Consider the following 72,089-nt stretch of genomic DNA (forward strand, 5'->3'; position numbering starts at 1 on the left):
GCCGTCTGCTAGCTGACGGCAAAGAAGCTCTTTGCCATCAGCTACCCAAAAGCAGACGGCAAAGAAAAGGCTGACGGCAAAGAAGCTCTTTGCCATCTGCCAGCTCTTTGCCGTCCGCTGGCAGACGGCAAAGAGTGTGGTGGCCCCCACCCCCCGCTCGTTTGAAAAAATCTTAAAGAGTAGCTGTTTCCTGTAGTGTAATGAGAGTAACTCTTCAACTCATACATTGTTTAATTTCCCTTCGTGCTTGCCGAAGGATGATTGCTATGATGACTATTATGATCCCGTTGATTCTCTTGAAGTATCCCTTTTTGATTATGCTTGCTATGCTTGTGGCCAAGATGACAATATGAATTATGCTTATGGAGATGAACTTGCTATAGTTCCTTATGTTAAACATGAAATTGTTGCTATTGCACCCACGCATGATAGTCCTATTATCTTTTTGAATTCTCCCAACTACACTATATCGGAGAAGTTTACCCTTATTAAGGATTATATTGATGGGTTGCCTTATACCGTTGCACATGATGATTTTGATGAATATAATATGCATGTGCTTGCTGCTCCTACTTGCAATTATTATGAGAGAGGAACTATATCTCCACCTCTCTATGTTTCCAACACGATAAAATTGCAAGAAACTGTTTATACTATGCATTGGCCTTTACTTTGTGTGCATGAATTGTTCTTTTATGACATGCCAATGCATAGGAAGAGAGTTAGACTTCGTTGTTGCATGATATATGTTACCTTGTGCTCACTACTAAATGGCAAATCATTGCTAATTAAAATTGGCTTTGATATACCTTGGGATCCGGGTGGATTAACTACTTGAGCACTATATGCCTAGCTTAATGGCTTTAAAGAAAGCGCTGCCAGGGAGACAACCCGAAAGTTTTAGAGAGTCATTTATTTCTGCTGAGTGCTTTTATATAGTTTAAAAACAAAAAAATAAAGAGGGGAACCCGAAACTTTTCAAAAAGAAAAGCGAAAGTGAGAAAGACGAGCATTGTTGAAGTGGGAGCTAGCCTTGAACTTTGTTCATGCTCACGGAAACTTTGTGAATCTTGATTACAGAAACTTTTCAACAAAAATAATTATCCCCTTGTACAACTCCATTGTATTATAAAAATAATGTGCCAAGGTTTGCCTTTAGGATGTTTACAATGCTTGTTGGTTTGTATGGTGCAGGACAGAAACTTTGGCTGTAGTGCTCGATTTTACATATTTTTTACTGGAACGTCAAATGATTCTGATTCTTTTTGCACTGTCTTTCTATACAAATTGTTAATTTTTCCTAATTGTGGCAGAATTTTTCAAGTATTAGAATTATGGTGAATGTTCATATTATTACAGACTGTTCTATTTTAGACAGATTCTGTTTTTGATGCATAGTTTGCTTGTTTTGATGAAACTATCAATTTATATCAGTGGATTAAGCCATGAAAAAGTTATATTACAGGAGACACAATGCAGAAACAAAACATGAATTGGTTTGCAACAGTACTTAGAGTAGTGATTTGCTTTATTATACTAACGGATCTTACCGAGTTTTCTGTTGAAGTTTTGTGTGGAAGAAGTGTTCGATGATCGACGATGTCTCGATGTGAGGAGAAGAAGGACAAGCAGTAGTTCAAGCTTGGGTATTCCCAAGGCACCCCAGGTAAATATTCAAGGAGACTCGAGCGTCTAAGCTTGGGGATGCCCCGGAAGGCATCCCCTCTTTCTTCAACAAGTATCAGTATGTTTTCGGATTCATTTCATTCATGTGATATGTGCAAATCTTGGAGCGTCTTTTGCATTTAGTTTTCATTTTTCTTTTATGCACCATGCTGGCATGAGATAGTCCTTGGTTGATTTATAGAATGCTCTTTGCACTTCACTTATATCTTTTGAGTATGGCTTTATAGAATGCTTCATGTGCTTCACTTATATCATTTGAAGTTTGGATTGCCTGTTTCTTTTCACATAGAAAACCGCCATTTGTAGAATGCTCTTTTGATTCACTTATATTTGTTAGAGCGTGGGCATATCTTTTGTAGAAAGAATTAAACTCTCTTGCTTTACTTATATCTATTTAGAGAGATGATAGGAATTGGTCATTCACATGGTTAGTCATAAAATCCTACATAAAACTTGTAGATCACTGAATATGATATGTTTGATTCCTTGCAATAGTTTTGCAATATAAAGATGGTGATATTAGAGTCATGCTAGTGGGTAGTTGTCGATTGTAGAAACACTTGTGTTGAAGTTTGTGATTCCCGTAGCATGCACGTATGGTGAACCGTTATGTGATGAAGTCGGAGCATGATTTATTTATTGATTGTCTTCCTTATGAGTGGCGGTCGGGGACGAGCGATGGTCTTTTCCTACCTATCTATCCCCCTAGGAGCATGCGCGTAGTACTTTGTTTCAATGACTAATAGATTTTTGCAATAAGTATGTGAGTTCTTTATAACTAATGTTGGGTCCATGGATTATACGCACTCTCACCCTTCCATCATTGCTAGCCTCTTCGGTACCGTGCATTGCCCTTTCTCACCTCGAGAGTTGGTGCAAACTTCGTCGGTGCATCCAAACCCCGTGATATGTTACGCTCTATCACACATAAGCCTCTTATATCTTCCTCAAAACAGCCACCATACCTACCATCATGGCATTTCGATAGCCATTCCGAGATATATTGCCATGCAACTTCCATCATCATCATATACATGACTTGAGCACTCATTGTCATATTACTTTGCATGATCGTAAGATAGCTAGCATGATGTTTTCATGGCTAGTCCGTTTTTATGCCATTGCTACGCTAGATCATTGCACATCCCGGTACACCGCCGGAGGCATTCATATAGAGTCATATCTTTGTTCTAGACATCGAGTTGTAATATTGAGTTGTAAGTAAATAAAAGTGTGATGATCATCATTATTAGAGCATTTCCCCAGTGAGGAAAGGATGATGGAGACTATGATTCCCCCATAAGTCGGGATGAGACTCCGGACTTTAAAAATAAATAAAAGAGGCCAAAGAAGCCCAAATAAAAAAAGAGAGGCCAAAGAAGCCCACCAAAACAAAGAGAAAGAGAAAAAAAATGAGAGAAAAAGAGAGAAGGGGCAATGTTACTATCCTTTTACCACACTTGTGCTTTAGAGTAGCACCATGTTCTTCGTATAGAGAGTCTCTTGAGTTATCACTTTCATATACTAGTCGGAATTTTCATTATAGAACTTGGCTTGTATATTCCGATGATGGGCTTCCTCAAATGCCCGAGGTCTTCATGAGCAAGCAAGTTGGATGCACACCCACTTAGTTTTCAGTTTGAACTTTCATACACTTATAGCTCTAGTGCATCCGTTGCATGGCAATCCCTACTCCTCACATTGACATCAATTGATGGGCATCTCCATAGCCCGTTGATTAGCCGCGTTGATGTGAGGCTTTCTCCTTTTTGTCTTCTCCACACAACCTCAACCATCATATTCTATTCCACCTATAGTGTTATGTCCATGGCTCACGCTCATGTAGTGCGTAAAAGTTGAAAAGGTTTGAGAACGTCAAAATTATGAAACAATTGCTTGGCTTGTCATCAGGGTTGTGCATGATTTGAATATTTTGTGTGGTGAAGATGGAGCATAGCCAGACTATACGATTTTGTAGGGATAAGTTTCTTTGGCCATGTTATTTTGAAAAGACATGATTGCTTTATTAGTATGCTTGAAGTATTATTGTCTTAATGTCAAATGATGGACTCTTGCTTTGAATCACTCGTGTCTTAATATTCATGCCATGATTACATAGATGATCAAGATTATGCTAGGTAGCATTCCACATTAAAAACTATCTTTTTTGTCATTTACCTACTCGAGGACGAGCAGGAATTGAGCTTGGGGATGCTGATACGTCTCCGTCGTATCTATAATTTTTTATTGTTCCATGCCAATATTATACAACTTCATATACTTTTGGCAACTTTTTATACTCTTTTTGGGACTAACATATTGATCCAGTGCCCAGTGCCAGTTCCTGTTTGTTGCATGTTTTGTTTCGCAGAAAATCCATATCAAACGGAGTCCAAACGGAATAAAAACTGACGGAGATTTTTTTGGAATATATGTGATTTTTGGGAAGAAGAATCAACGCGATACGATGCCCGAGGGGGCCATGAGGCAGGGGGCGCGCCCCAGGGGGTCAGGCGCACCCTGGACCCTCGTGGCCACCCCGTAAGGCGGTTGGAGCCCTTCTTTCGTCGCAAGAAAGTTAATTTCTGGATAGAGATCATGTCCAAAATTCAGCCCAATCGGAGTTACGGATCTCTGGTTATAAAAGAAACGGTGAAAGTGCAGAATCAGAGAACGCAGAAACAGAGACAGACAGAGAGACAGATCCAATCTCGGAGGGGCTCTCGCCCCTCCCATGCCATGGAGACCAAGTAACAGAGGGGAAACCCTTCTCCCATCTAGGGAGGAGGTCAAGGAAGAAGAAGAAGGTGGGGGGCTCTCTCTCCCTCGCTTTCGGTGGCGCCGGAGTGCCACCGGGGGCCATCATCATCACCGCAATCTTCACCAACAACTTCACCGCCATCATCACCAACTCTTCCCCCCTCTATGCAGCGGTGTAACCTCTCTCTTACCCGCTGTAATCTCGGCTTAAACATGGTGCTCAACGCTATATATTATTTCTCAATGATGTATGTCTATCCTATGATGTTTGAGTAGATCCGTTTTGTCCTATGGGTTATTTGATGATCAAGATTGGTTTGAGTTGCATGTTTTATTGTTGGTGCTGTCCTATGGTGCTCTCCGTGTCGCGCAAGCGTGAGGGATCCCCGCTGTAGGGTGTTGCAATACGTTCATGATTCGCTTATAGTGGGTTGCGTGAGTGACTGAAACACAAAGCCGAGTAAGGGGGTTGTTGCGTATGGGATAAAGAGGACTTGATGCTTTAATGCTATGGTTGGGTTTTACCTTAATGATCTTTAGTAGTTGCAGATGCTTGCTACAGTTCCAATCATAAGTGCATATGATCCAAGTAGAGAAAGTATGTTAGCTTATGCCTCTCCCTCAAATAAAATTGCAATAATGATTACCGGTCTAGTTATCGATTGCCTAGGGACAAATAACTTTCTCGTAACAAAACACTCTTTACTAAAACTAATTTAGTTGTGTCTTTATCTAAACTGCCCCTAGCTTTTATTTACGTGCTCTTTATTATCTTGCAAACCTATCCAGAAACACCTACAAAGTACTTCTAGTTTCATACTTGTTTCCGGTAAAGCAAACGTCAAGTGTGCGTAGAGTTGTATCGGTGGTCGATAGGACTTGAGGGAATATTTTTTCTACCTTTAGCTCCTCGTTGGGTTCGACACTCTTACTTATCGAAAGAGGCTACAATTGATCCCCTATACTTGTGGGTTATCAATGCCCAAGACCGTCTTATTCCACGGCAAACCCAAGAGGTATACTCCATTGTGGTAAGGACCTCATAGCAAGGCAACCAGCTCAGTCTACAGTATGCTCAGAATTGTCAGCATTAAATGCCCGAGTCGGTCAAGTCTGACCCCAGGGACTACTCAACAGCTTGACCTCAGCCACATTACTGAAGCATCATACGAACTATTATTCCCATGGATATACTGGCAAAAAAATGAAGAATCGATGTGAGAACACATACTGTGGGGATTGTTATCTCTCGTATATGAGAAGCAATTGAAGAATAGCCTGTGCGAATGGGATTCTTTGCCAAGATCACCGCCAGTCAAGTCTGCAAAGGTTATCATCAGGAAATGGTGCATTTTTCTATCAGTCACGTCTAGCGACAGTCAACCCTTCGGTACAGGTTGGATACTCAAGACCGTGAAGCCAGTCAAGATAAATCAGAAAGTCCTGCAAGATGTCGGAATTCGTTAGTAGAACAGGTATGATCCACATCACTGTTTTGAACCCAGAAGGCATGCATATATTCGAGGAAACCGATGCCTGGGTAGAAGAGATTCTTTGTTCCACGGGAAGATGTGTTCCCCGACTCCGTGGAATATTCTCGGTACTCGATACCAGAATAACATCTCCAGCAAGGATCAATATCGAGAAGGACTAGTATGTCCGTAAAAATAATATTTCGGATGCTAGCTCAACCAATAGATATGAAAAGAAAATTTGAGTCAGTATTAACAGGAACTTATGAGGTACGTCCTGTTAGAATGTCAGATACGACGAAGCAAACCACCCCAGACCAAGACAGCCAGTTATATCCAATTGAGTGGAAATATTATATAAGAAAGGATAAAAGAAACCTGAGTTGGAAACGGTTTCTTCAAGTCAGAAAGATTATTTAACCCTAAGCAACCAAATCTCGAGGACAAGATTTCTTTAAGGGGGGAAGGTTTGTAACAGCCTGGATTTTAGCCCTTTTCTTTTTCCTTTGATTTTCTTGGATTTCCTGTTTTGTTTTGCTTTTCTGTGGCTATGTGGTTCTAAAACTTGGGAAGATCATGTCTTCCTAGGTTTTATAGTGGCTTGTCACCCTCATCATCATCCCAAGATCATGTCATTTCCATCCTTGACCTGGCCCAAAATTCTTTTGTTGGGAATATTCCTTTTCGGATAAAGGAATAACCCTTAAAACCCTAGGTTGTGAAGGAGCTATATTCTAGGCATATCCAAATGAGTTGCAATTTTGCAAGGTCCTTCATATGATCAAATCATGACTCTCCACCAAATATGAGCTCATGTAACTCATCTATGTGAGCCGAGCTCCAAATCTTATTTTCTGGTCAGATTTTCAGTTTGTGAAGCAACTATATTTTATATTGATTCATTTAGGCTGACAATTTTTCAGGGCATTCTTCAATCCAGATAAACTCCCTCCACCAAAATTTGGCTCAACCCATTACACCATTTGCCCTGTGCAATTTTTCCAAGTTTCTGTCCAGAATGAAGCTTTGTGAACCAAGTGCCACTTTGGTATTTCCAAATGGCATGAAATCTTCACATCAGCTTCATACCATCATATAACCCCTCTCTGCCAGATTTCAGCTCATGACAATCAAGTATGTGAGTGTATCATCCAAATCCCTAATTCTGGCCAGTTTTGCACTTTCTACAGCAACCCACGTCTAAACTCCTCCTCTTAGTCTAATTTTTGGTGATCAGCATCACCTTAGTGTGTGATCATCACCAAACAAACTCTTTACCACGTTACCAGGCTGGTTTAACCACAGGAAGTTAGAAACCCTTCTTACTGATTTACTTTGGAGCTAAGTGCAAATCTTTTCTTTGCCCCTGGACCGATTTATTTCCTCATTTTGACTAAGGGCACGACGGTCTATCTACTGGACATGGTAGGCCCGGCCAGAACGCGCCGTTTGCACCAGTGCCCGTGGTGATCACGATGGCGTCACACACAGTGCAAGCTCTGGCTCAGTCCGGCCACTATGCTCGTCTCCTCCCTCCTCGTCTCGACCTCCATTCACGTCCTGGAGCTTGCCCGTGCTCGACTGCTTCGCCCTGCATCGGTTCCTCCTCGTGGTTCGCCATAAATGAGCCGCTAGCTCCATGCCCGTGGCGCGTCCAGCCTCTGGCCGCCATTAAAGCTCGCTCGTGAGCTCTAGAGCTCTCCTCCGCGCCTATATAAGGACCCCCGAACCCCTCCGCAGCTCATTCATCCCTCCCTCGCCTCTCTAGTCCACCGGAGCCCTCGGCCCCCTCTTCTTTTCGCCGGAGATCGCCATGGCCGCCTCGGTTCCTCCTCGGTTCTGGCGAACCTAGCCCCTCTCCTCTCCTGCAGAGCTGTCCACTAGTTTCCCCTCATCCCCGCGGCTCGCCCCAACCCTTTTCCCCTCGCCGGAAAACCTTTTGGCTGCGGTCTCCACGTTTGGCCGTCGCCTCTGCCTCTCGGTCACCTCGTCGTCCCGGCCATCCAGAGCTCCTCCTCCTCTCCCGTCTCCACCACGACACTCCCCACACCTCCGCCAGCCTCCCCATCTCCTCCGTTCGTCGCCAGAGTACCTGCACCACCGGAGAACCCTGCCTCCTAAAGCTCCTGGCGCCTCCCGTCGCCATGACCTCCCCTCCTCTCCGGTCCTCCCCGGCGCCGCCTTACCCTCTGAACAGGTGCGCCATGGCCTCCCTCACCCGCTGGTGGCCTCGGCTCGGCCGGAGATGGCCGGAGCCGGCCGGCCCCCTCGCCTGAGCGCCCCTTCCTGGCCTCATTCCTCCTCTGTTCCTCGCGTGAGCGAATAGAGGGAGGAAGACGACGTGTGCCCGACCCCCTCCCCCTGCCCCTGGGCCCCACGCGCCAGTGGCCCAGGCGCCTCATCCCACGTGGCAAGTGGAGAGGGTTTTCCTAGAGTACGTTTCCTCTTTTCTGAAAGCGTACTTTGCTTCTACTTCGGTACATAATACGTTTTCTAAGTCAGAAAGCGTATTTCCTATCCTGCGCCTCTGCCTTATCCACCCAGGGACTTGTTTGTGGTGATACCTTTTACAGAAAAGTCCCTGATCTTCTACACCTCATAACTCCGCAACCGTAACTCCGATCGAGGTGAAACCAGCGCTCACTTCTTCGTCTCGTCGAGCTCTATCTTTTGGTAACATTTTTACTAGGTGGTTTCATAGTGAAAATTATCATTTTGCCCTTGCCTCTAATCAGCCCCCTCCGAGAAAGAACCGTCCAACGTTTCGTTCCGCGGCTTCACCGCACTTCTTCCCGGAGTCTCCATCACCGCAGGCAAGCCACAATACCCACTTGCATGATAGTCATGCAGTAGCCATGGTTTTCAACTTGAATATTTATTAAATGTTTGTTTGTTTAAAATATGGTTATCGTTGTTTCGGTAATGATTCTTGGTTAGTGCTTACTTTCTTGCTATGTTGTTATGCACCTGGTTGTCATGCCCTGCTAGTTGCTGGTATTCCTTTCATATGCTTATGCTTGCTAATAGTACATGTTGATGTTGGTAATGGTCTTCGGTGCATGACTGCTGTCTGTCCTGAGTACCGTTGTAATACTTGTTCCATTGCATCCAGTTGGTTAAATGCTTGCATGATGGCATTGTTGTTATGTTCTTGCATGATATTTATTGTTGATGCTAGTGGTCATGCTAAGTTTCGGAGAAGTATGTACTTGTGATGTTCATATGCCATGCTCAGTTGGATATGATTCACTGTTGATATGGTGAATAGTTATGTGGTTCTCTCATGATTATGTTGATATCATGCTCATGCATTGTAATTGCATCATGTATTTTATCATGGCTCAGCATATTTGCATTCAAGTTTAACCGGATTAAATTGAACTTGAACAACTGTTGGCTGAGTCATGGTGCCACCATATCGAACTGACCAGTGCAACCACGCTTACCTTTATGGGAAGGTACTAACTGGGTCTATTGTCGTGCCTCTCGCCAGTGCCTCCAACGAGGGAAGGTTATGGACGTGCGGTACCCTGGCCCGGTAAGCAGACATAACCTTGTGTGCCCATTGTTGTTGTTATGGATCCGGGCCCCCGTTTGGGACCATTATGTTTGGCCACGCCGGTGGTCGTTGTGTCTTTGGTAGACACGGGGCCACCCAAGACTAGCCCAGTGGGGAGTGAGTCGGAGTGGCCGGGAGAGTGTGAAGGCAGTAGATCAGTTTTGTTGGAACGCCGTTGGTCCACCCGAACGGGAGTGCGAGGCCATGGGTTCCGTAGTGTGGGTACAGTGTACTAACCTCTACAGAGTGTATACTAAATCTATCGATAGCCGCGCCCGCGGATAAGGGCCCAATTCGTGTATGTCACACTGTGAGTCAACAGAAATAATAATAATAATAATAATAATAATAATAATAATGTGCTTAATAACAACCACGGTTTGATGAGGAGATAAGTTGGTTGTGATCGCCGGAAGGATCACCATTTGAGGCCAGGTATTGGTCATGGTTGTGATCGCCGGAAGGATCACTGTTTGAGAACAAGTGATTGGTCATGGTTGTGATCGCCGAAATTATCACCATTTGGTTACGAGGTAACCCGAACAGAATAAATGGTGCATATAGTGTCATCATGTTGCATGCTGATATCGTCAGATTTATATGTTCATGTCATGCTCCTATTGTTCTAGCAGTATTATGTTCATGTTGTTCATGCCATGATCATATCATTCTAGCAGTATTATGTTCAGGTTGTTCATGCCATCATCATATTGTTCTAGCAATATTATATTCATGTTGTTTATGCCATGTTTTTATGATGATCTCATGATAATTCCTGCTTAACCTGTAATTGCCATGCTGTTGTTTGTCTTGAATGCTTCTGGTTATTGTGAGCTTGCAAGTACATTCAATGTACTGACCTGGCGTGTCATGCCAGTTTGCAGGTCGTGCCTGGATTGCTTGCTTGTTTGGTGTTGTTCCCGTGTTCGCGAGCTAGGATAAACGTCCCAGCCAGAGTCCCTGCGGATTGGAGTCTATCATCGCCGTTCATTGTTCCACTGCCAGTAGTCATTCCGCTGCTTCGAGTTGTTATGCTGTTTGTATAGAGAAACCGTGGTTGGCGTAGTGTCGCCGTGCCGATGTTATTCATTGTAATATCGGAGCCCGTATATTCATATTCGTGTTGTAATAGAGAGTTGGTTTGTTCTATACTAAGCAGTGTCGTATTCCAGAAGACTTCACCTCGATCTCTGGGCTGGAATGCGGGGCGTTCCGGTTTTCTCTAAGCCGGGGTGCCACACTGCTGCTGCTCCGGCTCTCGCTCGCGCTGCTGCTCTCCCCCTCGCTCGTGCTGCTGCTTTGCTCCGATTTCGCAACACTTCAGTCGACTGAATCGACTTTTGGGTCAGTCGATTTTCAGAGGGTGGTGGGTCTCGCCGGAGTTAAGGAAGAACCACCCACAGCGGGGAGGGGGGCTCGCCGGAGAGGTACCCCACTATCTATCTTAGGGTTCTGGGTGGGGTGTTGCTCGCCGGCGGTGGGGGCGCGGTGGTGGGGCGGTGGCGTGGGGATCACCAGAGAAAAAGCTTGGCACAGGGGGGGGGGTTGCTAGAGGGCTGGCTGGGGCGGCGGCGTACCGGCAGTGGGGAGTTGTTTCGGGGCGGCGAGGCGACGGCGGACCGGCGGTGAGGAGTTGTTTCGGGGCGGCGAGGCGGCGCGGGGTTCGGCTGCTGGTGGCTGGCGGCTCAGGGGGTGCAGGTTGAAGATGAACTGCAGGCCCTCCCTAAACTATCCCATGTGAAGTGCCTCTCTGCTACCATTGCGTTCAGTTTCGAAAGTAACATTTAGATTCCACAGTAAATTTCAGTTTCGACAGTTAAGTTCAGAGTCAACAGTTTTTACCTCATCTGTTGTAGTCAGGTGGTTTTTGGTGATGTAAATTTTACATCTATCACTTTTTGGTAATGCTATTAGAATCCCACTTGAGATTAACAATGTCTGTCTTGTGCTGCTTCAGCCTTGACGTCTTACAACTCACCAGAGCTGCTCAAAAGGCCGGAACGATTCATCCCAACAGAGCAGTGCCCTGGATGCCGTCTACAGATTCCTCAGATCTTCCTCCACGCCTCCGACAACCACCTTTGCCTCAACTTCTTCAGCGACCAACCCAATGATGCTGAGGTCGACACGGCTACGGCAAAGAGGTTGTACACTTGTCGCATCACTTATTACTCTACATTCATGTCGATCCATTAGGGCTATTGTGGTTCAACGAAAAAACATAGCAATAGGAAATTTTCCTATGGCACTCTACTATTCAATTATTCATGCATTTTGTTGAAAGGAATGGAGCAAAACATCCACCTGGACCTACTTTTCAAAATCCTATGCATGAAAACAAGACCAAGTGCATTAGTGGCAGAATAACATTCTAACTGTACACGCTTTCATATGGTTTCACTTTATTTTGGCCATGTTTCTTTGCATTCCTCTGCACCTCCTTTTCCTGTGAACCAAACACCCAAGTTGACAGAAATCCTGTGTTCACAAATGATCTGTTTCCCATGTGCATTCCTATCCTATTCTGGTGTTTTTCCTCCTATCCCTGCATTTTTACAATCATGCAAGCCAAATGAGCCCTTGCAGAATTACTTCAGTTACAGGTAGGTGTCGAAGAAACTTTGGGTGGTTTGTCCTACTCCTGCCGCGACGTCGTCCACCTCACCTGAGCTGCTCCATCGATCGAAGCATGCACCAAACCAGACATCACGACTCCTAACCGTCTTTCGCCGCCTCAGATCTCCTTCCCTGCTACCGACACCCACGGCAACGGCATCACCATCATCGACTCAGCAGATAAACCTGAGGAGTACACGGGTCCACAAGAGAGGTCGCACTCTTTTGTTTCTGCTTATGTTATGCATTGCTTAATGTTACCTGCTACTTTATTGTCCTGTTCACCTCTTAGACTCCAAGTTAGGTCCAAATTGATATTCAAACTTGAGTTCTAAATTAGTTGTGGGGCACTTATCGAGGCAGCAATGAATAGTATCTCTGTCTAATATCTGGTTCACCTAGGGAATGCCTATGTTGTTCATCTTGGGTGGGAAACAAATAGTAAAGCAATCATCATCTGTTTTTTTTATTAAATTAAAGCAATCATCAGCCCACTATCATTATTTTTGGATCCATCCACTGGTTGTTACCATTACTCTAGATTTCTGCATGCTCTCCTTACATAATCTCACTATATTTTTTTGTATGCATGTCAGATATTGTACACAGTCATGCTGAACATGTAGAGAAAAAGAGAAAAGTTTTGCGCTGCAATACAATGTCATGCAGACATCGCTCCATGGTGGGTTCAATGGCAAACCCTCCCCCCCTCTCTAGATTGTAATCCAGAGGAAGATATCTGTTCTGAGGCGGATTCAGACGCAGCTGACCACTCCTATTTACCCCCAAGGTGTTTGCTCTAACTTGGCATGATGATGTTAGTCATAACATGCATATGTTGCCTTGCAGTGCCTACTTTCGACATCATATATGTCATCTACTTAGTTTAGACATGTTCTGTAATGCCACCTGTTTAGTTTCAATATCATATATGGGAATTATGCAGTCTCATGTCTTTTAGCCAGCCATAATATATGTGAAATGTGCAATGCCCTCTTATTTAACCAGGCATCATATATTTGAATGATATCTAGCCCATCCTTTTCTTCATTAAATTTCAAATTGTCGACAATGTTTGTACATTAAACTACTCTTCCTGTGAATCAGCCATTTGAGTGGGTGATGAAAAGATCTTGAGTGAAAACAAGGCCTTCAGAGCAGACAGTGCTACCTGTCGAAGCAGATCTCTTCCTGGGTGCCGATAGCTCCTCAGAGATGGATTCAGAGACAGATGACCAGTCCTATTCCCCCACTGAGGTATATGCTCTAACTTGGCACGGTTCTACTGCTCATATCATGCATATGGTGTCTTGCATTGCATAGTTTAGACATCATATACACAATATTCAACACCATGTTCTTAGTTCAGACATCATATATGCGAATGCCCTCCGCTTAGCATATAAATCACATATGTGAATTAAATCATGCGATCCTGGTTACTTAGATAACATGTATGTGAATTATGTCATGCGATCCTGTTTAGTTAGTCATCATATTTTGAATTATGTTATGCTATGCTATCCAGTTTAGATAGACATCATATATGTGAAATTATGTCATGCTATCCGTTTTAGTTAAACAATATACATGTCAATTATTTAATGACCTCTTTTTTCCACACTATCTATTGCATCTGTCTCTCATACAATGTCTGTACATTCAATTATGTTTCCTGTTTATTAGCCATTTGAATTGGAGCGGGTGATGGCAGTATCTAGTGGAGTAAAAACACGGTCTTCAAATAAAACAGTGCTACCTCTTGGTGGAGATAGCTCCCCGGTTGTACATGCACGAGAACCAGCCCTACCACACATAACCCAACTCTCGCAGATTTTACCCCTATTGCGATGGATAGAGAACCAGCTTCACCCAATCTAACCCCAACCCTAGCAGATAGTAACCTAGTTCCTGTTGACACAACACCATCTCCACCACAGAGCTCCCAAACAAGAGCAGTTAGTAAGGCAGCTCCAGTGCCCAAAGCGCCAGTACTACCACGGCGAACCCCAACTCCACCAGTTAGTACACCTATTCCTGTGGAGGAAGCACAACCAACCATTCATAGTTTAACATCTATCGCATTTGATGTTGTTAAATCCTCGGTGCGTATCTTCCCATCATGGAAATATTATACTGAAGATGAAGGAAAATGCCAGTTGCAGGTGTTTGTCCAGGAGTTATGTGTAAGTAATGTTATTTGTGGCAATTACTTTGCTTTGTCCCATACATTCTACCTCCATGATGGTTATAATACAGCAACTTTTCCCACTTTTCTCTATAGAGAAGGACCGATTTGGAAACTCAGGATGAGGTAACCTGTGCTAATACCTCTGCTATCTTCAAGAATGCTTGGTGGCAGTATCGGAATTACCTAAAGAAAACGTACTTCACTGGCAAAGAAACTCAGCAAATTCCCTTACGTTCTCCTGAGACACATTTACTGGACGATGACTGGGAACGCCTTGTTCTTTACTAGTCCCGAACCAAGAATGTGGTAAGGTCTATGAGCTCATTTTATTTTAAGTACTATATGCTTGAGTCTTACTCTACTCTGTTCATGTAGAACAAGTGCTTAAACCTGAAGAACAACTGTTCTCATTTAAGATTCGATTGCTATCGTGCATACTGCTTTGCTCTTGTATCACTGTATTTACTCATACAAACTTATTTTTAAATTGAACTATCCAATGGAAACTCCAATGGCACAACAGGTATGTTTACGCATGTTTCTTTAACAGGTTTGCTCTTATAAATAGCTCTGTTGATTTCAATTTCAATTGTGTATACAGTTGACTTCTCATATCATGCACATTACTAGCATCATAATAGGGCCAATAGTGTTGTTGTACATGTAGACCCGTAGTACCCATCTGAAATCTTGTTGTGCCGTTTAGTTTCCCACGCTTTGTATTCTTTCAGTGCTGCTTTCTCTTGAACTGATATGATTTGAACCGTGTCTCTATTTTGATTTGGCAAGACAATGAAGTGACCATAGGACATAGATATATGTTTGTTTTATGCTTTTATAATGTACTACTTGGCAATAGAAGACTTGGTAGTTTAATCTTGTCCACCTTACTAATGAACTGGTTCACCGAAATGAGTTTCATATACTAGTACATGCTAAACCTGTTATGTGTCTGCTTGTTTCTTCTTTTAGAATGCTGACAGAGTATTGGGGAAGAGTGCCTTATTAGGCAATGATAAAGGAAGTAATGCAGATAAGGTTCAGGATCGTGAGACATCCTTGTTGGTCTCCAACAAAGCTGATAAAACAGCTAAGGAAAACTATGTTGAAGACAGTGAGGCAACCCCAAAGTCTTGTCTTGGTTTACTGTTCGAGTTATTGGCCACTACCACTTGCACAAGCTATTCATACTCACTGTCTGAATCAGTTCGGTTTCTTGAGTCTCAACTAACGGCCGAAAGACATCGATCAGCTATGCTGCGACAAGAAGCGGAAGGACTGCGGAAGTCCCTGGAGCATTCAGATGCATACTTTCTGGTGCAACAGCAAGCGTTGGAGGATTTTAGCGCCAAACAGGACAAAGCTAATAAGCTTGCTAAGCTTATTGCCAGCATGCTGGATACCCAGGGTAACGTTTCTTGAGCTCTTCTGAAGTTGTTTTAGTTATGGACTTGTTTTGCTGCTGCGTTTATTTGCACTGGTGGCCAATTTTGACGGCCAGTGTATGTAATATGCTGCTTTGTTCCCTATATTTGCACTCGTGGTGAACTTTGATGCCCAGTGGATGTAATATGTGCAATAGCTGTAATAGGCTAGCGTTAGTTGCTTGCTTATTTATTTCCTTATTGTCTTGTTTAGTTGTTTGCTTGTAGTCATTGCAATTCCTTTTCCACGTTTTTTTAGTGGCCACAATAACCTAGTTTTGGTAACTAGGCCACAATAATCATGGCAACACACGGACAGTTGTAACCATGGGCCTCCTGCGGGCCATTGGATCCGTGGGCCTTCTACGGGCCGTAGGATCCATGGGCCTTTTACGGGCCGTAGGATCCATGGACTTTCTATGGGCCGTATGATCCATGGGCCTTCTACGGGCCATATGATCCATGGGCCTTCTACGGCCTTAGGATCCATTGGCCTTCTACGGGCCATATAATCATTTCGCAAACATGGGCCGTACTATTCGTGGACCATAACGGGCCGTTACAAGGACGCATTTGATAACGCTATGAAAACAGTCCAACGGGTTGACGGGCCACAAACGGGCCAAATGTAACCACGGGTTGTATTTGGCTCACAAACGGAATAGGCCAGTAACGGACCGTATCTAACCGAATTCTAGAAATGAGCCCAAGAATAAATGGGCCCTTAGAAGGCCGAAAGTTAACACGGGCTGGAAACGGCCGATGGAATAATGGGCCGTTAATGGGTATAAAGCGATACACTGTTCATTATGGGCCAGTTTCATCTCGGGCATTTAATGGGCCGAGAATTACAAAGGGCCTCATATGGGCCGAACGACATCATGGGCCATACATGGGCCGGAAGTTACAACGGGCTGGAATCATATTGGACGGCCCAGATGAAGCTACTCAGCTTAATTCCGATAGGCCGTAATGGGCCGGTAGTAAGTGGGTCGTAAATGGGCTATATACGAACAGGCCGTTAACAGGCTTTCCGTGGGTCGGCCCGTTACCATTTGACAAAGTCAAACAGGCCGGCCTTTTCACCGGAATGGGCCTCTGTTGGGCCGTGCCACGTGTCGACATATCATAGGCGCCTCCTGTCCAATGAGTGGATGACATCTGTCCGAGCGTTGAGCTGACACGTGTTTCCTCCGGCCAATGAGAATTTTACACATGGGAAATTCCCATTGGTCCGGGCTGTTAACGGGTTATCGGATCGAAAACCAGACCCGATAGCTTAACGGCGTCCCATTACGGTGGATGCCACGTGTCGGTCACCCTTGACGAAAGCACTTCTATGACGTGCGATTTATCATCATGGAAGTGGATACTTCCGTGATGATAATTTTGGTAATGTCATGGAACACTTCTACGACAACACATGTATGACTATCTTGATTCTGTCATAAATTTGTCATGGATGTACATGCATGACAGAAAACGTGACCTACTGTGACAAACACGTATCATCACGGAAGTGTATTTTTTTGTAGTGATGGAACATACCACTCCCTCACCAAAGGCGTTGCAAACATTCCGCAGGCTTCGCAAAAGCCTCAGGCCCCAGGTTTCCATGTCAAGCATTCCAGAAGAGGATGTACAACACACAAGCTCAGTAGCATGTCAGGTGTTCCCTGAAGCCATCCCTTCTGTGTCTGCTTCTGAGTCTGAAGCTAAAGCTGCTGAAGACATTCCGGCTGCATCGGCCGAAGAAGAGAAAGAAGAAGAGAGAGAAGCTACTCCCCTGCCAGTGATCCAGTCCAACCCGACGTCAATGTGATCGTGCTCGACCCTCCAATTGTTGAAGAGATGGAGATTGAAAACAACGAGGCTGCCACCACCAACACCACTGAAGCCAATGACACAGTCATGGCTGAAGACAATGTAGAGCCCAAAGCCAATGCTGCTACTGACACCATTGTGCAGCCAATCACTTCTGATGACGCCGTTCCTCCACCAAGGCCTCATACTATGTAACGCGCGTTCAATCATGGTGAGTTGGTGACTGTCAGATGGCCTATCATGGTTCCACCCACTGCTCCCGGCCCGCAATATGATTATCACGTGGAGCAGAGGCCTCAGGTTCAGAAGCCAAAGCCAAGACTACCAAGGCTTCCCAGTGCTGCAAAAACTCAGGGCTCGTTTAGTGTGCTCAGCTTCAGAGAGCACAAAACCTTCTTTGACAGCGCCAAGAACCCGTACATGAAGCCCAAGATCTCCTCTGATAGGTTTTGGAGCCATCAGTAGCGAAGCTACTACTCATGCATCTTATACAACCAGGACCGGATTTTCCCTCATAAGCGTCTGGATTGTGATGCTATGGCTGGGCTGCCATGCCTTGAGGAGGCACTGGACTGTTTCAGAGACGTTGGGTTGCTGCCGTTTGTGACTGACAAGGAGCACTGGAACAAAGAAGAACTTCTGCTACAATTTTATGCTACATTGCACATTCCAGGCTACAACAGGGATCCAAAGACTTGGATCCTTGAGTGGATGACAAGTGACATTCATGATGAAGCCAAAGCTCAGGACATCATTGAGCTTACTTCCCTGCCCACTCCAGGTGAGTTGTATGAACCTGGTTGTCAGCTTCATCAGAACGAACTATAGAGCATATTCCAGAAGCCAGAGCCCAACATGAGCCAGATGTTGAGCATGATGGAGCCATTGCCCCATGACGCCGAATACCCCAAGGAATTCTTTGTTAAGGACCTTGAGTACTTGCCGCGCACAGTTTATCACATTCTGAAGCGTAATCTCTGGCCAATTAAAGGCAATTCCTCTGAAGCTAAACTCCAAGGCGCCATGAAGACATTGGTGTTCTATATCATCAATGGCATCAGATTCAACACTCGGGATTTCTTCATCCGACAGCCTGCAGCCTCTGGGATTGATCTTTTTGGGCTGAAATTCTATGCTCCATGGGTGATGCGTTTGATCAAACTTCATTCAACCATCAACTATCAACCTTCAGCATGCAACCACGTTGTATTTTTGCCTGATGTTGATATGTCCATTGAAGCCATCTACCCCGAGCCAACAAAGAAGCCACTCCATCTTCAAAATGCAGAATTCCAAAGCTTCACGCAGCCCATTGAAGGCATTCATGTGCCAAATTCTGCTACTCCTGCTTATCCTCTGGCTGGCAACTTGCGTCCGCCGCACCGTGCCAATACTGAAGCCACTGCCAGCACCATTGCTCAAAGGCCTCAGAAGTGTCCCCATGTCCTCAACGACCGTGAGCTTCTGGTTTCTCCACGTCAAAAGCAGGATAGACATCATAACTGGCTGAAGCGTCAAATGCAGAGTCTCTTGGTGGATGTTAATCACATTCGCAACTTGGCCACCAAGAACTCATTCATTGTGCATGAAGCCTGTCGGCAGTCCTGGAAGAGCCTCACATTGCTCTGCTCTGAAGATGATCTTCACGAAGATGGCTTCACCGAGAGCTTCAAGTTTGACTCCAGGCCTCCGCAATCTGCAAGCTGGCGTTGCACACCTTCAATTGAAGATTCTGAACATTCGTCTTCGGCTGCAACGGTTGTTGCGAGAGTCGTCGATGAAGAAGATGACGCCACTTCACCAACTCTGCCTGCACTGCACCACGATTCTGCTTCAGGCCCGTCTACACCGCCCAACTCCAACATCGACCCAGCTCCAACATCTACTCCAACTGGGAACCAGTAGATCCTCTATGTTTTCAAACCATTTTGGTCCTTACTGACAAAAGGGGGAGAAGCATATGAGGTTGATAGTCTTCAAGCGGGTCCATATGGGGTGGTTGCATTATTTTTGCTAAGTTATTACAACTCTTGTTTTGAAACTATTTGGCTCTTGAGTTGTAACACTTAAACTTGATGGTCGTCTGCTACTTTTGCTGCTACTTTGTGATGCAATGATAAATTCCGCATGAAGTCATTCTGTAGACGCCCATTTCTCATTATGCATGTCATTATCTTCGTTATTCTTATATATGCATGATGAATTGTCTTCATAAGTTGAAGAGGATCTCCACAAAGTAAAACCTGCCATGTGCATTTGCATTCAAAAGCAAACTACTTATATGCACATCTTCAGGGGGAGCCTTTTGCAACTTATGAAGACAGTGACTTTGATCTTTAACTTTCACATACTTTTATCCCTGTTGAAAACTTCAACTAGTTTTTCATCAATCACCAAAAGGGGGAGATTGTAAGTGCATCTAGTGCCACCCCTAGTTGGTTTTGGAGTATGGACGACAAACTTGGTTGGGGACTAATGTGTTTGTGAGAATTGCAGGATAACATAGGTATTGTCCCTTATTGATTCGGTTTACCTACCAGAGATGACCCCTAAAAATGTGTGAAGACATTGAAGACAATGGTGGTTCGTGAAGACATTCACGATGAAGATTATGACATGTGAAGACATTCACTTGAAGACTGTGGAGTGCGAAGACATAGTTGTTTCGTAGTTTCCTTTTCTTCTTTATTGAGTCATAGGAACCACCGTACTGTTAAGTGGGGTTCAAGTGAACAAAGTCAGAGTGACTGATGTGATGCTCAACCAAAATCCTATGTCTTCGAGCAAAGACAATGAGAGCAAATCTTATCCAGAGCTAGATGAGTCAGCTTTACATGTAGCACAAGTCAAGCTGCCGCGTGTGTTTGAAATCCGACTGTTGGACACGCGTCGGTTCCTTAGTGACCCGGGGTCATTTCAGACATATCAGGTCGGGTTGCCTCCTGGCTATAAATAGCCCACCCCCTACACCATAAATTAGTGGCTGCTTAGAGTTAGTGCACGACTTTTGTCGTTTGAGAGCAACCCACCTCCGAAGCTTTTGAGAGAGAGATCCTTGTGAGGACAAAGCCCAAAACTCCCAGAGCCAAAGAGTGTTAGGCGTCACTGAAGTCTTTCTGTCTGTGTGACCTGAAGACTTGTTACACTTGAGGACTGTGAATCCTCCAGCCGGCTAGGCGTCTTGTTCTGAGCATCCAAGAGCCATTGTGGATCACCGGTGAATGAAGTCTGTGAAGGTTTGGAAGTCTACCTTGAAGACTTACCAGAGTGATTGGGCGAGGACTGGGTGTCCTTAGCTCAAGGGGATTAAGGTGAAGACGCGGTCTTCTGAGTTCAATCTCAGCCTCCCTAACCAGACGTACAGTTGTCACGGCAACTGGAACTGGTCTACCAAATCCTTGTCTTCGCCAAGCAACTCGTTCTATCCCCCACTTCCCTTTACTTTATTGTTTGTCTTCATGAAGTCATTGCTTGCTTGTCTGATCTGATTGACTTCGCTGAGTGAAGACTATTTCTTGTTTGGCTTCATATTGTCTTATATCCTGACCCATACTACCTAGCTACTGATAGTATTCGTGCTTTCACTACATTGCTTACTTGACTATGGCTTGTCTAGTGTAGCCTATTTTCCTTTGTATATTAATAGGTTCATTTCATCTGTTTGTCTTCAAAGACCTCATGTTTTGAAGACTTTCATAAAAATCGCCTATTCACCCCCCTCTAGTCGATAACTAGCACTTTCAGATCAATACAATAAAGCCAGCATCCGTGATAATTCAGGGCCTCTATCGTTTCATTTCTAAATATATGAGTCTTTATTATTTGCTCATAAGGTCACTTGGGGGCTTCCTGTTCAATGAGCATAGCTATGCTTACCCTCTTGATCAGCTTCCTAGCCACTCTTACGGGTCACTTTGGGGCTTCCTGCTCAATGAGCATAGCTATGCTTACCCTCTTGATCGGCTTCCTAGCCATGTATAAACACCAAATTACGGGTTAACCGGCATGTATGTCGTTGTTACACCGCCCAGGTAATCCTGGAATGACCCGTCGTACTATTAATAGTCAATCTTTATAATAAGACCTGGAACTTGTTAAAGTTCAAATGGCGGTTTGTCATGTGAGAACTGGCTTATAGGCGTGCTGGAATTTAACTCAGTGGTTGTGCGGCCCATGAAAGCACTTGAAGTTTTAGGCTTGGTAGCCTATGAAAGCCTTGTTTTCGTGCATTTGTTTTGATGAAATTTTGGATTCATATCCTTCTTCCATATTAGTATATGGCTTTTTGCAATTCAGGCCATCTAGCCTTGATTCTATGACTCATATTTGAGCATATTGGGTTAATAACCTGCCCTGATAAGAAGACTTTAAGTCGCCAGGATGATTTGCCTTGAATAAATTCAAGTCATGATTCTTCATATTTATGGGTTAATACCCATGCTGGATTACAATCATTACAACATCATTACGATATGTGCAGGAACATTGAAAAGCAATGTGATATTCCCTGCAAGCTCATCAGCGGCACATAAACATTTTTCAGCAGTTTTAAGGCTAAACATGCACGATGGCATGGCAGATCATCATTTCAACTAGCCTATTACAAGGCTTACCAAAGCCCAAATGATTAAGAGGTTTTTCAAAGTGAAACTCCGCACTGCAGTCTGAGAGCCACCCCTTGAATCAGCTATTCTGGTCTTGGCGAGTTGAAGCCTCCGGGTTATCCTGCGCCGGTTCTTGTTCTTCCTCCTCCATCGTCTGGAAGTCAGATGATGTCCAGTTGATGCCAATTAAAACTTTAAACTCGGCGTCATCGTCTATAAGGTTGGATGGATCAACATCAGGGGCAAAAGTGTGCTTACCGTAGGTAGCGTGAGGTCGTTTAAATCCGAGGAGAACGACTGGCACCGTGTATGCACGAATATTAGGCGAACCTCGTAGTCTGCACCTACATACTGCCTGATTACTCTGGATACTGACGAACAGGACCAGTATCAATTGCCATCGTGGAGGAGAGGCCGCAGGACAGGTCACCCCTTCCCTTTTCTTTTTAATTTAGGCTTGATGGACCTACTGCCCAAGCATGAAACAATTAGCACGATTACTCTGGCTGTAGTAGGAAGTTAATATATGGGCTACTAGCACTAGTACTAATATGTGGAGTATGCGTGAAAGGTACATGTAGGGACAACTAGCCAAAAGTGTAGCCTCCCTACCCTAAAGAAAGTGTAGCCTCCCTCCAAGCATATAATTAAATATGGTAAATAACAAAGTAAAGGAAGGAAGGATGGAATCTTCCCTGTACGCCGCCGTGGTCAATGCATGTCGGCCGTGTACATGGCCCCGCCTAAACAGTAGCTATGCCGGGTCTCTTCGGCTGGCCGAGCACCTTGGCTCGATCACAATTGGCCGAATTGCCCCTTTTTATACGCGTTTGACCTAGGTAGCAGTGCTACATTTCGTCTCACGTACTGGCGGACATCGCCACTGCTAAATATCTCCTCAATGATGCCTGATCTGCATGCAACAAAATAGCACAACGCAACAACAGGAATTCTGCAAAAGACATGAAACAGATCTTACTAAAAAAATAACATCTGATCATCACATCGATCCGTGTCGATCGCCCAGCAGGCTCTCAATGAAAGCACCAATGTCGGTGTCAAAACCGGCGGATCCCATAGTAGGGGTCCTAAGCTAGGCGTCTTGGAGCGATGGTAACATGGGCATGGGATTTTACCCAGGTTCGGGCTCTCTCAAGGAGATAATACCCTACGTCCTGCTTTTGATTGTATTGATATGAGGATAGTACATAGTACATGTATCTACCATGAGATTGTAGTAATGAATATGAGATCGTCTATTGACTAGCCTGGCCTCGGTTTATATATGCACCGTAGGCCTAGGGTTTAGAGGAGTCCTTGTCTTGTGTGCCAAGTCTTGTGGAATCCTCCTTGTATTCGACATGGGCTGCCCGAAGTGGCCCATTAGTGAATCATCATGGGGGTCCTCGGCCCGACCCAGTGGTCGGGAGACGACGTGGTGAGTACCCCCTAGTCCAGGACACCGTCAGGAACCATTGCTAACGCTGCCCTTTCCGCGACTACGTCTCGGTACATCTTGTCCACACAAATAAATGCATCCTTCTCATCTAATGGGATGGTGATGACTCCGAGTGGCCCAGGCATCTTCAATGTGTTGTAGGCATAGTGGGATGCCGCCATGAATTTAGCCAAGGCCGGGCGTCCAAGATTCCCATTGTATGGTAGGGGGAGATTGACCACATCAAACACAATCCTCTCAGTCCGGTAGTTCAGTTCACCCCCAAACGTTACCGGCAACGTGATCTTTCCCTTAGGACGGCTCCTGCTGGGATTAACTCCTTGAAACGTGTCGGTAACCTCTAGCTCTTCCTCTGCTATCTGAAGCTTGCTCATAATTGCTGGGGAAATCAGATTCAATCCGGCCCCGCCATCCACCAGCATCTTTGTGACCTTGAGGTTGCGAATTGTTGGGGAGAACAACGACGACAAACACCCTACTGCCATGGTACAGCTAGGATGATCCTCCTCATCAAAGATGATGGGCGTACGGGATCACTTGAGCGGCTTCCGGGCCTCTGGTACTGGTTCCACGGCATTGACTTCTCGCACCCACCGCTTGAGTTGGAGGTGATAGGTGTGCAGAGATGCACCCCCGTCAATGCACAGGGCATCAGTGGCCTTCTGAAACTCATGCTCGCTGGTTTCCTCTTCATCCCCTCCATCACTCTCATCATCACAAACTTCCTTCTCTCGACCTTTGGCGGGCTTTCCTTGGTTCTGAAAGGGTTTTCCGGGGCAATTTACTTCACCGCCTCGACCCTTACTACTAGCAACATTCTGACCCTTTTCCTTGTCACGCTTCTCATACTCTACTCTCTATCTCTTAACAAGCTGCTCAACCAGATAACACTCTTGAAAGTCATGGCCCTTGGTCTGATGAATCTTGCAGTACGGCCCATCACCTTTCCCGGCTTTCTTGGCAGCAGCGGCTTCCCGGCAGTTAGTGCACACGGCAGCTTCCTTACCGGGGGCCTCATCTTTGGCCTTCTTGTCGGTACTAGGCGTACCCGATCCTTCAATAGTCATCACTGCCTTATCCCTCCGCTTCTTACTGCATTTCTTGCTCTTCATCTAACTAGTCAACTCATCATCATCCTTTGAATCAACATTGGTGCAATCTTCCTCTCCGGGCAACTTCCTTCCCTCCTCCATCCGAGCACACTTATCCACCAGTGTGTAAAGCTTCTTCACAGTCTTGGGCAACCGTACATTCATCTTGGAACGAATACGATGGTTGCACACATTGGACTGGAAGGCAGCTATTACGGCTGCTGGATGGATATTTGGGATATTTCTATGAACTTTGCTAAATCTCTGTAAATACTTACGGAGGGTTTCTCCTTCCTTCTGTTGGAGAAGCTGCAAATCGCTGGGCCTGCTGGGTTCCTAATGACCGTCAGTGAAGGCGCCAATGAACTCATGCCACAGGTCAGCCCATGACGAAATGGACCGCCAGTGTAGGTGCATCAGCCAAGACCTCACATTGGACTTGAGGGCCAAAGGGAAGTAGTTGGCAAACACCTTCTCATCTCTTCCCCCGACAGCCTGAACAGCGATGGTGTAGATGCTCAGGAACTCTGCCGGGTTCAGCAGCTCCCATCGTACTTCTCAGGTACCTCTGACTTGAACGTACGAACGGACGGCCAACGGACTTGCCGCAGCTCACGAGTAAAGGCAGGGCAGCCAACCTCGAAAGGTAGGCACCCGCCAATACCGAGCGCGGGCTCGTCGACGTCGGGGCCATCGCACCCGTTGGTCCAGCGGAGGTCGTCATGGCGTTGCTCGACGACGACGCGCGTGTCTCCTCTCCGCTTATCCTCTGGGGCTCGTCGTTGGCCTGGATGTGCTCGAGGGTCAGAAGAGGCCATCGAGACGTCGTTGGGGTCTTGATTCTGTCGCGCTCGCGATGGCTGCCATGGCAGGGACTGCACCGTGGGGATGGCCTCTTCAATATGGTCAGCAGCATGAGCCGTTGCTGTCACTTGGGGAGGCCGTGGCGGGCCAGCTCGTCATGAGCCCCCAGCTTCCGCGAAACCGAGTAGACTCGGCCGTTGGCAGAAACCTCGGCAGCAGTTGAGCCCGCGCCATGGCCTCCGAAGCTGTACTTGGTATGGGTGATGATGTAGTCGATCGCACCGTTGCTTGGCTCCTGACGGTGCCAGCGGCGGCAGCAGTGCGCCCCCGCTGCTGCTGCGTGGCGACCACTTGGATGTGACGTGGCGAAGGCGCTCGAGGGCCGGCAGCTCCGTCGGGCGCAACGGCTTGGTCGACATGTTCCGGGGGAGGTGCACGCATTGCGACCGGACCCGTAGTGGGAGCGGCCGGAGGGCGGCGATTCGCCCCAGTCCGCACGCCCTTGCTGCGGCTGTGCCCGTTGGCGGGGGGAAGGGGCGCAGATGTGGTAACCCCTTCGCCCGTACCTTGCGGAGCGTAGCCGTCACGGTGTTGCTGATTCTGCTCTCCTCTAATGTCTCCTGCTCCTGCGTCGGCCACGGGGGAGGTGGTGACGGTGCCACCGGCTCCGACCACATCCCCAGCAGCGTCCGCGTTCTCGCGTGTCTCCGCACCCGCCACAACATTGGAGGCCGCGGGCGGCGGAGCCTTCGAGGTGGATGGGTGAGCCGGAGGACCGGGTTTCTTCTTGGGCGCCATGGCCGATGGCATTGTCAAAAATGAAGATGGTGATGAAGATGACACGCTGCGCACACCTTTAGGTTCGCGCAAGCGAGCCCCCTACCTGGCGCGTCAAAGATGTCGCAGGAAACCATGGCCACCTATGGGACCAAGAGGCCCCTTGCTGGTTCGGTAGGGGAGGCAACGCGTTGCACAAAGAGCAGACGAGCGTGGGGCAGCATGACAGAGATCACACAGGCAATTTTACCCAGGTTCGGGCCGCCGTGAGGTGTAAAACCCTACTCCTGCTTTGGTGGATTGATGGTGGAAAGGTGGTGGCGGAGCTTAGTACACTTGCCCGGCGGGGGTTGCCTCAGGGCAGCAGCGACTAGACGCGTATGGGGGTGTGAGTTATCCAACCCTCTAACCCTTTCTATGGTTTCCATGGGCCTCCTTTTATAGATCAAGGGGTTACCACAATGGCAAAGTAGTCATTATGCACTAATAAGATAGCAAACAGTGCTATCATACCTAACTCTGTGGGATGCCAGGGCGCATTAAATGCACCACTCAACGTCACATCGTTGGTTGCCCAGCAAGGCTTGCCGGGCTATCTTGCCAGCTCCATGCCTGCTCGCTTGACACGTCGCAGGACAGGTGTCATCTGTTGGTTTTTCCTATAGGGAGAGGTTGCCATGTGGCGAATGGCTGCCACTTAGTCACTCTGCGACCTGATACCGCATTGATCGACAACGTGGGTCGTGGTGGAGTGGTTGGTGGGGTGGTCTCATCTCTGTGAGTCCCGGTAGGCCCTGCTGGGACGCCTTGGCTTGTTTGCTTCTGGGTGTGGCCTTGCCCCTTGCCGGGCTCGCCTGCCCGGCAAGGGAGGCTTTTCTCTTGGTGTTGTCTTGCTTCTCTGGCTTGATCTTGGTCCCTCTGATCTGCATGTTGGTCCTTTGAATCTCTTGGTCTTTTGCACTCTGACTTGGGCTGGTGCTTCAATCTTGATCCCATGCGTGTGCACAGTCTGGGCAACAGACCCAGGGTTTGTTTCACCGACACTCGCAATAGTATTGATTCATGGGATAAATGTAAGGATACTTTTACAGCCAAGTATTTTCCTCCCGCTAAGATTTTTCTCTTAGAAATCAAATCATGCATTTTAAAAAACTTGAGCAAGAACATGTTGTACAATCTTGGGAGAGAATGAAACTAATGATTAAAAATTGTCCCTCTCATCGATTAAGCTGATGGATGATAATACAAAAAACTATGCGGGACTAAACTTTGTGTTTAGAAATCTTCTAGACTCTGTTGCATGTGGTACCTTTATGGGAATTACTTTGGGAGAGGCCACGAAGCTTCTCGATAATATGATGAAAAGTTATTCTCAATGGCACACCGAACATGCTCCAACTGGTAAGAAGGTAAACTCTGTCGAAGAAGTTTCTACTTTGAGTGATAAAATGGATGCTCTTATGAATATGCTTACTAGTAAAAATGTTGATGTTGATCCAAATGATGTTCCATTATCTACTTTTATTGAGCAAAATAATGATTCTATTGATGTAAATTTTATCGCTAGAAATAATTTCAACAACAATGCTTATAGAGGGAATTCCAATCCTAGCCCGTATCCTGCTAATCCCTCTAATAATAATAATAATATGATACCTACTAATTTGAGAACAACATTAAATAGTTTATTAGTTCTCAAAAGATTTTCAATGCTATGGTAGAAGAAAAACTACATAAAGTTGATGATTTTTGCTTGAAACATGGATAGAATTGCACATGATGTGGAAATTCTTAAAATTAAAATTTTGCCACCTAAGCATGATATTACAAAATCTATAAAGTCTATCCAAGTCTCCACGAATGAAAGTAGAGAAAGAGTTGCTAGGATAAGAGCTAAGCAAGAATTTCCAGAAAAGGCGAATCCATCTGGTTTTTATCAGAATCATGATGAAGATATTAAAATGATTGGTGTGACACCCATTGAAACTTTGTATAGTAATATAGAACTTGATGAAAATGGGACTGGAGATGAGTCAACTTTATCTAGAAGGCGACCCAATTGTTCGGAGGGTGATGATCTTAATGATAAAAACAATAAAAGTGGGTTTGAAGAGGTCAAGACTTTAAATAGTGATGTTCCCACTACTTTGCATTACAAGGACTTTAATTATGAAAATTTCTCTTTGATTGAATGTATTTCCTTGTTGCAATCCATGATTAACTCGCCTAATTCTTACGAACAAAGTAAAGCTCTCACTAAACATATTGTAGAAGCTAGGATTAAAGCTCATGAAGAAAAGCTAGAATTGGAGGTATCTATACCAAGAAAATTGCATGCTGAATCGGAACCTAGTATTAAATTTAAAATTAAATATTATGAATGTAATGCTTTGTGTGATCCAGGTCCTAGCGTCTCTACTATACCAAAATCTTTATGCAACGTGATAGGTCTCATCGATATGGATGAATGTTCCCTTAACTTACATTTAGCAGATTCAACTATTAAGAAACCATTGGGTAGAATAAATGATGTTCTTGTACTTGCTAATATAAATTATGTGCCCATGGATTTTATTGTGCTAGATATTGAATGCAATCTGTCTTGTCCTATAATACTTGGTGGGCCTTTCCTACGAACCATAGGTGCAATTATCGATATGAAGGAAGGTAATATAAGGTTCCAATTTCCATTAAAGTAGGTTGGAAATACTTTAAACATTATTTGGATATTTACTTAACACTTAAACAATAGTGTGAGAAATACTTACAATGCTAAATTAACTTTTGGGGATATTAATAAAGCCTGAAATAGTTTTATAAAATGCAGTGTGTATTTTGAACTAATATTTGTGTTGGAATTATTTCTCCTAAGCTCTAAATATCATACTGGTTTAAAAATAGAAATAGGAAAAATAATAAGGGAAAATCTATTTCATCCCATCAACCCGTGCGGCTCAATTCTATCCATCGTGCAATGTGCAACATAGGCGGCCCAACCCACATAACGCAACGCAGCAACAGCCACGTCGCACCTCATCTCTGAGTCGACGCCCTCTCGCATTGACACCCCGGCCCCACGCCTTATTCTTCCTACTCTCTCAAGGAAACCAACTCATGCACGGTACTAGCACATAACCCCACCTACCACACCCAATCTCTTAGGTCGCATCACAATTTCTCTAATACGTGGTCTGTTGGGAAACATAGTAGAAAACAAAAAATTCGCACCTATGATCACCCAAGATCAATATGAAGATGCATAACGAGTTGGGAACACGATCCTTACCGTCACCAAGTTGCAGGGAAAGAAGAACGTGTCAGTGTAGATCATACTTGGAGTCCCTCATACCGCCCACGAACGATCCTTTGAACCGAAGACCAAAAGCGCGACCTCTCTACTTGGTTGCAAGCGTGCAGCCTTCACGATCCGGCAGCGCTTTGATACGTCTCCAATGTATCTATAATTTTTTATTTTCCATGCTATTATATTATCTATTTTGGATGTTTTATATGCATTATTATGCTATTTTATATTATTTTTGGGACTCACTTATTAACCTAGAACCCAGTACTAGTTTCTGTTTTTTCCTTGTTTTTGAGTTTCGCAGAAAAGGAATATCAAACAGAGTCCAAACAGAATAAAACTATTTGATGATTTTTCATGGACCAGAAGACACCCAGAGGACTTGGCGTCCAAGTCAGAAGACCCTCGAGGAGGCGACAAGCCAGGGGGCGCGCCCCTAGGGCTTGTGGCCCCCTCGAAGACCCCCCTGACCTACTTCTTCCTCCTATATTCACATATATTCCAAAACCCTCAGGGGCATCCACAAAAATACTTTTCCGCTGCCGCAACCTTTTGTTCCCGTGAGATCCCATCTTGGCGCCTTTTCCGACATCCTGCTGGAGGGGGATTCGATCATGGGGGTCATCTACATCAACCCTATTGCCCTTTCAATGAAGCGTGAGTAGTTTACCTCAAACCTACGTGTCCATAGCTAGTAGCTAGATGGCTTCTTCTCTGTCTTTGATTCTCAATACCATGTTCTCCTTGATGTTCTTGGAGATCTACCCGATGTAATCTTATTTTGCAGTGTGTTTGTCGAGATCCGATGAATTTTGGATTTATGATCAACTTATCTATGAATATTATTTGAATCTTCTCTGAACCCTTGGATGCACGATTTGATATTTTTGTATTTCCCTTCGAATTATCAGTTTGGTTTGGCCAACTAGATTGGTTTTTTCCATGGGAGAGGTGCTTAGTTTTGGGTTCAATCTTGCGTGATTTCACCCAGTGACAAAGTAGGGGTAGCGAGACACGTATTGCGTTGTTGCCATCAAGGATAAAAAGATGGGGGTTTCATCATATTTCTTGAGTTTTTTTTTTGAGAATCATCGGGGGGCATATTGCTTGAGTTTATCCCTCTACACCATGTCATCTTACTTAAGGCGTTACTCCGTTCTTTAGGAACTTAATACTCTAGATGCATGCTGGATAGCGGTCGACGTGTGGAGTAATAGTAGTAGATGCAGGCAGGAGTGGTCTACTTGACACAGACGTGATGCCTATATTCATAATTATTGCCTTGGATATCGTCATAACTTTGCGCTTTTCTTTCAATTGCTCGACAGTAATTTGCTCACCCACCGTAATATTTGCCTTCAAGAGAGAAGCCTCTAGTGAAACCTATGGCCCCCGGGTCTATTTTCCATCATATTTGTTTCCGATCTACAATTTTGCAATATTTTATTTTTAGATCTATAAACCAAAAAACCCCAAAATATTTATTTATCTTTTATTTAGTTTTATGTATCTCTATCAGATTTCACCTTTGCAAGTGACCGTGAAGGGATTGACAACCCCTTTATCGCGTTGGGTGCAAGTGTTTGATTGTTTGTGTAGGTGCATATGGGGACTTGCGCGTTTCTCCTACTGGATTGATACGTTGGTTCTTAACTTAGGGAAATACGTATATCTACTGTGCTGCACCACCCTTTCCTCTTCAAGGAAAAACCAACGCAAGCTCAAGAAGTAGCATGCTTCACCTTCCAGAGCTAATCGTCACCAAAGAATTAGAGGGAGGAGATTAGAACCACACCGAGCTTCTAATTATGAGGACAAGAGGATTATCCTAGCTCTAATCAGTCAACTAGGACCAATTAGAACTAGAACTAGAGGAGGCTCCAAAACATGTATGAACCATAGAGCAAAAACCCCTAGTATATATAAGTTGGAGGAGGAGGAGGAGAGGGCAGCCACCAAGGGGGGAAGTCCCCCTTGTGGCACCGTCCACGGGGAAAGAGTTGGACTCCTCCCCTAGTTCAATTCGCCCCCCCCACAAGGAAAGGGGGACGCCACTTCCTTATGGGCCTATGTGGCCCATAACTCTCTCCACCTCTTTGCCTTTTAAGGCCCATTGATATTTAAATTAAATATAAAATGTTCTCAATAACTCTAGACCATTATATATATATATACACACACACACATATATATATATATATATATATATATATATTAACATCTCTAGAAACATTTTCTGTTGGGAATCATTGCATGGAAAACAAAAAAAATTCTACGCACACGCAATGATCTATCCTTTCTGTTGGGAATCATTGCATGGAAAACAAAAAAATTCTACGCACACGCAATGATCTATCCATGGAGATGCATATCAACAAGGGGGAGTGTGTGTACGTACCCTCGTAGACCGTAAGCGGAAGCGTTTCACAACACGGTTGATGTAGTCGAACTTCTTCTCACGTCAACCAATCAAGTACCAAACGCATGGCACCTCCGCGTTCTGCACACGTTCAGCTCGGTGGCGTCCCTCGCCTTCTTGATCCATCAAGTCGTCGGGATAGTAGATGAGTTCCGTCAGCACGACAGCATGGTGACAGTGATGGTGAAGTGATCCTCGTAGGGCTTCGCCTAAGCACTACGAAAATATGACCGGGGATGAAACGGTGGAGGGGGGCGCCGCACACGGCTAACAATTGATCTGGTGTGTGCTAGGCCCCCCCCCACATATATATATATATATATATATATATATATATATATATATATATATATATATAGGTGGGAGGGATATGGGAGGCTGCTAGGAGGTGCCCAAGTAGGCCGAATCCTACTTGGGGTCTCCCCTTGGCTGGCGCCCCCTGCCATATTTGCCGGAGGGGGAAGGAAAGAGGAGGGAGGAGGGAAGGAAGGGGGAGGCCGAATCCCCCTTTCCTGTCCCTTCCCCTCTTTCCTTCTCCTCCTGGTTCGGCCCATATGGGGGCCGCACCAGCCCCTTGTGGCTGGTGCGTTTCCCCTCTTGGCCCATAAGGCCTATTTCTTTTGCCGGGGTGCCCGGAACCCCTTTCGGTGATCCGATGTGTACCCGGTACCCTCCGAAACACTTCCGGTGTGCGAATACCATCGTCCTATATATCAATCTTTACCTCTCGACCATTTCGATACTCCTCATCATGTCCGTGATCTCATTCGAGACTCTGAACAACATTCGGTCACCAAATCATATAACTCATATAATACTATATCGTCAACGAACGTTAGGCGTGCGGACCCTACGGGTTCGAGAACTATGTAGACATGACTGAGACACCTCTCCGGTCAATAACCAATAGCGGAACCTGGATGCCCATATTGGCTCCTACATATTCTACGAAGATCTTTATCGGTCGAACCGTTATGACAACATACATAATTCCCTTTGTCCATCGGTATGTTACTTGCCCGAGATTCGATAATCGGTATCTTCATACCTAGTTCAATCTCGTTACTGGCAAGTCTCTTTACTCATTCCATAATACATCACCTCGTGACTAACTCCTTAGTCATTTGCTTGCAGGCTTATGATGTGTATTACCGAGAGGGCCCAAAGATACCTCTCCGATACTCGGGCTGACAAATCCTAATCTCGATCTATGCCAACTCAACAAACACCTTCGGATATACCTGTAGAGCATCTTTATGATCACCCAATTATGTTGTGACGTTTGATAGCACACAAGGTTTTCCTCCGGTATCTGGGAGTTGCATAATCTCATAGTCAAAGGAATATGTATTTGACATGAAGAAAACAATAGCAATAAAGTGAACAATCATTATGCTTAGCTAACGGATGGGTCTTGTCCATCACATCATTCTCCTAATGATGTTATTCCGTTATCAAATGACAACACATGTCTATGGTTTGGAAACCTTAACCATCTTTTATCAACGAGCTAGTCTAGTAGAGGCTTACTAGGGACATGGTATTTGTTTATGTATTCACATATGTATTTAGGTTTCCGATCAATACAATTCTAGCATGAATAACAAACCTTTATCATGAATAAGGAAATATAAAATAACAACTTTATTATTGCCTCTAGGGCATATTTCCTTCAGTCTCCCACTTGCACTAGAGTTAATAATCTAGTTCATATCACCACGTGATTTAACACCCATAGTTCTCATCGCCATGTGATCAACACCCAAAGAGTTTACTAGAGTCAATAATCTAGTTCACATTGCCATGTGATTAACACCCAAAGAGTACTAAGGTGTTATCATGTTTTGCTTGTGAGAGAGGTTTATTCTATTGGTCTGTCACATTTAGATCCGTATTTATTTTGCAAATTTCTGTGTCTATAATGCTCTGCATGGAGCTACTCTAGCTAATTGCTCCCACTTTCAATATGTATCCAGATCGAGACTCAGATTCATCCGGATTGATGTCAAAGCTTGCATCGACGTAACTCTTTATGACGAACTCATTATCACCTCCCTAACCGAGAAACATTTCCTTAGTCCTCTTTATGTACCTAAAGATAATTTTGACCGCTGTCCAGTGATCTACTCCTGGCTCACTATTGTACCCTCTTGACAAACTCATGGAAAGGCACACAACATGTCTGGTACATAGCATGGCATACTTTATAGAACCTATGGTTGAGGCATAGGGAATGACTTACATTCTCTCTCTATCTTCTGCCGTGGTCGGGCTTTGAGTCTTACTCAACTTCACACCTTGTAACACAGGCAAGAAGCCTTTCTTCGACTGATCTATTTTGAACTTCTTCAAAAACTTTACCAAGGTATGTACTTTGTGAAAGTCCTATTAAGCATCTCGATCTATCCCTATAGATCTTGATGCCCAATATATAAGCAGCGTCAACAAGGTCTTTCATTGAAAAATTCTTATTCAAATATCCTTTTATGCTGTCCAGAAATTCTATATCATTTCCAATCAATAATATGTCATCCACATATAATATCAAAAATGTTATTGAGCTCCCACTCACTTTCTTCTAAATACAGGCTTCATCATAAGTCTTTATAAAACCATGTGCTTTGATCACCTCATCAAAGCGTATATTCCAACTCCGAGATGCTTGCACCAGTCCATAGATGGATCGCTAGAGCTTGTACACTTTGTTAGCACCTTTAGGATCGATAAGAACTTCTGGTTGCATCATATACAATTCTTCTTTAAGAAATCCATTAAGGAATGCAGTTTTGACATCCATTTGCCATAATTATAAAATGCGGCAATTGCTAACATGATTCAGACTGACTTAAGCATCGCTATGGGTGAGAAGGTCTCATCGTAGTCAACCCCTTGAACTTGTCGAAAACCTTTCACGACAAGTCGAGCTTTGTAAATGGTGACATTACCATCAGCGTCTGTGTTCTTCTTGAAGATCCATTTATTCTCAATGGCTTGTCGATCATCGGGCAAGTCCACCAAAGTCCACACTTTGTTCTCATACATGGACCCAATCTAAGATTTCATGGCCTCAAGCCATCTATCGGAATCTGGGCTCATCACAATTTCTTCATAGTTCATAGGTACGCCATGGTCTAGTAACATGCACTACAAAAAAAAGACACATCCGTGACATTTTGGGCCGAACGAAAAAAAATTTTGTCATACTTATGACACTTCTATGACGATAATTGTGACAGAACCCGGTATCATCATAGATGTGGTGGGCTCCTACTTCTATGACAAAAAATCATGACAGAAAATGGGCTTCTCGTCCTGGGCGGGCCGGAGACGCGGGTGCATGACATTCTTTGGGCCATCCATGAGGGAGAAAACCATGGTAGAAGCGAGGGCGAGGAAAATATTGGGGGAGTTCCCGGTTACGGTGGGTGGTCGGGGGCCAAGCGATGCGCGTTTCTCTCATACGTACGCGTGCGTGTGTGAGGCGTTGCGCTCTAACTGAACACGAGCGAGGCATTGGGCTCTAACTGAACTCGAGCGATTGCACTGCAGGCTATGCGTTACTGAACCCGAGCGATCGATCGATCGCTTGCTGTTAACTGAACCCGAGTGATTCCTTTGCTACTGCTGCTAACTGAAGCCGATCGATGCTGCCTCTGGATGAACAGTGAGTGTTGTTGGGGGGGTTTGGATGAACAGTTGCCGGTGGGGGTTGGATGAACAGGAACCCGTGGTAGTAGAGGCCGTTGCCACTGGATGAACAGTACCCCGATCGATTGAGCCGGTGGATGAACAGGACCCCGTGGAGGGCTGGATGAACAGGACCCCGTGGAGGGCTGGTTGAACAGTAGCCGGTGGAGGGATGGATGAATTGTAGCCCGTGGAGGGGTGGTTGAACAGGACCCCGTGGAGAGGGCTGGTTGAACAGTAGCCGGTGGAGGAGCGCGCGGTGGAGGCTGGATGACCAGGAGCCCGTGGATGAACAGTCGCAGGTGGAGGCTGGAGGAGGTCGACGGTGGATGAACAGTAGCCCGTGGAGGCAGGAGGAGGTCGGCGGTGGAGATGAACGGTATCCCGTGGAGTCCCATTTTGCGGTACGGCACACCGCCCCCCCTTTGAACAGGACACCCGTTTCGACCGTAGCGCTCCAACACAAGTCAGTTTCCTCCGTTTTGTGGTACGCCACACCCCTCCCGATCAACAGGACCCCATTTCGACCGTAGGAGGTCCGTTTCCTACGTTTTGCGGTACGCCAGACCCCTCCTGATGATTAGGATCATGTTTCGACCGTGGCCGGTCGAACACAAGGCCATTTCCTCCGTTCTGTGGTACGCCAGGCCTCGTTTCCATCGGCTGTTCCGTCCAGGCCAGTTGGCTCCCGATAAACAGCACGAGTTCCGTTGCCTCCCAATGAACACGGCGCATTCCGTTGCCTCCCCATGAACACGACGACGACGCAGTTTCTCCGTTCCGACCCAGCCATCTACACGAGCCCTGGCCGTACGTATGCGCGAGTAGACGTTCGAGACCCCGCCCGTATGTACGTACGTGGTCGTATTTTCTTTCTTGCACCCTAGCCGCTGTACGTACGTGTACACGCTACGTGCGCGCCTCTACTACAACACGTGTGCGCCTCTACTACGACACGTGCCCTTCCTTACACGGCCACGGTTCATCGTTGTAGCCTGCAGACAGACCGATCGTATGTACGTACACGTTCGCGACCAGAATGACAATGCTACATACGCTTCGACCAGGTGGGTCCCGACTGTCAGGCACTTCCTTCCGTGGGAAGATGTAGCTGGTGGGTCCCAGCAGTCAGGGGGCGAATATTTTTTTGCCCGTAATATGGACGCACTTCCTTGCGTGCAAAGATATAGCTGGTGGGTCCCAGCAGTCAGGGGGGAAACTTTTTTTTCGCGAAATACGGTTTCCTGTCCGGTTGGTCCCTGCTGTCAGGTGGAGGAATCATTATTTTCCGCATAATAAGGAGGCACTTCCTTGCTGCGGCCGTGGACCCAGCTGTCAGCCTCTCCACGTACAGTACTCTTCCAATGGAAGTCGTTCATTGATCACATTGACCACGCCGTGCCGAGAGCACCAGGGCGGTGGACGATGGCGAGGCCTAGGAAGGGGATGACGCGGAGCCAGGGAAGACGCGGTAGTGGATGCCCACGCGGAGGGGAGTACGTGGGTTGACTTCTTCAGCTGCGGTGTGCGGCTGTCGTCGCCGGAGAATAACAGGAGGTGTGGGTGAGTATAGAGGGATGGCATGGCCAGCGGTGGCAGCACAACCGGACATAGGCGGCAGGAGCAGGTGGCACGGCCGTTGCTTGTTTGGGCGGCTGGAGCAAGAAGACCAGAGGATGAAGAATCACTACGGCCGTTGGATGGACATCATACGGTCACTGGAGCTAGAATCGTTCATATTGACTAAGTTGACAAAGCCCTCCGTCCCCGTCATCTTAGTAGGCCCACAAGTCAGCCTCCCACTATGGTGGGTCCCAGCTAGCAGGGGGAGTATTCATTTTTGTGTGCGTAATAACGAGGCACTTCCTTGCATGCGAAGATATAGCTGGTGGGTCTGACCTGTCAGCGGGGGAACATTTTTTTCGCGAAATACAGAGGCCCTTCCGGTGGGTCTCAGCTGTCAGGTGGAGGAATCGTTATTTTGCGCGTAATAAGGAGGCATTTCCTTGCGTACGGCCGTGGACCCAGCTGTCAGCCTCTCCAGGTATAGTCCACTTCTGAAGTTCCGATGCATGTCGTTCGTTGACCACGTTTACCACGCCGCGCCGAGAGCACAAGGGCAGTGGACGATGGTGAGGCCTAGGAAGGGAAACGACACGGAGCCAGGGAAAAGTCGGCAGTTGTTTCCCACGCGGAGGGAGTGCGAGGGTTTACTAGTTCGTCTGCCGTCACTGGAGAATAACAGCAGGTGTGGGTGAGTAGAGGGATGGCTAGGCTAGCGATGGGAGAACGATGGGGGCGCTGAGGCCTGCGTGGCAGCATAGCCGGCCGCGGGAGGAGGGAGCAGGCAGTCCCGCCGGCGCTTGTTTGAGCGGCTGGAGCAGGAAGAGCAGAGATTGAAGAAGCACGACGGCCGTTGGATGGACATCCAACAGTCACTGCTCTCGTGTGTTGACTAAGTTGACACAGAGTTGCGTGTGCGTCAACCTTATTTTTTAGGAAAGCATACGCGTCAACCTGTAGTAGGCGCACAAGTCAGCCTCAAATCTGTGGAAAATAGCATACAGCCAATCTGCCATTATTTCTTATAATTTATAGCCCATTTGCCAATTCTTAAGAATTTTTTTGGAGTCCATCTTCTTTTTTTTTGAGCGTATGGAGCCCATCTTCTTTTTGTTAGCATTACACCCCATATTGTGGCCACGGTTAAAAGTTATACGAAATTTTGCATATTTCGGTGCGGTCAACTGTTTTTAATCCCGAAATATCAAGTCACATTCAAACTATTTTGAAAAATAATTTATATAAATATAAAATCCAAATAATTGTCCGCGCATAAAAATCAATGGAATTTAAAATCTTGTAATTAAAATTTTTTGAAACTAATTCCCAGTTTGATGTGTTTTAAAAATGTACAGCCCATTTCTGGGCAAACCGAATGAAACTCTCCTCGTCTTGAAAGATTTGCAGCCCAGCAGAGCTGATAAAGCAAGTAGGCCTCGTTTGGGTATTTCTTTTTAAAAAAATAGAACTGGGCTAGCCATTTTCAGCAAGAAAAAAAACAGAACTGGGCTCATGATGTGGTAAACATAAATAAAACCCTGGCTAGACGGGCCACAGCCCCCGCACAGCCCCATTGTTACCCTGATCCATAGCTAAAACTAGTATAAATAACAACTGCTTGTTCCTCAAAAAAGTAAATAACAACTGCGTGACCTGCTGGGTCCGTGGTGTCAGCCGCTCGTTGTGTAATTCTCTCGTTTATTGGATACGTTGATAATGGCGTGAGCCCCAGATGTCCAACCATTAGGAGGAACCATTTTTTGGGGCTTATAATAATGAGGCACTTGCTTGCATACTGCCATGACACTGGTGGGTCCCTACTGTCATCCCCTCCATGTACAATCATATCCTTGTTCCTCTCGGTTGTTGACGGTGTTGACAACTCAAGAGAGCGGTGCACCGCGCAGGGTGAGCGAACCAAGGCCGAGGATGACGGCGAGGCCTCAGGCGGAACGAACAGGAGCCGTGAAAGATGCGTCAGTCCAGTCGTAGGGGGAGGGGAGTACGAGGGTTGACTGGTTCGGGTGCAGGTGCGTGTTGGGGCTGATGTCGCCGGAGAATAACAGGACGTGTGGGGGAATAGAGGGAGGGACTGGCCAACATTGGAGGGTACGGTAGGGCGGCAGAGGAGGAACCGGCCGTGGGAGGCTGGAGCAGGCGGAGCCGACGGGGTGGTTTGGTTTGGGCGGCTAGAGGAAGAAGACCAGAGATAGAAGATGCACGACAGATGTTGGATGTCAATCCAACGGCTGGTAGGCAGAATCGTTTGTTGACTAGCTAGTAAGTCGACACCACCTTGGATTTCCTCGTGGGTCCCAAATGTCAGAATCCAAATCTGTCATGGTCATGCAGCCTTTCCTATGAAAATTTACAGCCCATTTTGTGTGCTAGTATGAAATAAGTTTGTGGGTGCTGGTGGGGGCTAATCACTTGGCTTCTATAATGCACAGTGAGCTCAAGCAGCCGGCGAGAGTGATGTTATTTCCCCTGGTTGGGATTTGTTACAATATTTCACTCTAAATTAAACGAATGGCAACCATTTGCCTTGTTTCAAAGAAAATATGATAGTCACAGCCGAGTTGAAAATGGCTAGAACATCTAGCTCCAGCTTACAAACTGTACAAAAGCACGAGGGTTAATCATTCATCAGGTTTAGACAAAACCCAGGTTGAAAAGGGCAACAACATCTAACTCCAGCACTGTTCTCGGCAGTCACAGTCAAATGGATCAGTCAGGTCCATAGAATGAACATCCTGGGTCGTAAAATTTACTGGATTATGACCACAATATGTTGTAAATAGAAGCCCGGCATGTTCAGAAGCTCTTTTGCCCACCTAAAACTCCTTTTTTTGCTCTTCGGCATACCCATCCATCAAAACCATGCTGCTGAGAAACTTAAGCCTGATGGACAATAGTAACCTCGCAATCAGCAGGAAGAATGTGACAAATCTAGTGTTTGCATGGTTGGCTACATATCGTTCTAGCGTTATTGTCTTCAATCGAATGTCATGAGAAGTGAGAAAATCCCGGTGCTTACGAATCCACCGATTGGTTATAACTTTCTTACACTGTCCTATTGCCCAAATAGAAATGAAGATTGAAAACAGTTAAGGTCTAAAAAAGAGTGTGGAAAGAGCAACAGCTGAACGGTTAATTCTAGTACACTATATGCGGGCTTCCAATGTGTGTGAAATTATCACCTTTATATACAACTTCTCCAGACATGGAAAGCATTGCAGCAAGCCAATAATCTTGTTCAGATCAAAACTATTCATTTGGATATATAAGATCTTGATAGAATCCAGCACCATTGATAGGCTATCCTTGGAGAAACTCTTCATTGAGCATAGAACATAATATTAGTACAAAATGTGTACTCCGAGATGATATATAACTTACGCGCAGAAATTTAAAATGCAGCTTATGGTTACAAGTGTAGATGATAATTTAAAGTACCTGAAGAACTGTGGAGCCAAACACCATCTTGAAATGAGCACAAAGATCATGTATTACACCCAAGGTCTCTAGTTTAGGTGCAGAGAAGACGGTTATTTGCGACGGTGAATAACTAGAATCAAGGATCAACCTTTGAAGTGAAGGGGCATCTTGGATGATGAGTTGCCTTCCGTCAAAAGAAATTCTAATTCTTACAAGGTTAGGCGACTTTATTTGGAGACAACCGATTCTAACTGTGAAAACAAGCACAGAGCACTCCAGGGCAGGGCAACTGGAGTGGATGATGCTGTGCAATGAGGCCTCCGATATACGAACCCGCGCAAGTGAAAGTTTCTTGAGAAATGGGAGTCTAAGGTTTAGTACCAGATTGTCTGGTAGGTCGCACAGCGCAAAGGCGGCGGTGTGGAGAGAGGAGGTAAACCGCGAGATGGACATCGGTGCTGAGGGCACAGGTAGATGGCGTTCGGTATCTGGTAGGTGATTTCCAGGGGAATAGTAGAACTCAAGCAGCTGTAGTTCTGTGAATTCAGGGGATTTCAGCCAGGTGTCCACCGTGCAGGGCATGGTATGCTTGCTCAGGTAGCATGACGGGATGCAGAGGCTTTGAATGGAGCCCTGGTGGGAGGAGATGATGGCTCTGGGGATTTCAAAATCATTGAAGAGAGATAGCTGACGACAGTCAAGATTAAGGGGCACGGCGCGCCATAGAGGGCGCCATCGAATTGAGAGGACTTGGGTGCGGCAGCAATCCTTGGTGGGGAGAAGCGAGATGATCTCCCCAAGTACAGCGTCCGGGAGATTGCTGATGTGGTCCACCTGAGATTCTACGGGTTCCTGGGATCCGGTGGGGGCGGGGTCACCGCTTCTCCTGGCGCTGCCGGGTACGGGATCTACAACAGGCATCGCCGCTGGCGGGAGCCTCATCTTCTTGGGCGTGACGTCGCGCACACGGATTTGAGCAGAGTAACGAATGACGAGCCTAGTTGTAGTGCGACTGAAGAAGAAGGGGAGCTGGGTTTTTTCTGTAGTAGTGAGGAAGAAGGGGAGCTGGGGTTTTCTGTAGGAGTGAGGTGAGGAATTTGGGGGTACGAGTGGAGCGAGCTGACGTGAGGTGGGTGAGAGTGAGGAGGAAGAAGAGAACCCAAGTTTTTTTGGGGGGCGGTGTGCTGGGAGTGGGTAGCGCCTCTCATTAAGTAAATATATGGGCTTTTGAATTGATTTTATTATTTACTAGGGTGGATGGGCTGTTTTGTCTTGGGCCCAGAGAAACAATTACTACTAGTATAGTGGAGACACTCTACAGCTACCAGAAAAACAATTACTACTAGTACAGTGGATACACTACCGCTTCTGGCTCCTCCTAGGTCATCGAAACGTCTCCCTATACTGAATGCCATTTTACTTTTGTTCACCGACATGCGGACCATGCCGCACGCGGGCCCAAATGCCATCCACCAAATTAGAAGGCAGTATGCAGGCGGAGAGTCACCCTGGTCGTAGCGCGGCAGTAACGAGCCATCGTATCACAAAACCCCACCTCCCCGCAGTCTAAGTTTGACGGACGAAGCAACCATCATTTCACTCTTCAATGAATCCCCTTCTCCCTCACCGTCTTCAAGAAAGCCAACACTCGCATCTGCCACTGTTCTTCTCTCCCAACGAAGGGAAGGTAAGCGATCCGTGATATTGGTTATTTTCGTTCAGAGAAAAAAAGGAACTTTTGCAAAGCAGTAACTGATCCTCACTCTCTTTTTTGCTTCATTGTCATTGCGATTGTGTTTTCCTTTCAGTGGTCTCCTAATATTCATTTGTTTCAAGATGGACCAAGGAGAACTAGGCAAAGATCTGCCGATATTGGAGCAGACGCGGGAGGCTGATCCCCATGAGACAAAGAGCTCCAAGAAGATGGAGGCAGCCACCGAGCCGACCCAAGATACGCTCACGGCCAGTACTAAGATGGTCAATGCCCCGTTTGAGGTTACTGCCCCCGTGGCACTGCAGGAGCAGTTTCCCCCCTTCGAGGATGTGCCCCCCCCCCCCCCCGCTGAGCTGCCCAAGGTGATTTTCTTCTTTGCCGATATCGATTGTGGTTTTTCATCTAAGTATGTGGTGATGAATAATGCAAAATTTTATTAGCTTCGATGCCATGCTATACATAGTGGTTTAAATAACTTGTGTTTCTTATACTGGAAAGTAATTCAGAATTGTTTCTGTTTCAATTAGAGCCCTAATGCAGACAAGGATTGTGTGGTTGTACATGTCACTCACTATGAGGCGGATGACCTAAATATACGCACTGGGAAAACAGAGGTCTTAGGCTGTTGGATCCTGGAAGCCATTTGCGCTTATACCGATGTCGAGTTGTATTCCAGCCTCACTATTGTCAGGCGTGTTGTCCATGGTGTACTGAAGCACAAGAAGTTTAAAGCTACTCCTTGGTTTGTGAGGCATATTGTTCTTGTCAAGCTTATGCAGGAAGATGACGTGGCATGCCTCCATAAACAAGTTTATGAGTGGCAAGGCCACAAGGTTATCTTCATGAAGGTTCATAGGATTGAGCTGCTGCCGGACATCCTCGATGATGTTGGCAAGGTTCGTCTTGTGTCCAGCCCAAATTAGATCGAGGCATGAAATAGTTGCCCTAGCTAGTGTTTAATACTAGTTTGGATTGTGTCTACTTATCCGAACCTTGCCTATTATCGAGCCCTCTGGGGCTAGTACTCTGTTTGAATCCGTCTATGGGAACTGCTGCTACTTTTGTGTGCCCGTGAATCATGTGAGAACCATCATAATTGTTGCCGAAACAGATGCATCCTCACTAGTTTTTTCCTGAATATGGCATGGTAAGACGTAAGTTGTCACGATTTATCATACGAGCAGTGTGTGTTTGATGAAATAGAGTACTCGTTCGAGAAATGTGCGTCGACGTATACATAAGTACTTGTAAACACCGTTGGTGCTACCCCACTTGTAAGCAGTTGTGCAAAACACGACACATTGGCTCAGCTCGCTTCAACACTAGGCTATCGACCAGCTAACAATCAATAATCTGCTGTCTGCATATAAGCAACTACGTATCTTGTTACAGTGGTTCATGCAGTTAACTGAGGCCACAATGTAAATTCCAAACGTTCACACGCTAGTCCAGCGTTCATGTCGAACACTCACATTAAACTCGGCTTCATAAAAAACTTGAAAAGCATAAGTTAAGCAATTTTATACATCTCAATGATTCATAGAACATAACAAACATATAACTAGTTCACAGCAAAAGACAAAGTTGTGAGAAGGTTTACAAATCAGAAAAAATCAAGCAAGGCTTCTCTAAGCAAAGGGCCTCCCTAGGCAGGTTTAAATTTCCTAGAGTTCACCCTGGTTTTTCCTGGAGTTCACTCTGGAATGCTGAAATGAACCATGTAGTGTACTGACCAACTGAAATTCTTGTGCATTCCACTAAATTTAAGCACCGCTATTTGCAAAAATAAGCAGACCACAATGCCTCTTGTCCACGCACCTGTCCCAAAAACCTTTGTGCAGCCGTGCCAGCTAGTCCTCGGTCCATGGATGAACTGGAAGAAAGTGCATTCCGGACTAGGATGCAGTTGTTTTTGCTCGTCCCTGCACTGCAATCAGGAAGTAAAACGTACGAATCAGCTTCTTTTAGATTGCGTTGGTCATTCTACCTAGTTAGAACCAGTGTAGGAATACCTCGAACACTGGTGGTTAGAGGACGGCAGCTAGGAATAGCCATCTCATTTTATGCAGTTGTACTAAAACTGAGGTGTGTACTTTTGATTGCGCATATAGAACGATATGGAGACAGACATCCCTATTTGTGCAAATACGAAATAAGGTTATTTAAACAGTGACAGATATTTGCAGTGGCGTATGATTAACAACAGCATCTATCGTGTTATAATTGGCACTAGCCTGACAGTATGAAAGTGCCCTTAAGTAAGTAGCATCACATCACATCAACACTACCACTAAATTAACATACAGAACAATAGCATTAGTATTACTGTCATGAGAGTAGCAGATGGTTAGTAAATGTGCAATCAAATTTGTGCAGTTCCACTGGGATGAAGCAATGTTAGAGGTGTGAGATTTAAGTGTAACTACAACAACACAATTCATGGGAAATAAAGCAAGACGGAAGCACTTCATAAAATGGTGGTGGCATTGCTTCAATTTATCGACGACACTAGACCATTACTTATAGTGAGATTAGGTAGCATTGCTTAATGCTTCATGTGATTTTACATTAATGGTAGTGATATGGGCATAGGGACATCAGGGGCATAAAGTGGTGAGGCAGATGTGGTTGCCAAGAGCGGCAAACACTCAAGCAGCATGTCTGCATTTGTCCCATTTTATCTCCTCGGCGACATTTTCCTATGTGAGCACAGGAAATCTAGACATGCTCATTCTCATTTGCGTTGTCCCCCAACGCCCCTCACTTTCTTTCCTTTTTCAACCAAGAGACAGGTCCACTTCCCCCCACCCTTTGCCATCCACCATGCTTTCTTCGCCTTTTCAACCAATAGACCGGTTGGGTAGCCAGTATCTACTACTTTCCCCCGTTTCCTCTTAGAACAAAGTCCTAGATTCATGCTACAGCTTTCCCACTTTCTTCCCTGTTTGAACCAACTCTTAGATTCGACTGTATGAACTACCTTTACCTCTAATAATAGTAAAAGTGCAGGTGGCTTTGGAACAGCCGATGGAAGTAGAAAAAGATCCACACGCAGCCACGTGGGGAGCTGGGGCAGTAGAGCAAGGTAGGTTTCGAAGGAATATATACTTGAGGGTCATCGGCATGTGGCAAAGACGGCGTCAGGAGGCCGCATCTTGGCCACAATACTGCAGGGAGGAAGAAGGGGTCGGAGGCCCTCCCGAGCCGGCACTCTCTTGGAGAGAACGGCTCGGCCGCCGATCAGGACGCGCGGGCAGCCGTTGGTCTCCTCCCTCGCCGCCGACGACAGCGTGAACGATGCACCTACACCCCTACCCCGGTCAAGGTGGTCTGGCTGGATTTGTGACTAGCCGTGAGCAAAGAGAGAGTGTGGCCACCTATGTCTTGCTTAGATCTGGAGAGCATGAGAGAGTGAAAGAGAGGAACCCTAGTAAAGCAAGCGCTAAGGCTCCTACTTATATATATAGTGGAGGGATTTTGTTGTACCAGCTTCAAAAAAATGCGCTCCTACGTGTACCTGCGAGTGGGTGTGAGAGAACTAGTGCGTGCATGCACCGCTTCTTTTTCGTGAGAGTACAATATACTATGCCCAAAGAACGTTTGCCACCAGAGTAATAGTATAAGTGTGTGACGTGTGAGCTAAAATAAAAGGTGCGCGACGTCTTCTGTTTTTTAGAAGTTCTGAGGGTAGGGTGTGAAGAGCACATATGTGTGTGACGTCTACCTGCAGATAGACGGTGGGTGCGAGAGGACTTAGGAGAGTCGTGACTCGTGAGGGTGCGTGTGTGCGTGAGAGAGAGGGGGCACGTATCAATGCAATGCATGTGTCCGTAAATCATTATCCAACAAACGTTCGGCACAAGCCGTTTCCTAACGAACGCCGTAAGAACCGTTAGATCGGCATCCGACAGTGTCAGTTTTGCCATGTCATTTAATAGAGCAGCCACTCCTCCTACACACAAATCTTCCACGTGAGTGTTAGCAACTACCGTATGCTCCTCCCCCCGTTCCAAAATGCAATGCATATAGCTTTATTGAAAATTCGAACATCGCAAACTTTTATCGAGTTTTCATGTACCAAAATGCACATATAGAATACCAAGTATATATCATTTCATTCATCTTCGGGAGGTAACTATAAAGATGGGGGAGGAGTCTACAAAGAAAGACCAGCGTATCACCTGCAGTAATTTCAACCATCCTTTGGTGTGGAGGAATATCATAGGAACTCTATATGATATGATTTTTATAGGATTTTTTCCTTTAGAGCCAATTGGTTCATAGGAATAGATTCATATACCCCACACTTCAAAGGAAATAAACATGATATCATTTTTATAGCTTTAGAGCCACTTGGTCCATATGAATGGATTCCTATACTCCCATAATTTCAAAGGAAAATAAACATTAGCGTATATTCAATAGAAAAGTTCCTATGATGTGAACCAAATTACATCTCTTTTCTAATCCCTCCTCATAGGAATTGAGATACATGTCATCTCTAGATTCAATAGAAAAGTTCCTATGATGTGAACCAAATGAGATCTCTTTTCCAATCCCTACTCGTGGGAATTGAGATACATGTCATCTCTTTCCCTACAACTTCCATGTATACATCTTCTATTCCTAAATAGCTAGTACCCACTAGTAGCTTTTTTTCCTAGACATGCAACTATGGCACAAGAACACGTCATGCATGCAAGTCATAAATCACATTGTTTTTTCTACTCTATGCATGCAAGCACCACATCATCAATTTGTGCATGTTACTCATAAGTTATTTCTTGCATTAAATTTTGCATTGATAATGTATGTGCTGGTCACGTGCACACATATGTAGTTCACATTCACATTTTTGTTAGAAATGTCATTCTTTTAATTGTAATTCATTTTTTCTCTTTGTACTCCCTCCGTCTAGGTGTGTAAGTCATCTTCCAAAAACCAAATAACCCCAAAACGCTTTGGCACGGTACCCCTCCTCGTTTCTTGTTTCATGACATATCAACCAATAAGAGATGTGGGCCGTGCATGCTTTCCCAAAACACAAGCACTTCTCCTTTGTTCTAGAATCTTCCGTATCACAATTGCCCAAACTTTTTTTTTCTAAATGAATTGCCATTATTTGTATTTGATTTTATGCTTTACAATGCACAATCCCATGAATCTTAACCTTTTTATAAAACTAATTGATTTTGAATGAGATTAACTATCAGAACTAAACGAACATCTACATCATGCATATATGACTCAAAGCTTTACATGCTATAGTGTGTATTTATTCATAATTTGGTTTCCAAATCTCATGCGTTCAATGCATGTGTACCTTACTAGTTTTAGGTAGAGTAGCAAATTTCACGTGGCCGCGGGTATATCAAAATGCAAGGCCCATGCATCATTGCCTTTCGGTCGAACCTACGTCCATAATTTTTTGTACGTATATCTCCACTGGTCCCCGAACCCAAAATGTTGCCTCGTTCCCGTAAAACCAAGCGGCCCACACATATTAAGGCGTCGACTCGAACTCAATCCCTCTCCTGTTTACTACGACGTGGCCCCGCACGCCATAGTACTCCTACAAACCCGAACGCCGCACGCATCATCGGTTTTCTTCAAGTGGACAAGGGAGAAGCGGATTTGTAGTGGAGGCGCTTTCAAAAAAATGGATTTGTAGTGGAGGCCCCTACCCTAGGGTGCCCTAGGTAGCTGCCGCACGCATCACTGGTTTGCTCTTTTCTTTATGCTCTTGCACCCTAGAGTGAAATGATGGTTGCTTCGTCCGTCGAGCTTAATGCGGGAAAGGTGGGGCTTTGTGATTTGACCCCTCATCGCTCATTTACTACTACTGCGGTGCTACGACCGGGGTGCCTCCAAGTCCAACCGCTGCTCCAAACTATAATTTGGTGCATCGCACGTGGAACAAGACGGTGGATGAGCCACATGTCGGCCAAAGGGGTCCTGTTAAGTGTGCCATCATTTCGTGTGCGGACTGACCCTGCTTGAGGCCTCATTCGGTTTGGAGGATTTTCGTAGGAATAACATACACTGGTGCGCGTCGGTCCTAAACAAACAGTTTTTAACCCCTTTCCGGGACGGCATTCGGAACCGTCGCCAAGTGAGTGTGGGCGATAGGGGGGTCCTTCCCACACGACCCAGAAACCGTTGGGGATATGCCCTCCTGGCACACACGCTCGGCAAAATGAGATCGTGTGCGACCGGGGAGCACTCAAATACAGAAATACATATAGTAGTGCTAAAAAAATACAATTATACATGCGAAATCATTTCCGGTCATAAGTACATCCCACACAGTCAGTCACCACTAAACGTTTCCGTTCGTATATACATCCCACACAGTCACTACAAGGAAAATGTTTGCACAAGGTGGCGTAACACAAACAGGTTTGAAGATAATGTCGTGTGTGATTGTTCATTGATCCAACACGGTTTATTCCTAGAAACTATGTGTGTTGCCTGAGGTCATCACCCATGATGGTTTCTCATTAACCGTTTGCAATAGGAAACCCAATTAGCAAGCTAATTGGCCAATTAGCAGGCTAATTGCCCTATTATTAATAATCCATTTACTAATCTAATTGACATTCATATTAAGCACATAATATATTCCATTTCCATATTAAGGAAGCAGGATTTCATAATTGAAATACATCGGAATACAACATGATATAGCTTCAGCACTCAGCTACCCCATTACAAAACTGCACCAGCAGCAAGTTTCACATGCAACATCTAGAACCTTTCGAAATTAGCATCATAGAAGGTACATGGAGAGATGCATCTCATCTGGAAAACTGCTGAAGCGGAAGGCGAATATTGAGCCTTCATTCATGCTGAAGGTCTTTGCAACTTTAGGCCAGTGTTTATGGATGATTGATCGTCCATCCTTCGACCTCTTCAGGAACACTTCAATATTGAACCGTGGGTGTTGTATGAAAACTTTCCTCGCCTCCTGACTACAGAGGTGGTTTGAGAGGTAATCATCAGTGAACCCTGAAACAAGGATGTGCATAAATATCTTCTCTATATTGGAAACGAGGCAAAGGAATAAAAAAGGCAAGGTATAATAGTTAGTACCATCTTGTAAACCTCAGTGCTTCCCATTGTTTCCTTGCAACACATATAAGGTAGTTAGTCATCAGGTTAAGTAAGGGTTCGCATGCTATCAGTAAAATACGATGATGAAAAATAAGCACATCGCAGAATCATCAGATTAATTCAAGCCACATGGAAAACCCATTTATCCAAACCAAGCATGATTAAGCCACTTGTATATGTTTCTCATGTATTAAGTGCGGCCAAATTCGATTTATTCCTCACATGGTATACAATAAGAGAATGTAGCCACATCAATTGAACATCGCATTGCAGAATTGAACCAAGCAGTTAATTAAACACCACAACAAATGAACCAAACTTTAACTGAGCACCACATTGCACAATATAACATACTCCTAATAGAAGATCAGGCATTTAACCAAACCAATCATGCTTAACAACTTGGAAATATAGCATTTGTATTTGTTTCTCATGTATTTAGTACAACCAAATTCGATTTATTCCTCACATGGTATACAATAAGAGAATGCAGCCACAACAATTGAACATCGCATTGCAGAATTGAACCAAGCAGTTAAGTAAACACCACAACAAATGAACCAAACGTTAACTGAGCACCACATTGCACAATATAACATACTCCTAATAGAAGATCAGACAGTTAACCAAACCAAGCATGCTTAACAACTTGGAAATATAGCAATTGTATTTGTTTCTCATGTATTTAGTACAGCCATATTCGATTTATTCCTCACATGGTATACAATAAGAGAATGCAGCCACAGTAATTGAACATCGCATTGCATAATTGAACCAAGTAGTTAACTAAACACCACAACAAGTGAACCAAGCCACAACAAATGAACCAAGCAGTTAACTAAACACCAATTGAACAATATAACATACTCCTAATAGAAGATCAGACAGTTAACCAAACCAAGCATGCTTGACAACTTGGAAATATTGCACCCTGAAGAATTGAACATCACATTTGCATAATTGAACCAAGCAGTTAATTGAACACCACATTGCAAGACATATAGAACATATACACTATAGCAGAAGATTGCATGGTGAAAATAGATAGCACAATTCACTAGAATTTGTTAAGGAAAGGCAGTAGCTAGCAAACTGAACATGGGTCCTTATAGTGAGCTAATAAGACAAGCTACTCCTCATTGTCGGAGATATCGATGACGATTGGCTCCTTGGATATGGAAGAGGGCGAGGCCTCTGCATCGTGGGTGCCCTCGTTGTAGTGGTGAGTTGCCTGAGCCTCTCCGGGCACCAACCTGCTGGCTCTCGAGATGAGGTAAGCACGTGCATGCTGAGAAAACACCTCGTAGTCTTCGTCGAAGGCACCGAAGGTGGCCTCGAGAAAACGCCACGAACTGTCGTTTAAAGAAGCCAACCGCGTCGTGGCATTAGCGCGCGAGGCGTCAACGGTGGCCTCGACGGCGAGGTGCTCCTCCAAGATCTGGGGGTCAGCACGAATGGCAGCCATCGCGACCTCATCCGCGCGTGCAGCCGTGATTTGCTTCTCCGCCGCCAAATGCTCCTTGAGGTCCTGGCTATACTGCATGCACCATGGCTTAGGCCGGCGCTTATTTGGTGGAGGGGTCGGTGATTTGGGTGGAAGGGGTCGCGCTCGCACCGGCAGTCGGGGCATGTGGGATGTGGAAGGAGGAGGAGGATGGGGGTCGGGTGTGGATTACCTGCCTGGATAGGCGAGGTCGAGCAGCGTGAAGGAGGGTCGCCGACAAGGAGGCGGTGGCGCTGCAAGCAAGGAGTGAAGGTTTCAACTTGGAAAGGAAGGCGGAAAGGGGGGAAATGTGGATTTTGGTAAGGGGTAGGGGGCGGGGAGGTAGATATTTCCGCGGAAGCCGAAAATTTGGAATCGATTCAGCCAAAAAACTGGCGCGCAAAGTGTCATCAGGCACGGTCCCTTATTCAGACACGGTCCAAAGATATTTTGTGTTGCATCTCATACGGTTGGTTATAATAAATTGTGTGGGATCTACTTGATTTTTGGTCTTGATTTGAATTACATAATGGGATCATAGCGGCCATGGACGATGTTTGAACTGCTAGACCTTTTATCTGTAGTGATCATAAAAGAATTGTAATTATTCAGGGTTCGTTTGGACATTTTTATGCATTAAGTGAGTTTTCAATGCATGTATGTGCATAATTCAAATTTGAACTACATGCACATGCTCCAGTGCATATAAATTTGTTGAAAAATCAAATCTTTTTCCTTGGGTGCATGCTTAGGTCCCATGCAAGAAATGGGAATGAATTTTAAACACCATGGCACCGTTGATTGCCGGCAAAACATTGAGATGCCTGGTTTTTGAATTCTAGTAAATCCAAAACTCGTCTAAAATTCATGAAACTTGGCATGCTATCATGGAGCGGCATCAACATGCCGTGGTACAAATTTTGTCCCATTTGGGGCAGGTTTGGGTATATGCTTCTCACAAACCAGAGCTTCTAACAACAAGCATGATGGTTTTCGGTAGGGAACGTACCACCTTTGGGGACGAAACGATATCCATTTCCTCTCATTGCTTTCAAGTTTTTTCTCGTGTCAACATTGAACAACAGGATTGTTGTGTAAATTTTTGTGATTTTTCGGGGTTCGTTTGGACATTTTTATGCATTAACTGAGTTTTCAATGCATTTATGTGCATAATTGAAATTTGAACTACATGCACATGCTCCAGTGCATATAAATTGGTTGAAAAATCAAATATGTGTCCTTGGGTGCATGCTTATGTCCCATGCAAGAAATGGGAATGAATTTCAAACACCAGGGCACCGTTGATTGCCGGAAAAACATTGAGATGCCATTTTTAAAATTCTATTAAATCCAAAACTCGTCTGAAATTCATGAAACTTGGCATGCTATCATGGAGCGCATCAACATGCCGTGGTACAAATTTTGTCCCATTTGAGGCCGGTTTGGGTATATGCTTCTCACAAACCGGAGCTTCTCACAACACGCATGATGGTTTTCGGTAGGGAACGTCGCACCTTTGGGGATGAAACGATATCCATAGCCTCTTATTGCTTTCAAGTTTTTTTTCTCGTGTCAACATAGAACAACAGGAGTGTTGTGTGAATTTTTGTGATTTTTCAGGGTTCGTTTGGACATTTTTATGAATTAACTGTGTTTTCAATGCATTTATGTGCATAATTCAAATTTGAACTACATACGCATGCTCCAGTGCATATAACATACGCATGCTCCAGTGCATATAAATTGGTTGAAAAATCAAATTTGTGTCCTTGGGTGCATGCTTAGGTCCCATGCAAGAAATGGGAATGAATTTCAAACACCAGGGCACCGTTGATTGCCGACAAAACATTGAGATGCCTGGTTTTTAAATTCTAGTAAATCCAAAACTCGTCTAAAATTCATGAAACTTGGCATGCTATCATGGAGCGGCATCAACATGTCGTGGTACAAAATTTGTCCAATTTGGGGCAGGTTTGGGTATATGCTTCTCACAACAAGCATGATGGTTTTCGGTAGGGAACGTCCCACCTTTGGGACGAAACAATATCCATTGCCTCTTATTGCTTTCAATTTTTTTCTCCTGCCAACATAGAACAACAGGAGTGTTGTGCGATTTTTTGTGATTTTTCAGGGTTTGTTTGGACATTTTTATGCATTAACTATGTTTTCAATGCATTTATGTGCATAATTCAAATTCGAACTACATGCGCATGCTCCAGTGCATATAAATTGGTTGAAAAATCAAATATGTGTCCTTGGGTGCATGCTTAGGTCCCATGCAAGAAATGGGAATGAATTTCAAACACCAGGGCACCGTTGATTGCCGGCAAAACATTGAGATGCTTGGTTTTTAAATTCAACTAAATCCAAAACTCATCTGAAATTCATGAAACTTGGCATGCTATCATGGAAGGGCACCCGTATGCCGTGGTACAAATTTTGCCCCATTTGGGGCAGGTTTGGGTATATGCTTCTCACAAACTGGAGCTTCTCACAACAAGCATCATGGTTTTCGGTAGGGAACGTCCCACCTTTGGGACGAAACGATATCCATTGCTCTTATTGCTTTCAATTTTTTTTCTCGTGTCAACATAGAACAACAGGAGTGCTGCGTCAATTTTTATGATTTTTCAGGGTTCGTTTGGACATTTTTATGCATTAACTAAGTTTTCAATGCATTTATGTGCATAATTCAAATTTGAACTACAGGCGCATGCTCCAGTGACTATAAATTGGTCGAAAAATCAAATCTGTGTCCTTATGTGCATGCTTAGGTTCCATGCAAGAAATGAGAATGAATTTCAAACACAAGGGCACTGTTGATTGCCGGCAAAACATTTAGATGCCTGATTTTTATATTCTAGTAAATCCAAAACTCGTCTGGTGTGCAGGTTCACCGGGAAGCGTGCGAGATGTTCAACGCAGGATTTGTGCATCTCTTCAACGCAAACGGTTCAGTGAAGCAGTAAAGTGGTAGAAAATAAACCAAAGAATATACGTGCTGCCACACGCCCCGTGTGTCGTGCGAGCAGGCGTGAGTTGATGGGACGCATGCGAGCAGTCCGCCGCGCAGGCATACCAAGAGGCGTGCAGGTGTGTGTATTGACAGGGAGGCGTGCGAGTAGCTGTGTGAAATGATGGTAGGAATGGCAGACGTCCGCCGCGCAGGCTCACCGGGAGGCGAGACAACTTTTGACCGCAGCCTGCCTCGCTCCCACTGGTCTATATTAATTGCGCGCCCATGCCGCCGGCCATAATAGGCGGCCGCACCCCCGGTGCATAGTGGTCACTGACGTCTGGACTCCGGAGTGTATGACGATGCCACTTAAGCGCACCATCGGAGGGAGTGGCGACACCGGGGCTGGTGAAGCACTCGCACAACGCGTCAAGCTGGCCACAGAGGTTTCTGTCGCCGCCGACGAGGTCTCGCGCGGGTAGTAGCACGACCTTGAATTCGTCAGCGCCGTCGTGCCCCCCAGCTGGAGCCAGAGGTCAACAGCAACTCCGGCAACAACTGCGACTCCGACGGAAAACCGGTTAGTCACCTACATATATGTTTGTGCCTTTTTTCTTCCTGATCTTGGGAATTGATTTCGAATGTCCTACATGTTATGCCATTTTTTTCTTTCAGATTGGTATGAACACAGATGAGGCTCCGACCAGCGCCGCTGCCGGATGTAGATCTTCGACCCGGCTGTACGGCCAGAAGCGCCCCCTGGACCTGAGGAACCAGTAGAATCTCCGACGGACCGCATCAGCGATCTCCCGGACGGAATCCTTGGGGAGATCATCTCACTTCTCCCCACCAAGGATGGCTGCCGCAAACAAGTCCTCACATCTCGGTGGCGCACTCTGTGGCGCACCGCGCCTCTTAATCTCGACTGTCGTCAGCTATCTGTCGATGATGATTCTGAACTCCCCTAAGCCATCATCTCCTCCCACGGGGGCTCCGTTCAACGCATCTACATCCCGGCATGCTACCTGCTAGACATACCCTGCATGGTGGCCGCCTGGCTGACATCCCGTCAATTCGATAAACTCCAGCAGCTTGAGTTCTACCATTACAGCGATAGGTTTCCACCAAGAGATGCATCTGTGCCCTCACTACCGATGCCCATCTCTTGGTTTTCCTCCTCTCTCCACACCGCCACCTTCACGTGCCATCTAGCAGACTATCTGGTACAAATGCTTCGACTGCCAGTGCTGAAAAACTTGCGCTTGTGTTGGTTGATCTGTCGGTGGCCTCACTTCACAGCATCATCCACTCTAGTTGCCCTGCACTGCAGCGTTTGGTGCTTGTTTTTGGAATAGGAATCCATATCCCTTGTCTCAAAATAAAGTCATCTCACCTTGTAAGCATTGGAATTCATTTTGAAGGACATGAGCTCATCATCGAAGACGCCCCTTCACTTCAAAGGTTGCTCCTTAATTGTTGTTATAAACCTTCACAAATAATTGTGGTCTCTCGCCTAAACTGGAGACCTTGGGTGCAATTAGTGATCCGTTTGAATAGTTCGAGATGGTATTTGCCTCCACAACGATTGAGGTATTGTATATTATTCACGTACACTTTTGTAATTTGCATTTTTCATTTGTGCGCATAAGTTAAGTATCATCTTGGAGTACACTTTCAGTGCTAATATTATGTTCTATGCTCAATGAAGCGCTTGTCCATCCTATCAGTGGTGGTGGATTCTGTCAAGACCTTATATATCACTATGTGGTGTTTTGATCTCAACATCATTATTGCCTTGCTGCAATGCTTTCCATGTCTAGAGAATTTGTATATGAAGGTGATGATTTCACGCACATTGAAAGCCCAAATATAATGTATTATAATTAACCGTTCAGCTATCACTCTTTCAACATAATATTTTTTAGACATTAACTGTTTTTAATCTTAATCTCTATTTAGGCACTAACACATGGGAAAAAAGGTATAACCAATCGATGGTTCAAGAAGCACCGGGATTTTCTCAGATCTCACGAGATTCGTTTGAAGACAGTAACACTGGAAGGATATTCATCCAATAATGCAAACACTAGCTTTGTCACATTCTTCATGTTGAATGCGAGGGCACTATTGTCCGTGAGGATTAAGATTTTCAACAAGAAATTTCTTACGGCTGCAGGTGTTGAACAACATAAGAAGAAGTTTCATGTGGACCTAAGTGCTTCTGATTGTGCTCGGCTTCTATTTACAACAACTTGTCATCATGGACTAGTAGAATTTCTGGTCGTTGATCTTGATTTTATGGATCAGACCGATCCATTTGATTGTGACTGCCGAAAACTTTGGTTGAAATAGATGTCATTGTCCTGTTCAATCTGGATTTTCTCTAAACCTGATGAGAAATTAATCCTCGTGCTCTTGTATTGTTTGTTAGCTGGAGTTAGATATTGTTGCCCTTCTCAACTCGGCTTTGACCCATATTTTCTTTCATACTGGGCCAATGGCTTACCATTTCTTTAATTAAGACATAAATATTATAAGCATTCACAACATAGGCAAAGAACATCACTCTCGCGGGATCCTTGAGATCTTTGTTCATTACAGAACCACAAGTTTTTAGTGCCCACCAGCACCCACAAACTTATTTTCAGCTTGCACACCAAGGGCTGTAATTCTTAATAAGAAAAGCTGCATGGTAGTCACATATTTGGATTTATCATTTGGGACCCACAAGGAAAAAGCCTATCTAGGGCGGTGCCGACTCGACAGTAAACATTGATAAACCTGGTTTTAAAATTACTATAAATCCAAAACTCGCCTCAAAATCATGAAACTTGGCATGGTGTTATTTCATAACACCGACATGTTGTGGTAAAAAACTAGTCCAATTTGGGTCAAGTTTTGGTACAATCTTCTTACAAACCGGAGCCATTATATTATTGTGGTAATTTCTAGCTTATTTCTCTTTTTATTGGTTAACCCTTCAAATACTTTTTATATATAGTAGATGTGTGTGCCCGTCTAGCGCACACACGTTGATCTATCTAACTGTTTCAGTTGTTGTGGCTAATCGCAAACAGTTCATCCATGTAAAGTGTATGCCATCAATCGCAGACACTTTGATCTGGCTAACCGGTTTCTGTTATGTTGCCTAATCGCAAACAGTTTATCCTTCTGAAGCGTATGCCCTCAATCACACACACCTTGATCTGGCTGACCGTTTCTTTTGTGTTGCCTAATCACAAACAGTTCATCCGAGTGAACTGTATGCTCTATATCGCACACGCCTTCATTAGGCTGCCCGTTTATTTTGTTCCGCCTCATTGCAAACAGTTCATTGGACTGAACCGTATGCCCTGGATCGCACGCGCAACTAAAATCTGAACCGTGTTTAATGGCTCCGCCATCGCAAACGTTTTGCACCTTTTTTGACGGTTCTTTTACACCACCGTTTGCGATTATTGCATCGCACACAGTTTCGTCGAAGGGTCTCTGATCGTAGTGTCGCGTTAGCAGCATCCTAAAGTAGTGATAGGAACAAGGATTCCGGAGGAAAATTTCCTATATATGCATTCGGTTTATAGGAAATGCATATAGGAATTTCGTAGGAATACTACTCATTTCCTGTGTTTTTGGAGGAAACTATACATCCACTAAAAGCTCATTTTGCGTGTAGGAACGAGGCAAGTCAATTCCTTAGGATGGCAAGTGCCATCCTATCAAATTCCTATACTACTCCTGATTCCTACATTCTGACTTCCTCCAAACCGAATGAGCCCTAAGTTGCTACGCCAACACGACAGGAGCGGCCTACCACTTGGTTTTGCTCCTTGGTGAATCCCGACTATATTGATCTAACTAGCAATGTGCCCATGCGTTGCAACGGGTCCAAAATAGAATAATACATGTTCACAAACTTGAAAGAAAAACCCTATAGTTTGGTGTATATATCACTAAAAATATAATCATATTAGGTTTCACTCAAAATATATTCCTTGTGGCTGTTTTGATGAGGTGGGGGAGGGATGTGGTTGGTTTTAAGATACTAAGGGGTTTCTGCAAATTGGAGCAGAGGAGTGGGGTCTTGTTGCAAAAATGCCACGACTTACATCATAGTCGTTAGATGCAGATCCGATGGTCAGAAATGACGGATGGCAGACACACCATCATCACCAACTGAGTCTGTTATAGGAGTAGAGAAAAGATACGTACTGTGCTACCCTCTCCGTCTCGGTTTATAGGGCGTGCACGTAGTTCTCGGTCATCCATTTGACTAACTAAATATGAGTTACTATGTCACAAAAAGTATATCATTCGATTCTTAAGCGGATGTAGTTTCTAAACATATACTATTCATCACATATATAGCCAGTTAAATTCTCAACCTAGAATGACGTGCATGCCCTGTAAACCGATACGGAGGAAGTAGTAAAAATGAGGTGATTTTAACGAGCGATGGGCGGGGGAGCATGGCCTGTCATGCGGTCCCACGTGTCATGATGTACCAAGGCGATGCGCGTGTCCCTCTTGAGGCAGAACAATGGCAGAAGCAATACTACGTGGTTTTCTTGAAGGAGATGATGGCGAAGCAAAGTGTGAAATAATGGTTGCTTCGTCCGTCTGGGAAGGTGCGGCATTGTGATTTGACGTATCAATTCTCATTACTACTACTGGGGCGGTACAACTGGGGTGCGTCCCCCCTGCTGTTCTGCACTGTTATTTGGTGCATGACACGTTGACCCGGTTGCTATATGTCCCACATGTCGGCGAGAGGAAGTACAGAATTCATGAAAGCGAGTGTCGACAGAGGAGTACAAGACACGGCTTGGTTTTTGCTGCTTCGCGCGATCCATCGATACAAACCCGGACTAAAAAAAGGCGAGGGCAGGTCTTTTCCCGAGCGGCAGGCAGGGGAGTTTGGCACAGTCTGTTCGAGGCAACGAGGCAGGAGGGGAAACAAGCAAATAAAGGTTGAGCGACTTATTTTTGGGAAAATCTGATTTTACGGAGTACGTACCCACTATGGAGGTAGTATACTACTTACTGCTCCCTCCTTTCCGGTTTATAGGGCTCGTCTAAAAAAGTTCGTTTTTCCGTTTTGTAAGTCTCAATTCTACTAGTAGTAGTAGTAGTAGTACCATCACATGTTGGATTTCGAGGTGCGTTAAATCACCCGATGCAAGCATTGTCAAGAGAAAAATTACCAATGCATGTAGAGGTTCATGGAAATTTAGTGGTCATGCATGCATTCGTTCTAATTAATGCCTCGGTAAACATAAATTCTGGAGAAAAACGAGCGTACATTACTTGTGCAAACTATGAAATTAATTCCACCACTCACCATCTACCTTGGTTGGAGAGATTTTGAAATTGAGCCAAAACTGGAAAGGAGGGAGTAGTAACATAGCCTAGGGTAGCTTGCTGCACCACAGACTCCAAGGAAATTGCTGTAGTAGTACTACTCCTATATACTACTCCAAGGAAATTGAGCCATAAACTGGAAAGGAGGGAGTACTACTAAAAGATATATATTCCAAACAATATGATAATCTCTCTAACCAAGGTAGGGACGAGGAGTAAACAAAGGGAGTAGTAAAATTTTCTCCTCGTCCTGCGAGCCACCGCGCGCGTGGGCGAGGGAGCGGGTGTAGGCATAGTAAGCAAGCTTCACCTCGTCCTACGAGCCACCGCGCCCGTGGGCGGGGGAGACGGCGTAGTAAGCAAGCTTCTCCTCGTTCTGCGAGTTGATGGGACACATCAAAAGTAATACTTACGTACAGAGCATCTCAAGTGTACAGAACCTTGCCTCTAAGGTAGGCCCCATATGACGCGTCAAGTCACAATTTATTTGTTCATCCATGGTAGACGATCCTCCATCAAGTGGACAACCAGTACACGTGTCAAATTACCACGTGGGCTGCCTTTTCGTCCAAAAATGAGCTCCACCGTGTACCCGCACAGGTGTGGCTAGGAAAGAGACGGGAGTACATGTGCCATGCGTGCACCTCTTCTCTTCATGCACGTCCCCCACCTACGTGGGTGTGTGTGAGAGAGATACAAACCTAGACATAATGCGCTGTCCATCCCCATGCCTCCGCCCAGTCCGACCACCATACACCACCATGCCCCACTCCTCCTCACATTATCTCTCATCTTTCTTGAGATATCATTTTTTCGATGAAATTCTCGAGATACCATTTTTCCGATAAAATTCTCGAGATATCATTAGTTTTTACAAATGGGATTACTCCTGCATGGGTCAATCACAACAGGTGTTTTGTAAAAAATGCATCTTGATGTTCCCTGCAATGCACGGGCATCTTGCTAGTCCATGAAAACAACACATGACAAAATTTCACGGTGAACGAGGGATTTGAATCTGCTAGGAGGGGTTGTTTGGATTTTGCTCGGGGTAGCCAAAATATTGGAGACCCTTTTGTCCACCGGTGCCTTTGCCACCGATGAACGAGGAATGGCTCGGGTGCTCATGCATCCTCCAGCGTGCACGTTGGAGACGAGCTCGCACGAGCTGTGCTTTTTTTGTCCCACCACGCCGCCCGAGCCGGCCGCAGACCGACCGGCGACACGCATATTACGCCATCCAACCGTAGCCGCACACATTCTAGCAGCAACTCAACCAACCGGACGAAATTCATGCAAACACGGCAATATTTCTCATAAACAATGACGGAATTCATATAAAATACCGGATTTTCATACAAACATGACGGATTTCATTACATTCAAATCAACTAAGCGGTGCTAGTTCTGGACAGCATAGGTATATAATACCTGGCCTAAATGGTCGCCCGCCGATCCATTTGTGTTCCTCATGTCCGGCAGCATGATCACCGGACTGTCGGGAGCCTCGGAGGTATATGCTTCAGCGCAAAGGACGGCTCGCTTCCCCGCTGCCCAACTGATATGGTTGGCTGGTGCCAAGGATGATGGTGGAAGGGGGCTTCTCTGCTTCTGTGGAGCCCATGCGGGGTCGACGAAGGTCCTCACAACAAAAGGATCCGGCAAGACACCTCCTGTGTACGCCGCCGTCGCCTCCGCAGTGGCCTTCATTAGACCCAAGTGGCGGCGGCCTCCCATGTTCTACTTCTCCTCGATGATGGCGGCGGACGCGGAGGCGCTGGCCACCGACTCGTCGCTCTCCGCGCACCCGGCTTCTGCCTCTGCTTGCATGGCGCGGCCGCCGGCATGGGACTCTCGGCCACAGAAATGGGAGACGCGGTCGAAGACACGGGAGGCGCGGTATGAGGCGGCGGCGTGGACGGCAGCGACGACGCCCGTGCGCTGCTCCTCGTCGAGCTAGCCTGGAGCGACGATTTGTCGAACTACGCGTCGGCTTGGGGCGGCAACTGGCTCCGTCGGGCAAGGGGAGGGAGGTGGATCAGCGAGCTGCATAGCTCGTATCCGGTGGGCTCGGTGGGCCACCCAACCAGCTTGGATGCGGGATAACTACTCTTCATAAGCCATTGTAAGAGTGGACAAAATGGTGAAGGAGGAGATAGGGGAGCGGCGGAGCGGTGTGATTCTTGACCGGCGTTTGGCCTCGTTTAAATAGGAGACTAAGTAGACGGCAGACGGGAGGAGCTCGGCCGGTGTTGCGTTTAAGGCCGGCCCGGTCATGAACGGACATGTGTCCAGAGTGGGTTTGTCGGCTTCCACACGGGTTTTATGGAGGCGTTTGAATGCGACAAGGAGGCGTGTTCAGCCGGGCGTGCATCGAGTGGCGCCCTCGACTCTGACGTACGACTCCGCCCCGTTCTTCCACTGACATGTGGGCTCTTTGGGTACATGGCCTGCATGTCAGTGACCCAACGCAGGCAGCGCATGGCAGAGGAACTTTTGGTGGGCCAGGGCGGTCAGAAGCGGGCATTTCATAAACCGATGATTGTTTATTGAGTGTGACATGATCTATTTCATCTAGATAAGCCTACTATATAATGTAACATAATTTTAAAATTTTCATATATACGTTGATAGCCTGTTCGATACGTTGTGATTCATAAAGACCGCTGCAAACATCAATGTTCTGCTTATCACAGATAAGATTGATTAAACCTTGCAAAAAAAAGGATTAGATTGATTAATACCCGTAACAATCCATGTCCTTAAAAAAGGGTGCATGCACGTATAGGTTGAGCGTGTGTCTTGCATCGTGTGCAGTGTCCATGCAGGCGTGCGAGTGTTGCGTGCGTGCATGTGTACGTTTCAGTGTTGCATGCATGTGTGCGTACGTGCGTGTGTTCGTGAGTGCATGTGTACGTGTCAGTGTTGCACGCCTGCATGCGTGCGTATGTTCGTTATGTGTACGTGTCAGTGTTGCACACGTGCATGCGTGCGTGTATTCATGCGAGTGTTGCGTGCGTGCATGTGTACGTGCGGGGTGAGGCTACACGTCAGTCGACTGACTTTTTCATCTCTGGTCAGTAGATTTTCCAGCCGTTGGATACGAAATCAAGGGCCTGCAGTTTATCTTCAACCTCCACCCCCCTGAGCCGCCAGTCACCGCCGGCCGAACCGACGGCCGCCGCCACCCACAGCCGGCCCGCGCGGCCATGCCGCCCCGCCCGCCCTGAAACCACTCCCCACCGCCGGTCCACCGCCGCCCCGGCCATCCCTCTAGCCCCCCCCCCCACGCCGAGCTTTTTCTCCGGCGATCCCCACGCCACCGCCCAATCACCGCACCCCCCACCACCGGCGACTGCCAACCAAAGGTCTCACGACTTCGAATCCCCACCGACCACTAATTTATTACCATTTATGTCCTTCATATACGCGCTGACGGGTGGGCCCTATGGTAATGTGAGCTGCTGAATGTGGACCGTTTGACTGGTCAATTGATCGTGTCATAAACAAATTACGGAGCTGTATGGTGAGCCAGTGACCGTATGATCACCCTAAAATGTATTTTATTAACACTGTACAGACTCAAACTACCATTTCTTTCTTTCATATACACGCTAACAGGTGGGCCCCATGGTAACGCGCCCCGATGGTGCAACACTAGTTGCGTCACGTGGAATGTTTGACTGGTCAATTGACTGTGTCATCAACAAAATACCGTGTTGTACGGGTGAGCCAGTGATCGTATAATCACGACATGTATTTTTTTGACACGGCACAGATGCAAGCGCTCATATATAGGTGCAAGCACTCACCGCTATAAGCACACACACGCAGACCCTACCCCTATGAGCACCTTCGAGAGAGTGAGCCAGCATATGATCTTGAGATTTTACAAAGTCACCATAGGTGCCTCGTAGCCCTGGTGGGCTCGAGAAACCACTGTCCTCCTAACCATCCAACCACAGGTTGGTTAGCACCACAAAATGTATGTGCTGACCGTGATGAGCTTATTCTGAAGTCCAGTGACCATATCGCGCTTTCGCTTCAAATACAATGACCGTAAGTGTCGTGAACAAAATACGGAGCACGCATCAAATACAATGTCCGTCAGTGTCATCAACAAAATACGGAGACGTATCGTGAGCTAGATACCGTATGATCACCACGAGAATATATACGGTGACCGTAATGAGCATATTCTGAAGTCCACCGACCGTATAGTGCTTTCACTTGAAATAAAGTGACCGTCACGCGTGAATGTGTCATGGGCATGCATACTTTTAGAGGGTCGAGAGATAGTTTGTGTGCGTATGTGAAAGTGGTGTAGAAAGAGGGGGGTGTCCCGTGGAGACTAGGAGAGATATGCCCTTCGTTTCTCTTTCCCGTGACTAATATTTTAGGAGAAAATATAAACATTCACAATGCAGAACAAATATTTTTGTATGCACCATGCAATTAACTTTCATGTATAACATTGTACTATTGTATATGCTTATTTTCTTAGTGGCCGATTGCGTGTGTGGTGTGGTGCGCACATCATTTCTAGTTGGGGTGGGCACATCATTTCTAGTTGTGGTGGGTCAACATGAGGACTCATGGGTCGGTTCCATCCTGCGCCACATAGGTTGGACCGAGACGCATTATACGAAGACCCATGTGGAGGACTCGGCGTACAACACGAAGCTACCAGAGTCGTGGAGGACTCTATCCCCGCTAGTGATAAGCCGACTATATATGATTCGTAACCCTAGGCCCCGAGTATGTTATAGAAGCCTCAGGGCTAGTTCGTCGATAGTATACACACACGCACAATGCCTGGTATTCACGTGTACTTTGTACACACCCCTATCACTAATATACAGTACCAGGAGTAGGCTTTTTCCTCAACTACAAGGGTCCCAACTTGGGTAAAACTTTGCCTCGTATTACCTTCCAGCCTAACAGTCAGGGATATCCTACCGAATGATCTGATGGAATCATATCTGCCAACTACTAAGAGAGAGGTGTGTTTGGGGGGGGGCAATGTGTGCGAGAGAGGCCTGACACTACAAAAAAAAGACACATCCGTGACATTTTGGGCTGAACGAAAAAAAATTGTCATGCTTATGACACTTCTATGACAATAATTGTGACAAAACCCGGTATCATCATAGATGTGGTGGGGTCCTACTTCTGTGACAAAAAATCATGACAGAAAATGGGCTTTTCGTCCTAGGCGGGCCAGAGACGCAGCTGCATGACATTCTTTGGGCCGTCCATGATGGAAAAAACCGTGGTAGAAGCGAGGGCGCGGAAAATATAGGGGAGTTCCCGGTTACGGTGGGTGGTCGGGGGACGAGCGATGCGCGTTTCTCTCGTACGTACGCGCATGTGTGCGAGGCGTTGTGCTCTAACTGAACCCGAGCGAGGCGTTGGGCTTGAACTGAACCCGAGCGATTGCACTGCAGGCTACGCGTTACTGAACCCGAGCGATCGATCGATCCCTTGCTGTTAACTGAACCCGAGTGATTCCTTCGCTACTGCTGCTAACTGAAGCCGATCGAACACTGCTGCCTTCTTCCCAGGATGAACAGTGAGCGTTGTTGAGGGGCTTTGGATGAACAGTTCCCGGTGGGGGGTTGGATGAACAGGACCCCGTGGTAGTAGAGGCCGTTGCTGCTGGATGAACAGTACCCCGATCGATCGAGCCGGTGCATGAACAGGACCCCGTGGAGGGCTGGATGAATAGGACCCTGTGGAGGGCTGGTTGAACAGTAGCCGGTGGAGGTCTGGTTAAACAGTAGCCGGTGGAGGGCTGGATGAACAGTAGCCCGTGGAGGGGTGGTTGAACAGGACCCCGTGGACAGGGCTGGCTGAATAGTAGCCGGTGGAGGAGTGGTGGAGGCTGGATGAACATGAGCCTGTGGATGAACAGTCGCAGGTGGAGGCTGGAGGAGGTCCACGGTGGATGAACAGGAGCCCATGGAGGCAGTCGACGGTGGATGAACAGTAGCCCGTGGAGGCAGTCGACGGTGGAGATGAACAGTATCCCGTGGAGTACCGTTTTGCCGTGCGCCACACCCCTCCCGATGAACAGGACCCCGTTTTGACCGTAGCGCTCCAACACAAGTCCGTTTCCTCCTTTTTGCGGTATGCCACACCCCTCCCGATCAATAGGACCCCGTTTCCACCGTAGGAGGTCCGTTTGCTCCGTTTTACGGTACGCCAGACCCCTCGCGATGAACAGGATCCTGTTTCGACCGTGGCCAGTCGAACACAAGGCCGTTTCCTCCATTCTGCGGTACGCCACGCCTCGTTTCCATTGGCTGTTCCGTCCAAGCCGGTTGGCTCCCGATGAACACGACGACGCATTCCGTTCCGACCCAGCTGGTTGCCTCCCCATGAACACGACGACGGCGCAGCTTCTCCGCTCTGACCCAGCTATGTACACGAGCCTTGGCCGTACGTATGCACGAGTAGGCATTCGAGACCCCGCCCATATGGACGTACGTGGCCCTATTTTCTTTCTTGCACCCTGGCCGTTGTACGTACGTGTACAAGCTACGTGCGCGCCTCTACTACGACACGTGCGCGCCTCTACTACGACACGTGCGCGCCTCTACATCGACCAGTATGTACGTACACGTTCACGACCAGAATGACAATGCTACGTATGCTTCGACCAGGTGGGTCCCGACTGTCAGGCACTTCCTTGCATGCGAAGATGTAGCTGGTGGGTCCCAACAGTCAGGGGGGGCGAATCATTTTTTTGCCCGTAATATGGACGCACTTCCTTGCATGCGAAGATGTAGCTGGTGGGTCCCAGCAGTCAGGGGGGAAACGTTTTTTTCGTGAAATATGGTGGCCCGTCCGGTGGGTCCCTACTGTCAGGTGGAGGAATAATTATTTTGCGCGTAATAAGGAGGCACTTCCTTGCTGCGGTCATGGACCCAGCTGTTAGCCTCTCAACGTACAGTACTCTTCCGATGGAAGTCGTTCGTTGACCACATTGACCACGCCGCGCCGAGAGCACCAAGGCGGTGGACGATGGCGAGTCCTAGGAAGGGAATGACGCGGAGCCGGGGAAGACCCGGCAGTGGATGCCCACGCGGAGAGGAGTACGAGAGTTCACTGGTTCGGCTGCGGTGTGAGGCTGCCGTTGCCGCAGGGACTGGCCAATGGTGGGTGTAGTAGGGGGCGGTGAGGCCTCCGCGGCAGCGCCGCCGGCCACAGGAGGCAAGAGCACACGGTGGTTTGGACGACTGGAGCAAGAAAATCAGAGGTTGAAGAAGCAGGACAACCGTTGGATGTTAACAATCCAACCGTCACTGGTGATAGAATCGTTTGTTGACTAAGTTGACAAAGCCCTCCGTCCGCGTCAACTTAGTAGGCCCACAAGTCAGCCTCCCACTATGGTGGGTCCCAACTAGCAGGGGGAGTATTCATTTTTTTTTTGCGTAATAAGGAGGCACTTCCTTGCGTGTGAAGGTATAGCTGGTGGGTCCGAGCTGTCAGCGGGACTATTCGTTCTTTTTGGCGTAATAAGGAGGTACTTGCTTGCGTGCGGTCATGGACCATGTGGGTCCCAACTGTCAGCCTCTCCATGTACGTCCCTCTTCTGATGTTGTCGTTTGTTGACAACGTTGACCACGTCGTGCCGAGAACACCAACGCGATGGACGACGGCGAGACCCAGGAAGGGAATGACCCAGAGGCGGCGAAGCCACAACAGTGGAGGGATGTGGGTGAGTAGAGGGATGGCCTGCCAGCGGTGGGAGTAGTAGGGGGTGGTGAGGCCTGCACGGCAGCACAGCCGGCCGCGGGAGGCAGGAGCAGGCGGTCCCGCCGGCGCTGGATTTGGCGGCTAGAGCAAGAAGATCAGAGATTGAAGAAACACGACGGCCGTTGGATTGACATCCAATGGTTACGTCTGCTAGAATCATTTATTGTCGTATATAATAAGTAAAAATATCTTGCATACGCGTCAACTTAATAGGCCCACAAGTCAGACCATTCCCTATTTTTTAATAATTTATATATAGCTCATTGCAACTTCTTATGCAATTTATTGCAGTCCGTTTTTTGTTGGCCAGGGCTAGGGTTAAAAATTTAAACGAAATTTCGCATATTTCTGTGGGTTCCCAACTATTTTTAATACCGAAATGTCGAGCCACATTTAGAGTACTTTGAATATATATTTGAATTAGGTTAAAGCCCATAGAAATTAGAATCTGAAAATGTGAAAAAAATCAGAAATTATAAAGTAATTGCCAATTTGTCATCTGTTTTTTATATTTACAGCCCATTTCATATTACTTTCAAGATTTGCACGCGTCTTGAAAGAGTTGGGGCCCATTAGGGCGTAAAAAATAAGTAGGCCTGGATTGGGTATTCTTCAGAAAAAATAAACTGGGCTCATTTTCACAAACAAAAAATAGCTGGGCTGGTCATGTGGTGAACATAAAATATAAGCCTGGGCTAGACTGGCCACAGCCCAGTTGAAACCCTGCTCCGTCTCAACAATAACAAAAAAAATAATGCTCGAATAGCTACGTCCTAGGTGTCAGCTGATCTTGTGCTGTTCTCTTGTCTATTGACTATATACGCTGACAATGTCGTGGGTCCCATAAGTCAGGAAACCACTAGCAGGAAGCATTTTCTTTTTCCATACGCTGACAATGGAGTATATATATATAACAAAAAATGAGGAACTTCCTTACGTCCGGCCATGGACATGGTGGGCCCCTACCGTCATCCTCTCTACGTACAGTCCTCTACCGATTCCTCTTGTTTGTTGACCATGTTGACAATGCGAGAGGGCGGCGCCGCGGCGAGCGCAGCAAAGCGCGCGGAGGACGACAGCGAGGCCTCGGAGGTCGGCGTTAACGATTTAGGAGACAGTGGGGCGACGATGCGTGCGCTGAGGCGCAGCCAGCCATGGGAGGCGGAAACAGGCGGCCCCGCCGACGCTGGTTTGGTTTTGGCGGCTGGAGGAAGACATGACTGAATAAACACGACAGACTGTAAAACAGCAGGAGTACTTAAGAACCTTAACTGAAACCGGCAGGGGCACTTAACAACCATAGCTGAAAGCAGTATGAGTACTTATACAGGTTCAACCGTACAAAGCATGCCTCGAACAGTGCTACTTTGCCTACAGTTAACCAAAGGGTGAGGCCGTCAAGCCCCAGGACAAGGCCCAGGCGCCACCCCGCGCATACACAACCTTCTGAAAGCGGCTTCATCTCGCAATGTGGTCAATAAAGAGGATATTCGCTTTAGAGCCATGGAAAAGTAGGAGCATAATCTTCTGTCCTATTCTCCAAGATGGACGGGCCTTCATTATTTGAGACCATCCATGAATAAGTATCTTTTCACCTCCAAGGGGAATGGAGTAGGTCGACATAAACATCATGTTGTGACTAAGCGCAAGTCTGACCCGACCATGGTCAGGCATCTGTATAGGAACAATAGACCTGGGCAGTTCCTGTTTCAAGAAGATCACAGTTGTAAAACTGTGCATAAGCAAGAGTTTATGAACAACATATATAACAGAAAACAGCTCGTGCCATAAGTTTCTCAACACAGTTGGACCTGCTCAAAGAGTGCAGCAGTGGCACACATATCCCACGTGGCCTTCCACCATTGAAACGCCCCACAAGGACCTCAAGACAATCAATAAAGTGTAGGAACTTGTGGATGTCGTCCAAGTCAACTTCAGTGCCATGAGTAACAGCCGAGTTCTTATAGAATAACAAACGAGTAGCCTGCTTAACTCTGAAAAACCTACACGTGCCACCAATTATAAGAAAATATTAGTTAGAAGTAGCATCTTCGTGAGAGATTTGTTGCTACTTCTAAAGTTAAATTGTGGTTAGTTAGACAGAATAGGTGGATTAAGAAGTAATCGAGGCAAGAAGCAAGAACCAGATACAAAACTAACATGGATGAACAATTGGAACGACGTCGGGGTTGAAGATCGCAGTGAAGATGAGACCAGGTTCTGCTATTTCCATCAACATTCGTGCGCCAACTTTCAGTCCGTAACACTTGAGAAAGTTTATCCAAGTTCGGCCATAAAAAAGCAGTGATCTTCTTGGTTCATGAACCCAACTCAAAACTTATATACATGGCTTGTCTTCACTGTGACCATTAAACTGGTGTATTCAGTTATGGCAAGGCTGAGCATCTTGAGTACATGTCTGGCAGAGCAAGGAATGCACTGCAGGAAAAATAATATGAGAACACAATGTATTCCCTATATCCAAATCTAGAAACAATTTCCTCCTTCACGTCAATGTTGATCATGGTACTAGTACCTTTTATCCAAATATAGCAATCCCAATTTCCAAATTAGTCGACAGCATGTTCAAAAACCCCACCCTCCCGGATAGAAAAGAGGATTCTAGGAACATACTGTGCGCGCTTTAAAATCCTGTGTTAGGATGAGAAGGAACAAGTGTGGTGTCTCGCCGAGGGTGCAGAAACCTGTAGGGTCCTCGCACTTTGGGCACTGCAAACGAAACACACTAGATTCAGTAGGAAGAAAAATGCATCAACGGTGGCGGCTGCCATCCTAGGAGTACCCGCGACCAAGGGACTTGGATTTATCGGGGATGGATGAAGAATTTGTACTAGGTTCTCCATGAGAGAACCCTATGCAAGCGCCGAGCGGGGGTTTTCTCTGAACAAGCAGACGAGGGAGAAGGGGATTCAGGCCCAGTGAAATATTGCCGCTTCGTCCGTCCAGCTTACTGCTAAAGCTGGAAAGGTGGGGGCTTTTGTGATTTGATGGCTCATTGGGCATTACTGCGGCGCTACGACCGGGGTGTGTCTACCGTGCAGTTGTGCACTCTAATTTGGTGCATATGGCACGTGGACCCCATTGCTGGATGCCTCACATATTAGTGAAAGGAAGTAGAAAGACATGAGTAACTAGTTACACATAAATATATTTTTGACAGAGAGATACTCCCTCTGTAAAGAAATATAAAGATCTTTTATATCACAACTTTATACATAAGAAAAATCAAGGGGAATATATATAACATATATAATTATAAAAAACAGTTTTTTTAACACGGTATAGACGAGTTGGTGATGATGGTGTGCCTGCCATCCTGCAATATAGGTTGTCCGATTTATATCTGACAGATAGGAAGGAAACTATGGCAATTTTGCAAAAAGGTACCCACACACCTCTCCACATTTGCAAATAAGGCCTTCCCTCATTCATCCTTTTCTCTCACAAGATAAAATACTCATACAAATGCATCTTGATTTTATGTGCAATGCACGGGCATTATGGGGGTTCGGCTGAGAAATACTCAGACAGGCTCACGGTTCTGGACTTTGGGCCATAGGCCGGTGGGCCTGCATGTTTGGGGGCCCATGTGTACTACCTCAGTGCTTTTCATATTGCAAGCGGTCAATACGGCACCGGTTTTAGATGTTGTCACGAGGCGAATACACAAAATTGAATAAAGCATGGCAGCTGTTGGAATAAAATCAAACGACAGTTCCTAACAAGCAATCAGAGTTGCAATTCTATCAACAATACTGTCATACTACTTATACACACAGGACACTTGTTTCACCATGCCAGAGTATTACATCAAAATCTCTCGGAGGATAGATCCGTTCGGCAGTTGCGTGCTACTACTAAAGAATTTCAAAGTTGATTTGGACCAGCTCTCCTTGCCGAGAAAGTTTGATTTTGACATCATCCCCTACCGCAAGATATGACTTAGATTTGAACCTTGACCATCCTTTAGCATCAATCATCATGCGACCATCCTTTGTACTTACGGTATATTGAGCAGGTTCATTCACACCAAGGCTGCGCATGGTAAGAGAAACTTGGTCACGGTTGCCCGGATTGTTGAACGACTCCCTCGTTGCTCTAGGAATTCTCTTTTTGCAAACAAGAAGACATACACAAACAGTTAGATCAACACAGTGAATCATGTGAAACAACATGGAAAGAAAAAAGAACGAAGCACTTGGGCGGCCAATGCTTACCAAGAAGGTGGACATGTCGGTTTTTGTAAGGACTTTAGTATATGAAGTGCGAACTGCAGCCCAGTCTGTTGCTGGTGCAACTGCTGGTTCCGTTGCCGCTGCACGGGCCGGAGCAAATGCAAGTGCAAGTGTTGGTGCAGGTGCCGAAGCCGTTGCTGGTGCTCGTGTCGGTGCGACTGGTAGTGCCGCCGCTGCTGCCAGAGATGGTGCTCCTTGTAGAGCTGGTGTCGGTGTCGGAGCAGGTGCCGGTGTCGATGCGCGATCCTCCGGTAGATCAGCCTGATCCGCTGACACGGTCGGTGCCCAATCCTCAGCGGGATCAGACTGAGCTGCTGCCGCTGTCAGTGCAAGGGCAACTGCCAGTGCTCAATCCGTTGCTGAAGGTGGTACCGATGTGCGAGACAGTGGCGATCGTGTCTGATCTGCTATGATCAGCTTTCTAAATTGACTAGGCTCCGTGACCGTGATCCAGTCTTTTTCTTCATTTCTTTTAAACGCGAGAAGGACTAATTGTGGCGTATTTGTTAAACCAAACTGCAGTTCATCATAGGGATTCAGCTTGTACTCAGACAACAGACTGATCCAATTTTTTCCAGTAATATAAGTGATGGACAGTGCCTTCGTTATTGACACCACATAATAAGTGAAACCTGCAAAAATATCCATCGTAGAGCAAACCAAACGGTTTATTCTATGATGAATGTCACATGGAAAAACCTACATCATAAAATTGCAGCAAAAAAATAAAACATGACATTAAATCAATAAGATTTAGACAGTAAATCAAT

The sequence above is a fragment of the Aegilops tauschii genome, chromosome 4 (genome assembly GCF_002575655.3).
Source record: "Aegilops tauschii subsp. strangulata cultivar AL8/78 chromosome 4, Aet v6.0, whole genome shotgun sequence".
Classification (NCBI taxonomy): domain Eukaryota; kingdom Viridiplantae; phylum Streptophyta; class Magnoliopsida; order Poales; family Poaceae; genus Aegilops; species Aegilops tauschii.